Source organism: Haliotis rubra, unplaced genomic scaffold, assembly GCF_003918875.1.
Source record: "Haliotis rubra isolate DU_JTF1 unplaced genomic scaffold, ASM391887v1 Scf74, whole genome shotgun sequence".
NCBI lineage: Eukaryota > Metazoa > Mollusca > Gastropoda > Lepetellida > Haliotidae > Haliotis > Haliotis rubra.
The window spans coordinates 806,528-878,616 of NW_025767457.1; the positions used below are offsets into that span (position 1 = coordinate 806,528).

Below are 72,089 nucleotides of genomic sequence, written 5' to 3' on the forward strand. Positions count from 1 at the left end.
CTCGGTATTTGTGACCGTTACTTTTGTTTTCAGTTACTGATTTAAGTACGCCAGCGACTGAATCGCGCATTGGCGGCGTTACACATCATGCTTTCATTCACTTTACGTCGCAACATGTCGGTTAACATGCTGGATAATATTTCATGAGTCTCGTTTAGATGACTAGATAACATTTTATATCATCATACCTATGGTTTCAGGTGTCGAATCCACCTATTTCATGGGTCCATAGATGAATATATTACAAATCATCACCTATTTCAAGTCGCCATGGTCTCTATGCAGGTGCAAAAGCACTATAAGTCGCCATGGTCTCTAGTGTCGAGATCTTCCTTCAGTTGTTGGCGACCTATAGCCCGTTTTTATATTGTATTGTCTTCGTAAATAAAATAGTTTTGCATGTTCATGCTAGTTTTAAACTCCAGCTGTGATACTCTAGTTATTTTACAGTCCTTCGATGACTGATTATTTAGCAACTTAAATTTATTGTTTATGTAAAACATTTCTCGTCACTATATGGCTGAAATATTGCCAAGGTGACGTTAAATTTTAACTCACTCACTCACTATGGTTTCAACACTACTTTTGCCCTGCACGTTAAATCAGGTAGTCTATTTTCAGGTACGTATCTGCGTTATAGAAGGACTTTAACACGTATGAATGTCGTGGCTTGAGGGGAAAAATAATGCCGGATCTGTTTCAAGGGCGTCTTCGTCAATGACCTCTATTTTCACCCATCCGTATGTCACTCTCTGAGGAGGTCAGGCTGATCGCTTTCCCGGACACCCGGTTTCATCACTTATGGTTTACCAGTACACTTGAGCGTAGTTGTCCTATTTTGTTTTCACTCAGACAGATTAGATTGCCCTGAAGGAATGGACTTGTTTTATTATTTCGCATATCATGACCAAAGTGGTTGAAGCTGTTTGTACGATAGAGGCTGAATTTTATTGGAAACCTTAATTGGTTCTCTGATGTGTCTGTGTGAAAGCCACAGGCACTAAACAGCTCATGAAAAAGTATAAAGGGTATTCAGACAGAATGGGTTGGAATCTCTGTGACCTGAACATTACAAGTACAAGACTCACCTTCTTGTGAGGTTAGGGATGAATAAATTTGTCTATGTTATCCTTATTTCATATAGATACAATGCATAACCCCCTCACCCCCCAACACACATACGTACATACATATACCCATACATACACTCACACATATACACATACATACACTCACACATACATATACACACACACATTTACATACACACATACATTCACACTCACACACATACATACACTATCACAAATAGTTGTCACACACACATACATCAGACACATACATCACACAATGCTACACACACATACACTCATCACACACACATACATACACACACACACAGCACATACACACACACACATACATACACTAATGGTCACACACATACATACACTCACACACATACATATACACACACACATACATACATACACTCACACACATACATACACACATACACATACATACATACACATACATACACACACACATACATACACATACATACACACACATACACACATACATACACTCACTCATACATACATATACATACACATACATACACACATACACATACACATACATACATACACTACATACATACATACACTCACACACATACATACACTCACACACATACACATACATACACTCACACACATACATACACTACACACACATACATACACTCACACACATACATACATACATACACTATACATACACACACATACACTACACACACACATACACACATACACACACATACACTCACACATACACACACATACATACACATACATACACATACATACACTCATACACATACACACACTCACACACATACACATACATACATACATACATACATACACACATACATACACATACATACACTCATACATACACACATACATACACTCATACATACACATACATACACTCACACACACACACACATACATACACTCACACACATACACATACATACACTCATACACACACACATACATACACTCACACACATACATACACACATACACACACACATACACTACACACACACACACATACATACACACATACACATACACACACTCACACACATACACATATATACACTCACACATATACACATACACATACATACACACATACATACACACATACATACACTCACACACATACACATACATACACTCATACATACATACATACATACATACACTCACACACATACACATACATACACTCACACACATACATACATACATACACTCACATACACATACACACATACATACATACACACATACACACACATACACACATACATACATACACATACATACACACACACACATATACATACACACACACACACATACACATACATACATACATACATACATACATACATACATACATACACACATACATACACACACACACACACACACACACACACACACACACACATACACACACACACACACACACACACACACACACACACACACACACACACACACACACACACATACATACATACATACATACATACATACATACATACATACATACATACATACATACATACATACATACATACATACATACATGGAAGGAGAAGGAAAGTATTGAAAGGTTTTAATGCTCCGGAAAGGTGCACTACCAAAATTTCAGTCAAGGTAAAACTTGTTGCCATGGAAATGCAAAAAATATTTTACATTAGTAACTAGAAATCCCAAACTACCAAAACCCACCAGGCCACAACCAGACCTCTCTATGTGCCAAATTTTGTGAAGAAACATTGAACGGTTTCGAAGTTTTGCATCAGAAAAGAACACTACCACCCACTGCAGTCGACGTCAATGTTGTTGCCACGGAAACGTAAAAATATTTATTCAGAAATCCAATACTACCCAAAGTGGGGTTTTAACACATAATTTAGGACGCATAATACTCAATGATACTATTTTATTTTATATTGAGTAAGCTGTTGATAAAATGTTGCTCTCTTGCTCTTGTTAAGCTTGAATGTGTATGGGTGAGTTTAGTTTTACGCCGCTTTAGCAACATTCCAGCAATATCACGGCGGAGACACCAGAAATAGGCTTACCACATTGTACCCAAGTTTAGAAACGAACCAGGTCTGACGAGCGTGCCACCATGCTACCCACCGCTAATACTAGTATTTGACTCATAGAACATACGTAAATTTCATGTCTCGTTTTCATTTTGTGGAGTGCATTATGCCGCGCAGCAAACGGATGTGAATTGGCTTTAAATGCATTCGTTCGATTCCCATAAATTTGGACAGTCTGTGTCTCTACAATATGCCCGGAAGCATAATTTGAAATTTGAATAGAACAATTGGATTTCGACCCCAACCCCTCTTATGGTGTGGTCTGAATTGTTAAAATTCACTGTGCTCTTGGCTACGATCGAGTGTGTTGAATACTCCATCACAAGGGATAACTATTTCAAATCACGAACTATGAAGGATCTTTTTAATAATATCAGTTCTCATTAATTATTGCATTCTAAAAAGAATTAGATTTGTTAAATGATTTGTAAATAGATAAATATTTGATGAATGGAAGTTTAAATTAGTAACTCAGGTTGTTAGTGGCTGTATCCTCAGAGGGGGATTAAAGTACTGTAAAATTATTGTCCTCCTGAGAGGGTACGTAAGTCCAAAACTTTCAAAGTACATTTAAACTTACCAACTTTTTTAAAACGTATTTTTGTGATTTTAATTTTGGCTAATTTTTCTACAATCGCCAGCTGCTGAATGATGGTGTAAATCCAGCTAGGGTCCATGCAGGTAGCAAAGGTACTGTAAATCCCCATGGTCCCTAGTATGGTGATCAGCCTTCAGTTGCTGGTGATCTATAGCTCGGTTTTATATTGTATTGTTGTCTATAGTGATATCTTTTTATGATAGCGTACTAGTTTTAAATTAAGAGCTGTGATATTCTGGTAGTTTTACTGTCCTTCGATAACAGGTTTTTATTTTCTCAAATTATTGCTTTTTATATTGATATGAATTACATTGCTCTCATCACGATATGGCTGAGATATTGCCGATGTGACGTTAAATCTTAACTCACACACTCCCTCCTGGCTACGAGTTTCAATTAATATGGAAAAAGGCTTTGTTGTTGTTTTAAATGTAACAACTGGAATGAACATTTGGAATAATTCTTATAGATGACAGGCTGTCATACATTAAAATGTGCTTTAAGTTATACAATAATAAATGTAAAACATTGAACTGTAGCATTCGCCGTAATTTACCTCTCGTTAAGAAGCTGTAGCAGGTGCTTGTGAAGCACACTCGTTCCATGACGCTGCTATAAGACCGGTAAATGTCACTTGATGTCTGAATCTAAATGCTTTGTACAGTTGATGTCGTGATTATTTACACATCACCAACACCTTAAACCTCTTCTCCATTCTCTGAGCGAAGCATCTCAGACGTACAATGTGCGCCCTTCATTTATGGGCCCACGGGAGCAGACATTTTCAGAGCCATCATTTAAATAAGGAGACACTTGGGGTTACTTTACACATCATATACATCTTAGGACATAATGCAAGTCGACACTTAATAATGCCCTTGAAACGCAGTCTATTTTGTGTGATGCGCTGTTAAAGTACCTAGCGTTGACGGAACAGATTCATCACCATGTAATCCACGTTATAGTATTGAAGTTCCAGTCGTAGATGCATGCCATTTTTCTGATATTCTTGTGTTACTAACGCTGCGCTGCTGCTATGAAGAGCGTACATGATATGTCAAACCATCGGACATAGCCAACGTATTTACTATTTCATAAGTTAAAGGGACACACCAATTACAATTTGCATCAATCTGGAGATTTCCTCCAGGAACCTTTGGTATGCATAATCAATGTTCCAAAATGTAAATGAATAATACGTTAAAAGTTATAATATATACTAAGCAGCAAAAGAAACGTCAGTTTGGAATTTTCCTTCCCAGAAACGGATAACTGTAAACTCATTTAATGTTTTGATTGTAAAATTTTGACATCTCCAACTTAACCTGAGCAAAGACATTCCTTCCCAAATTCAGAATGGAACCCAGGAAATGGTCTCAAAAACGCAACGGTAAGGTTTTCTCCGTGTTTTTCATGCAGCTCATGCTGCACGTGCTGTTCACAAGGACCAACCCTATAAAATGCACCCACAAACCTGGTTGAAACATTCACATAACAACGTCAACAGTATGCCGCTACTCACGACAGCTGAGAGGAACCAGGCGCTAGGAAGACTTGAAGCTGGCCACACTGCACAAGCCGTTGCCAATCATTTCCAGGTCAACGTTCGGACCATCTACAGGCTGCAGCAACGTTTCCAGGCCACCAACACCACACATGATCGCCCCCGTAATGGCAGACAAAGGGTGACCACAAGACGACAAGACCGTCATGTTGTGGGACAGCATGTACAGAATCCCTTCATGCAGGCATCCGAAACAGCACGCCAGACAGTGGGAACACACGGAAGACGAATCAGTACTGATACAGTACACCGACGTCTTAACAGCAGGAACCTCCATTGCCGCAGACCTTACCGTGGACCTATCCTCACCCCTCGTCATGGGCGTGAACGTCTACAGTTTGCCCTACAACACCAAAACTGGCGATACAGGCAATGGAGAACTGTTCTGTGCACAGATGAGAGTCGGTACTGCGTATCAACTGCAGATGGCAGAACAAGAATATGGCGACGACGTGGCCAGCGGTAATCAGACCAATGTGTTATGGAAAGAGACTCATGGGGAGGTGCAACCATCATGGTATGGGGTGGAATAGGCATGAACCAGAGAGTCGGTCCTTTGCTGTTCCAGAACCTTGGTCCAGGGAGAGGAGGCGGCATCACAGCGGTGCGCTACATCGACCAAGCTCTCAGACCCCACGTCATATCACATTTCGCACGTCACCGGAACAACATTTTCCAGCTTGATAACGCCCAGGCCCATACTGCCAGAGCTACACGGGACTTCCTACAGCAGAACGGTGTCAACATTATGCAGTGGCCAGCCCTTAGTCCTGATTTAAACCCAATTGAACTTCTTTGGGATGAAATTCAGAGGAGACTGAATAATGTCATACCAAGGCCGAACACAGCCGATTTATTGCGCCAGGCCTTTCTCAGAGTGTGCCAGGTGCCAATGGCCCTCATCAATCGATTGGTGCACTCCATGCATAGACGCTGTGCTGCAGTTATTGCCGCTCGTGGTGGTCACACTAGATACTGAAGTCAAGAGTCTGAATGAACTGCAAACGTACACGTAATGTCTTGGAATTGTGTTGAGTTATTCATTGATGTGCCAAGATATTGTACACAAAAAATGTTTTGAATCCACTTATTATGTCCATTTCTGTAATGATTTGATTACAGTGCCTATCTAATTTTGAATTCGAACTGACGTTTATTTTGCTGCTGAGTATATTTATGAAAACCTGAACTGAGGAATAGTAAGGAAAATTGGTGCTGACATTCCTGACCCACTTCAAGAACAATATATTATATTCATCAGTCTCTTAATCAGTTCTATAACGTGCAGCTACTGACATAAAGGTTAGGTCGTCACTGTTAATACAATTATCTCTTCCATGTAAAATTATTCTGGGTTAATTTGATCTGACAATTCAGAACGGCAAGGTGAAAACACATGGGAGTGTTACATATATCCAGGATTGTGCCAATGTTCCTTTACATTGGTGCTGTAACGTCATCACACTGGGAATCCTCAGTATTGTACTTAATACATATTTTCCTCTGTTTTGTGGGTGTTCGGAGATATCAACAAAACACTTGAAATAATTTTGAGAACTCCCATTCTCAGAGACACCAGTCTCGATTATCCGTCGAAACAGATATTACTAGGCGAATGAAAAACGGGGTGAAAATAAGGCTTTGGATGTTGTATCGAGATCAAACAGCTATTGAGAACGATTCGTATGATGCTCTTTGAAATTCTAGTTGAAAGACACCTTTGAACACGAGTGCCCTAAATGATGCAATTCTTGGTCACACACATGAACAATCAATGTGTTTTTGTTAACGTCAGGTCATTGTGGAGCTGGAGCTAAGTAGAGCAACTTACGATTGTAAATGTTATCGTCTCTGAAGCCCGCATCAAGTATTGTAAATGTATAGCTCTGTACACTGTGTGAGTCTCTTCAAACATAAATAGCATGTAACGAGGTGTACATTGTAATGGTTTTTCTGTTTTCAAACCGGTGCTACTAAAGCATGATGAAACTGATTAAACTGGATAACATATCATGGTTTTAAACTGTTCATATTGAACAAACATGTTGATCAAATTACGCATATGACACAAATGTGCTCAGAACACCACTTACATCAAATAGCGAGTAGTACTTAAACTTTCTTTTACTGAAGTTTCTTTCACTGAAATAATAATGTTAACACATTCTTCTAATAGGAGTCGAAATACTTTAAATTAATATCGAATACTGATTTGTCAGTGATCCATTATTATTGTGTTTGTCGCTATTTTGCCGTTTAGCTCAATGGATTCAGTTTCGACAATCGAATCTGGTTATCCTCTGATGTTGAGTTTAATTTGCAATATGATGCTGCAAATGTTTTTGCTTCTTTAGTCTATGTTGTACAGAGCAGTACATATATCACCTCTACGTGAATTGTTTGATCGGCGTTTTATAAGTGAGTACGTCAATAATGAAGCTTTCGATTTTATGGACAACTCCTTGTTTATTGCTTAGTGCGACGGTGTAGATTTTTACACAGTTATCAAACGAAAACTTTGAGCTTGATAACGGTGTCAGAACCTACACCGAAACGTCGCACTAAGCAATGAACATGAAGTTGTTATCCGTAAAATCGTATGCTTCATTATCACCTCAATGTCGGACTGACTGAGTATGGTTTTATGCCGTTTTAGCGATATCCCAGCAATATCTTGGCGGGGGGACACCAGAAATGGGCTTCACAAATTGTACCCGTGTGGGGAATCGAACCCGGGCTTTCGGCATGACGAGCGAACCCACTAGGCTACCCCTTCACCCCATTTCAATGTCGTAGGTAAGAGAGGAAGATCTTAGACATTAACCGCTTTGATAAAGTCTTCGTGTTACTGAAATGTTGCAGAGACATCAGGGATGATAATTGGGGGCGAACGTGGATTCGAACCTATATTGAGGGCTCATAACAACCTTAAGGAATATGGATATACATGGTCAGATTTTACGGTCCGCTAAAAAAACTTCGAAGCACAATGACTGTCAGGGTGTGAATGATTGTGTAACCGGTGTATCATGACATGCTCAAAGGACCAAATGCTTAATCGGGCAAACAAACAGTTACGGTGCAAATTGTGTGAGTGCCGAATGCTACTTGTAAGGCAGGATACGCTTACCCTTTTCGCACACACATGCAGTCATCACTGGTTTTCAGCAATCGTTCCATCTATATTTTTTACCTCTAATTTACCTTTTGAAACCAATGGAACGTTTTACACATTTGGTATGTGATGTTATTGGGGATGGGGAATGTGACAGTGATGATTTTTCTTTAAAATATCGTTTACCAATCATGCATCATAAAAACCTGAGACTTTCATGGAGATATCTAGTATGAATTCCCTAAGAGCTAAAACAATCTTCGCTCTGAAGATGAATCACCATCCCTGCTGGGGAAATGATGCGGTTTCAATTGAACACCGTCAGTAAATCTTTTGTTGAGGAAATTGGTCTTTTTAGGTGCCCGAGTGTCTAAGCAAGATGTGGAATTTTTTTCTTGCTTCACTATGCCCACGGTTTCAGGAAGATTACCTTTTTGCCGGAAATATGCTTGTTTTTAAGTTCAAATTCCTCTCATACCAACACGATCCAGAAAACAAATGCTTGATGTTCAGTAATACATGTATGACTCTCTGTCAAAGCAGTGTGACGTTAATGGTGCTCTATCGAGTCTTTCTGAAAAAAAGACGCGCAAAGATAATGACACGTTCTGGCCCTCTTGAAATGACAACTGGTAAAGAAACACTTCTGATAACAAAAAAAGCAGTTTCCCATTCAGAAATAATTGTCAAGGTGACAAAAAGATACATTATCATCTCTTGAATGACCCTTTGATGATCGGTTTTGGTGGAAATATTAAATCATAAATTTGATGTTCTGGTGACATTTTATGAACATGATTTTCAGTTAAAGACAACACAATGGTTACTTAACAGGAAGCGATCAAATAAAACCGACAAAACCCTTTCCACATTCATAAGAAATATGTGCTAAAAGCAGAGTCGATTGTACAATCGAGACCATATATGTTGATCGCAAACAAAATGAGTCTGGACCGGACAATCCAGTGAGTAATTGTCACTATGCGATACGATGACAGAACATGTGTTTATGAACCACTATGAATCATCAGGGGCCGCAAATCGCGGAAGGTTCCCCACTTCCAAGTGTACCATCATGTCTTTGAACCAAGGAAGGAGTCTACGTTGTGAGTTAGAAAATCGGATTCGCCCTGACAAAAAAGCCTTGGTTTAGCAGAACCTATTCCCATACATGTATACATTTACATGTGAGACATATATTGATCTGGTATATCCTCCCACATAACACTGCTCCGCTCACAAACATCCGGAACTGGTGTTCGGAGTGGCATAATCTCCAATTTACTCACCCGCCCTTACGATCAATCCTATTTAGTTAGCTCCAGCCATAAATATTTTACCCCTCAACCGTTCGGTGGAAATGTGCCCTTAGATTTGGAATATCACTTACAATTACAGTCTTAAACAGGCGAAATACAACGCGAAAATCTCAGACAACTCGTGAATATATTGTGACAAGTACAAGAACTATTTTTAAAGGAAGTGTCACAGAACTCGTGGGCATTGAAATCGTGGGCTTTACAGTGAGATCAGCCTGCCTATGGTATGAGGAAGTGATAAGATACGCTGGCATGGCCACGCTCTTGTTTTAATATGATCTCAAGAGCTTCAAACCAGCCGCGGTTACGCAACCTGCCTCACGGCTGTCTCCTGTCGCTCGTGCGCATATACGGTTTCGTTCAATCGATGTGGAAGCATTTTTATAGTACTCAGCTTATCATTCGACGAAACAGCTGGTACAAGCGCCCAAGCACCAGACCGACATGTTAACCATTGAAGTGACACTAGCAATACAAGGAATAAAGTCGTACAAACAGCGTGCATTGCTGCGGGATAGGTTTCTCAGTGAAATGTTTGAGTTTTAGTTTCATTCACTCTTATTGTTGCTAAAACCCCGCCGAGCAATATTCCATCTATAAATGTTCCAGTTTGGACAACACAATCTAGTCACTGAAATCATGAAGATCGAATTTAGCTATGTTGTAAACAAGGGTCAGCACAGTCCGGGCACCATGAAACCTAATTAATCAAATGACCGAACATGTGAATTGCTTCTTGCGATCATCATTGTTGGTACACCTACACAATGCCGTATACCTACCAGCCATATTGTTTAGTGTCACGTCACCCTAACCCTAACGCTAACCCTAACTCTAAACCTTACCCTTGCCCTAACCCTAAACCTTATCCTAACCCTAAGTAAACGCGCGTGCTTTCAAAGATGGCGGAAGGTATCCGGTATTCTGTAGTCTTACCCCATTGTTAACTTAATACACGAGCATGCCCATTATGGGAAAAATAGCATGTGAGTGAGCAAATCATTGGCATGACAAGGTTTGATTACTTGAAGGATGGCAATAAGACATTTACAATCTTAGGCTATTTACATTTAACCAATATAAAGAGTATCAGCATTGCCAAAGGTTCACAATACCAGTTACATATGTTGCAAAGGTTTAGCATGAGAGTTGATACAAATATCATAGCGCCGTATATTTAACATTAACGATTATTTGCCGGTTACTGTTAATGAATCGTCAAATTACATTACGTCAACCAGTGCCACAGCGTTAAACTTGTGCCTCTCCTGGACGTGGTGAGTAATTGAGTATGTGTTTACACCGCTTGTAGCAAACCTCCAGCAAAATCACGGCGGGGGACACCAAAATGGGCTTCACACATTGTACCCATGGAGAATCGAACCTGGGTCGTCGGCGTGACGAGCGAACGTTTTAACCACTAGATTACCCCACCGCCCCCTCCTGTATACAGCTGACATACAGTACGCATTAGGAAAATTCTCGACTGAGACTTCAACGCCAGTTCACGTTCCCGGGTAGTGGTAATCGTTATCTCCATTCCACCCGTTAATATGGTGCAGCAAACCGACAGGTACATGTACTTCCGTTTCGCCGTGACATAATAGATTAACTGTACTACCACTTGAATTGGGGTAATCCGGGTGGAGCTATTTCTGGATACCCACTAACCTATTAATCTCAAGTGGGTATGCGTTCGAGGAGGGGAAATTATACCCCTACTTGTCTCCTGGTAGTTGAAACGTTCGCACGTCATTGCGAACTTTGTACATACTCGATTCAATCTGTGAACCCCAGTCGCGTTGTCCCCGCCATGATAAGGTTGAGACATTGTTAAAGGCGTTTAGCCACATAAATCCACAGTCCTTGGAGGATATGACACGACAATGTTCGTCTTGTCGGTCAAATACCACCGGGCGATGACAGTTCACCCGCGCTGAGTAGATGACACATGGTAAACAATGTACATTCTATCATGTTATATTTTCCACACAGTCGCAGTAAATCGATGTGGAGTTTAGTCGGGCAATTGAGCGATGACATCAGAAAATAATCAATACCTCTGTTAAGCAACTCACCCGGGTTGTGAATTAGCCAAATCAGATATGTCATGTATCAACTAGTGGCTGTAAGCGCTGGGACCTAAGCTGTTGGTTAGCACTGGCAAGAGACGTACATTCCGACCAGCCCGACCTAATACTGCATACACCAGTCACCAGACAAAGCCTTCCTCGATATTTCCATTACATATGAACTTCTTTCTCCGAAGCATCTAAGGAAACTCCATATCGCTGAGGCTTCTGTGAAAAGGAAGTAAAACGGAGCTTGGTTACAGTTTCCTCTGAGGGAAGCCGAGTCCATTCTTCCCACAGGGCGCTGTACAACTCTTCCATGCATTTGGTATTGATTGTTGGTCGTCCATTCAATAGGCGGATGATAATGGGCAGTCCCTTCGCTGTACACAGTGAGGCAGCCGTACTGTGAGTGGAGAGAGGGGAAACTTACGCTAAACTACCAAACATGCTTAAGTCTTCCCGAATGCTTGGTGTCATGGGGAAGTTTTGTTTCTACCAAACGAGCAGCCTCCATGAAAGTCGCCCTATAGCGTGGTATTGATTCTGTCATGACTTAACGCTATTGTTGAAAGAACACAACAATCCCTACAACGCTGACGACGACTGGAGGATCTATCCTAAACATGTTCCTCTCACCATCGACCATTCATTTTACCCATTGTGAGGCGGGGCAGGGACTTCCTGATATTACGAAGGACACAGATATGGAAGAATTGTGTAGGAGACTGCTGAAGAATGGCGAAAGTCCTAAGCTACAGGTTGCAGAGAAAGATGGGCAGTACTTCACCCTCAACAACACTCGTCTCCAAGTGTTTCGGTGGTTGGAGAGTGCTGGAAGGTGTAAAAGGGTTAAGGTGGACCGGGTACCATTACGGGTGATCCCGGAGGGAATTCGGAAGCTGATGACTGTTGGGGGGATGAAGGACGGCTTGGATGAAGGTGAGTGCTTGAGGAAATGGGGGCTACAACGGCAGCTTTATCGGCTTAAGCTAGGTCAATATCCTTATTGTATGGCAATCTCGATATTAATATTTACCCTTACTTTGTCAATATGTGGCATCTGGTCTATACTGGCTACAAACTCTGTATTTATTCGCTATAGCGATAGCTCAGTAACCCCATATGCACATTTGCTTTGAAACCACTGTGTTGTCATGTCTATAATCTTAAAGGCCTTCTGCTAGAGCAGAGATTAAGTGCTTCGCAGAAAACACAGCAAGAGGTTTCCTGATGTGTTGAGAGTTTTCTTGGTGTTTTCAAGTCCTTACGGTTACAGCTGTGTCTAAACGTACACATGACCCATCCCGATTCCCTTCCCAAATATGTACCAGGAACTGCATATGTATTGTGTACACTTTACGGTAATCATATATGGATTATTCTATGTGAAATGACTATCAATATTTGGGCTAAATTTCCAGCTCATTACCCCAATGGATCAGTGGCTGATGAATGTTGGAACCAGAATTGTTGTCAAACTGGCCCTTGGGTGAGAGGAAAGCCCCGAAGACTCAATAAAAACACGTTATTAACTCTAATGAGTTTGTAAGTCATTTTCTTGCCATGTTAATCGTTTACCTGGGTTAGGCCAAGTGTATTTTCCAGAATGAAAGGAGCTTGTGTACCAAATTGAAGAATTCTCAGTATTTTAGGACGATATATTTGTCTTTAGATGTATACATGAAAGTACATTTTACAAAGATAGTACGTATCAGTTTTAGGATGCCGATATTAATATTAGGAGGTATTGATCTATTACATCTCAAGAGTTGACATGCACCTAACACGATCACGACTATTAAACATGCTTACGCGTACTGTAGTAAATCATGTGAAGTAGGAGTAAGCTTTGCACCGGGTATAGCTGGTTCTATATCTGGAACACAAATGCTGTGAAAGGTTACACTTGTTGACCTCAAGTTAATTTATAACATACAGCTTAGTATTGAAAAAAAATACATTCAGTTACTCGTCCTTTCAAGACCAGTCGTGAACTGAGATGAATAATCCCATGAGAAATATTACACTTTCCAAAGCAATATAATCATCTCTTAGGGTTTTAACATACTTTGCAGTATCAAGGCAGTCTGTCATAATCGAGTCAAATCAGTGGTTGATATTATGAAGTACGACGCCATTTGTATCTGACCACCCGATCCAATTTAATCGCAAGCAATAGAGAGCTTTGTATCGATTTATACTCCCGTACAACCAGTATATTATTGAACTGCGATCGTATAGTAAATGTCCAGTTGCTATACACCGATACCCATAAGCGTAATTAATATTTTAACGTATATAACATTGAACACAATTCAAAACAAGGTTTGATAGATATAATGCCAGCCACTTTTCTCATATCATCCTTTCCAAATGATGAATTGGCGCTCTAGCATTGAATTCATGTCTATCATCTCGACTTAAAGTGCAAATGTCATTTTCGCATGGAAGGCCATTTATCATGGACCAGACACCGCTTGGGTGTCACTGCTCAATAAGGTGGTGACATTTCATTAACTTTCTCCTCCACTGGATGTTGGAATTTCCACATGTCTGTCGAGAGTTCCTGTAAATATCGCTCTGATTAAAGGATTTACTGAGTATTAATCTCCCCAGCTTAAAAGGAAAGAATTCTGTGACTGTGCTGGTTTGTGACATATATAGCCGTGAATCAGCGTGATGATCCTGTAAAAATTATAGTAACAAAACCCTTTCTATAATTCATTTTGCGATTCCATTGTTCACCTTCCCATTATGTCGAGCAATATCCCATCAGGTACAGCCTTTGAAAACTATGTTTGAAATACATTTGAACATCATTCAAGGGAGCTCATTCAAGGGAGCATGCTCATGAAAGAGCATCATACGACTCCTGCTCACAAAGTACAGCTTCCAAAATGTTTTATGTATATCACTTATAGCAATGTTCATACTTACATCTCGATAGCATCCATACATAACGCGTATGCTCGAAACTCTAACGTTATTACAGTGGTAAGTAAATCAGTGTGCACTACAGCTCTAGCTGCCCGTGAGGCGCCTCATCCCACCGGGTACCCATTCACTACCGTGTCAACAGAGTTAATTTTGAACACAGGCCTAAGGTGAGACATGTGGATGACTTTCCCCAACTTGACGCATCAGTGACAACCTAATGTTTTTCCCATCTTCACTTGTACCAAGTCTTTCCATGTTTATGTGCGTGAATACTTGACTTGCCTTCGCGCGTGTTTTAGACTTGGTACCGCAGATGGGAAAAATATGATTACATGTTAGCGAACATCGGGTACCATTATCATTTTATAGTGAATCCTGTGCATACAAAATAATTTATAGACCTTTGGAGAGACTTCGTATGATTCCACTATATCCATAAGGTCACAGTACCATCTTTGACTACTAACTATATGAACGTGAATGCGTACTGCTTGTTTAACGTAGGTAAAATAGGCATTTAATATAAAATCACGCTTAATAGTGCGTCGATGTTAAAATGATTCACTATAAAAACTTGTCGATCTGGTCTCCACGGTCTCTATAGTACTGTGACCTCACTTTGCTGCTAGCAATCTATAGCCCACTTTTATGTTGTGTTTGTCAATAGAAAAGGTTACTATTTTCCTCGAACTAGTATTGATAATATGTGTGCTATTCTAGTAGTTCTACTGTCCTTCTATGAATCTTTTCATAAAGTATTCTAAGATTTATTCTTAATTTATGAATTTCTGTCGTCACGATATGGCTGAAATATTGCCGTTATGACGTAAAAGCTTAACTCTGCAGTATCAAGTGCTAGTGTATGATAATACCGAAATTGGGAGCGGGGATGGGATTTCTACTTCATGACATTCACTTGTTTTCTCTGAAAATAGAACCAGAAAAATATTCATCATGCATTTACAACACAAACCCTGTCCGGTAAGAACCTTAAACACGTTTCACCATACATTCCGAAAATCATAGCGATTACTAACCATACACTCCACGCTACAGCGTTGTGAAAGTGTGTCTGTATCCAGTATCAAAGATACACCAATTTCATTTTAGCCAACAGAGGCTTCGGGATGTTGGAAATACTTATCGAAATTTGATTAGTATTACTGGTTTCCTGTGGACTTTGCGGCGTTGTTTGGGGCAAACAGTTAATTTTCCAACATGCTCATGAAGACTAATGACATGACCACGCAAATAATGTCATTTAGCCGATGGATCCCTGGGTCCGCCAATCTGGCATATCCCGCGTCTGTACAATGTGCCTATCCTTGTCAGAGCATAATGGACAGATATTATCTGACGTATGATATGTCAAATATCCCCTGCCGAGATAATCAGCTCCAAGCGGCATGGCTTCCTTCGCTTTGTAGGTAACGGGAATTAGATTTGTCACATGACGTAATGCAGATCTAAGAGAAATGACAAGCCATGGCCTTGGGACTTGCCGTATCCCACCGTGCTTGCCGTCACTTAGCACGGGCATATGCCACATGATTCATTTGGAAGGGAATGTTACAAGTGAAATTAACTGGCGTCTGACAATCGGTAGCGCTTCCATTAACATGAAGCGTGTCTGATATCAAAACCAGATGTAACCTCAGATGTAACGTTCATTCTTCTGTCAGAGACAAGGCTTGTATCGCCTGAATGGCGTTTTGAAGTGTTTATCTGAAGGATGAATATTTTTATAGAAACAGGAATAGATGACACATAGATCTGATGTATTTGACTGGAGGTTGTGTTGATGCATGCCCCCATCAATAGAGAGTACCCGTATATGTTTCAAGGTTCCCATTCACCAAAAGAGACACAAACATACAAGAGGACCCAGTGTAAGCTCATTATTAGATTATAGGGTCATTGGTCATGTCATCATATATTTCTACTGACATAGTATTACACTGAATTTCGAATACCTTCAAATGCCATTGTTGTAATAACAGACGCGTGTGTCAGATTCGAAATGCCCATAAATCTTTTATATTTGTACCAGGAATAATCCATAATGATATCGTTTAGTGACTGTCGGAAGTAGGTCTCGGATGCAACATCTGGCACAGAGTAATGAAGATGATATACAACCGATGCAGTCAAAAAACCCAACATACCTCGGTATGTGGTTATATTGGATTTGTGTTTGCTATTCAACTTGGAAACTGGGTTTGGCAATGAATAAATGGATGCTAATGTGTCTGTATTACATGTTATGAAAATTATGTTAATCATGTTCATACAAACACGATGCTCTGTAGACGACACTTAACGCTACAGAGGCTATGTACATATGCATGTGTTTCACGACCAGCTGTTGTCAGCATCTGGGACACAGAAAGACCAATGCTATGCGCAAATTGACAATGGCGGGTAACACTGATACATTAGTTTAATGGACGTACATCTACAAACAAAACAACCCCCACCCCACCCCCACACACACATTCATATCTCCATACGCACACAGACTGACAGACACACAACACAAAAACATTAGGTCTAGGCCAAGCTCATGACATTTATATATCTCCACGAGTGATTCATACACTTCAGCCTACGTCAAACATGATATTTGTTTTTAGTTTCTGTATGGTCTATATTCAAATCCGTTGTAATAAACAAAGCAATTTTTTGTTCAATGTGCAATAAAGGTACACAAGAACACGACGCCTTATTGCTGGTAGATTCGTATATTTTTATAAATAGATGCAAATTTCGTAATGCCATAATTTGTGTTTAACACAACGAACATAATGTTGCGTTTCTATGGAAATAACGCAACTGATGTTCGTCTATAATGTAGGCGATTTAATGAGCGCTTCAAGTGGAGCTGATTTGCACTCGGGGTTGCGTTCATGTGTAATTGGCTGGGTGTTTATGACGCACAACTAAACCCGTGACGTGTTTTCTTTATAAATAACAGAAACTAGCTGCCTTGGGACCAATATTGTATTTGTGTTTTGAAATGGGACCAAGATCATACTTGTTGGCTGGTGTGGGGCCAAGATCATATTGGTTTGTTGGTATAGGGCCAAAAACATTTATGTGTTGGCATATGGGACCGATATCATATTTGTGTGTTAGCATGGGACCAAGAACACATTTCCTAGATGGTATAGGATCAAGATTACATATGTGTGTTGGTATGGGACCAATAGTATATCTGTGTTGGTATGGGACCAAGAACATATGTGTTGGCTGGTGTAGGACCAAGATCATGTATGTGTGTTAGTATGGGACAATATTATATCTGTGTGTTGGACAAAAAACTGCATCTGTTTGTTGGTATGGGACCAAGAACATATTCCTGGGCTGGTAAATGACCAAGAACATAAATGTTGGCTGGTATAGGACCAGGATCATGTGTGCGTGTTGGTATAGGAAAAGGATTATATGTGACCAAGATCATATTTGTGTTTTGGTAATATGTGCACATTGTGTGCAGCAGCATGTAAAAGGATACGGTGTGCGTGTTTGCACGTGAACAGGGTCACTGTGTCTTCCTTTGTAAATATAAGGGAATACATCATATGTGTAATGCTATATACATATGTGCGAACTGATACAATGTTTGGTGCGCTACTGCGTTTACCTGAAATATTCGCTGTGGATATTTAAGCAGTATACAATATGATGCATTTATGGTATCTTTATGGTATCTTTGTACAGCAGGAAATGTTCACCGTGTTGCTTTAGCTGTCTGGGTGTGAGGGTGTGTGGAGCCATCGCTACTCTGTGTCAAACATTCGTGTTGTCAAATCTTGACTAAACAAGACGCTTTTAGATGAAATGAGAATGAGATTGGCCAATTTCACTGCCTTTTCTGGAGCCCTTTTCCCATGAGAATCGCCATCTAATTAGACCTGAGACATAGCCAGACTGAAAGCCGTTGTCCACGACGGCAAGAGACGAAGTGATCAGAGTGTGGTCAGAGCTGTTGTTGTCGCCACCGCAGAAACTCATATAATTGTTTTGTGTTAATACAGGCGACGCTGATCAGCCTGCCGCAACCTCGCAGTTTATGTAAGACGCTTTTGTGTTCTGTGCACAGGTTTGTTACTAATGAGTCTTGAATTTGTGTGAGGTCAAATCCGGTTTATTAACGACCACGTTCAATGTTGAGCAGCGTCCGTCTAACACAAATCGGGGTACCTTAAAGGTTGTTATAAAAGTTTATTTTACATTCGCCATTCATCCCTGAAGATTATTATGCCATTAGTGTTTGTTTGTCATTATTGTTAACATTGCTCTCAATAACTCCTTCGATTATTTCAGTGTAAGTATTTCCTGCACAAAAGAATCTTCATATTTCTCATTTGTACTCAATAAAGGTACTGTTACGTCGTGATAATTTGGTTTGGTTGTTGTTTAACGCCGCACTCAGCAATATGGCAGCGGTCTGTAAATAATCGAGTCTGGATCAGACAGTACAGTGATCAACAGCATGAGCATCGATGTACGCAACTGGGATATGATGACATGTGCGAAACAAGTCAGCGAGCCTGACCAGTTAGTCGCCTCTTACGACAAGCATGGGGTGTTGAAGATCAATTCTAACCCGTATCTTCACGGGTTACGTCGTAAGAGGAACGACATGCCACGACAGTATACGGGACAGTTGGATTGATTGACTGATTGACTGATTGAACATATCTTCATATTTCTCCTTTGTACCCAATAAAGGTACTGTTACGTCGTGATAATGTGGTTTGGTTGTTGTTTAACGCCGCACTCAGCAATATGGCAGCGGTCTGTAAATAATCGAGTCTGGATCAGACAGTACAGTGATCAACAGCATGAGCATCGATGTACGCAACTGGGATATGATGACATGTGCGAAACAAGTCAGCGAGCCTGACCAGTTAGTCGCCTCTTTCGACAAGCATGGGGTGCTGAAGATCAATTCTAACCCGTATCTTCACGGGTTACGTCGTAAGAGGAACGACATGCCACGACAGTATACGGGACAGTTGGATTGATTGACTGATTGATCCGTAAGAAATATCTACCACAGCGACAAAAGAATTGTGTCGATTGTACAATTCTGACTAAATCACGTGTATGTGGCAATATTACAACTGTACGACGCCGTCTGTAAACAATCGAGTCTGGACCAGACAATCCAGTGATTGACACCATGAGATACAATGAATATACCTTCAAATAATGATAATATTAGGTGTTACGAAAACTCAACCGTTCCCTACCCCCACTGTAGCACCCGTCATAAACACCTTTTAGTAATATTGTCTGGGATTTCTTTATTCAACTTAATTAGACGTGAAATGCCACTTCCATTCCTCTCCATGACTGAAGTTTACCATTAGTAAAGGATTCATTATGTATGACCCTGTGTTGTTCTGGTGCTACTTCTCGTAACCGATGGTTACACTGACAGCTAGGAAAACTAATTAGCAATAACAGACTGAGACATCCTCGTCGCCTTCATGTGCTATATTAAGAACCTGCCAACACCTTCACTAGTGACGGCTATTACCTGAAAGGATATTGCTAATGTGTTTGAAATGAGGCACGAAGACGTTGTCAAATTCTATCTAAAAGTATATCACCAATACGAGGAAAGTCAGTAAATAATTATTACTCTTTATTGTAAATTAATGAACAAATGTATTCTGTGAAACAGTGTAACTACATTTGTGACGTTTAGAGCAATTATTATTTACATGTTTGTATTTTGTGCTCATATACCTCCGTTGCGCCACTATTGTGCAATAATCTGATTGTGATCGTTCTACTGTTATAGTGAAGACACACATGCCAATTTACTTCTCTGTATCTGTGAAGACCCGGGTCAGTAATGTATGTTGTGGAGACTAACAGTATCGTGTTATCAGACCCCCTGACTTGGTTGATGCTTGTCATAGTATCGTTGTTGCCTAGATCGATGCTCAGGTTGAGGTTCTTGAGCGGCTTTTAGAAGTTGGTATTCAAGGAAAACACAAAAATGATGGATGACAACATCTTTTTTATTGTATGTCACAATTCACCTGACGAAGGGGCAAGGAATAGCCCAGAAACGTTGTGACATACAAAAGAGAAGAAGGAGTCATCCATAATATTTGTGTTTTAGATGCTCACGTTGTCAATGACTGGATTTTCTGGTCCAGACTCGATAATTTACGGACCGTCGTCAAATAGATAGAGTGGAATATTGCTGGGTGTGGCGTTATGCACACAAACAAAACAAACCATTTGTTATATATTAGACCTAAGTGTGAAGACAAATGTGTGTTTCAACTCAGCATTTGATAAGACATGAGTACGGGAACAATCAACAAGTCGATCAACAGCTAGATATTGTATATATTTACTATGTGTTAAACATTGTAACGTCTACAGAACTGTTGGTGTAAAGCCATGCCAATGCCGTGACTAGTTCTAGTCTCAAACGGTCGTGCGACGAAGCAGGCGCTTGAATCCTCGACAGCTTTCACTATACGGATCGTCTTGCCGGAGCCTGCATGCATATCTGTTGATAACATTGAATAATATGGTAACATTGATTATTTAGTATAGATGTGGAACAAGTTATCAGAAAAGACAAATGTTTTAGTGCTTTAAATCCATTCCCTGCGCTTTTCATGTGGTTTGAGAAACACCAACGCTTACATTCCGCATGTGTGTGTGTGTGTGTGTGTGTGTGTGTGTGTGTGTGTGTGCGTGTGTGTGCAGACACGGTTTGTATGATATCAAAGGTTGTTGCTTCATTTAGTCCATGTGAAAAGTGTTATATGTTCTTTATCGTAAAGTTTTATCCTTCAACTCCTCATGGCGTAGCGGTTTTGTGCAGAGAATTCAAAATGCCCGTTTTCGACAATTAGGATGTTAGGGTTATTTGCCTTACCATAAACTTCATATATCCACTGCAGATACTTTAAACAGGACAGTCCATCCTTGTATATATTGTATACATTGGCTGAAAAATATATCAAACATGCCCATCCCAAAATACTAAATGTTCGGCCCCAAAGTTATTCTCATAATTGATACCTCATGTGCCACAAATCAGTTGCCAGCGTGGGAATACATTATCTGGCATGAGTGAGTGAGTATAGTTCTACGCTGCAGTTAGCAATATTCCAGTAACATCACAGCGGGGAAATGTCAACTCCAGGGATTTAAATGGTTTAAATATATTGTCCTCAAAGGATACGTCACTGTATCTTAGCAGTTTCACCAGTACACAGTGGACACCTGAATTGTATTCATGTGGCGAATCGAACCAGGGTCTTCATCGTGACGAGCGAACGCTTTTAACCATTAGGCTACGGCACCGCCCTATCTTGTATGAGAAATATAGTCTCCTGTGTTGTCATAAATGATCGATCATAAATAGTGTACAACTCTTACCAGAATAGAATGTTGCTACTTATCCGGGGTTTAGGCGGTAACCAATTACAGTATTCTCATTAACTATCCGTTATGTTACATAATATATGATATTCATGTGTATTTGGATTATAACCCTGGGGACCAGGTTTAGTATAGCTCCCAACCACTGCATTGCTTGTCGTAATATAAATCTACATCGGATCGGGTTATACATTCCGTGACCTGTTTGACCGCGGGGTGTCGCACCCGATAGCGTTGGACGTACGCGTTGTTCATGACGCGAACCACAATCATATCTCAACCCAAATGAGTCATAATTTAGAGAAGTGATTTAGCTGGAAATGTACTGAGTGTAGCCTAAACGAAGCCCACCCACCAACCAACCAAGCAAACAACGATTGGATCTGCAATTGGGTCCATCTTTTACGACAGCTACCAACTACAGTCATGTTTGATATTTCATCGGTCTTCGTCTTAACCATTCATTACTTTCAGAAAATTCATTCGTTTATTTCTAATATATGACATTACTTGTCATGTGAGATTTCTCCCGTGAACAGCATCAGATACACCCTATGTTCGGACGGCAGTGAACCCTTACTGGCAATAAAGGCAGCGCCTGTCACTAGATCTCATCTGCAGTGACGTCCACAGACATAGCTATTATTTTAGTCTCGGTGAAGGAAGTACCCTTATCGTATAAACTATCAACCCATCCAGCCTAATACCTCACGTTTACAGGCGTCTGTAGGAGGCAGGGGCGTGATAGGACTAGGTTATTCCGGTGCCATCTAAACCCAGGTTTGGAAAGCATTTAGACGGATCGCGATTGCCCTAATGCATAATGGAAGGCTTTATTCTTGGAAGGGAATTTGTTATTTTGTTGTAAATGGAAAACGTCTATGACCATTGTGAATGGTATTATTCTAATGTGAACTGAGTCCATTTGTGTCCCAGTCGGTCCTTCTCTATGGCAGAGATGGCAAACTTGTTCGATGCTGCAAATGAACATAAATTGATTTCTGGTCAACGATGTGATGAAGGATCAATTTTGCAATTTCATCAGGTGTCAGGTAAATTCCTCACTCATACTACAACTGACTAATCCTCTTCATTTGAAGTAACCCTTGATGTTGTACAAGATGTTGGAGCTAAGCTGAGGCAGTATGTGTATTTAAATCTTTATAAACCAGTAAAGCCCTTTTTAACTGGGAAATTATAAAGAAACAATACGCCCTGGCATCTGTCCAGGTTATATTAACACGGGGTGTTATAACAAGGTTCTGTTTCTATGAGGTTCCTTTTGATACATTGGGAATCGATTAATTACGAAGTTCTACCCCTTCGTTAGTTTGTTGTCGATATTTGAATAACAACGTTAAATCAGCATAAAAGGTACACACAATAAACTATGGTTATGCACAAAAAGGACCACTAATTCTGGTTCGTTATAACCGTAGTTCGAGATGCGCATTTCGAATAACATGGTGGTGGTGTGGTCCTGTGCATAGAGCGCAGGCCACTAATCAGTTGAAGTTAACCAACGTTGGGAGCGGAGAGTCCTTGGATGTGTGACCGTGTTTGGCAGCTTAATTCCTGAGAGTTTCTAGGACTTCATTCAGTCCTGCCCCACAACGAAGCACATGGAGACATGTGGTCTCATCTTAGGCAAGTGGGTTTGTTCAAAAGTGCCTCTGTTCACCCAGCAGAAAAAGGGTACCCGGTGGGATAAGTCATGTGGCTATAACCTTCTAGCGCCTCACAGGCAGCTTGGGTTATCCGGGCTAATAATGAACTGTAGAACTCTATTTTTTATTTGTATGCGCTTTGAACATGCACTTGGTGTATGGAATTTAGTGAGAGAGTGAATTTAGTTTTACGCCGCACTCAGCACTATTCCAGCTATATGGCGGCGGTCTGTAAATAATCGAATCTGGACCAGACAATCCAGTGAAGTACGCATTGTTATAACATATAATCCGGGCCCAAGTAACAATTCCTTACATCCGTCTTTTCTTTACATGCGTGATCGCTATAGACGTAGTTATATATTTTGTGATGTGTTGTCAGGGTAAAAGCTATAAGTATGCAAACATAGGCAAGGTTTCTGCACACAAGATCTGATTAACGTGGTTCCACTGCATTGTGCAGTGTGATAACAGCGTGTCATCTTTAGATTCCTCATCATGTACGCCACTGATACCACATTACGACCAGATAAGATTGTTAAACAGATGATCACACATTTGCTATCAACTGTCATCTGAATGGTTGCTCATGCCCACTTGACAAAGCCTGTTCGTTGTCTTCACTCAACTACCGCCTTTGGACGGAGAATACCACTGTTCAAATAAAGGAAACGAAATCAATCAGCTTTTGGTCTTGAAAGCCCTGTTTCTTCAGGTCCGGTGGTTTCTGATGTTACCTCGTGCAGTTCATTGATTCAATTGTATGCCAACTGCATTGAGACAAATCAGATGAAATTGGCTTCAATCCGGGAACGGAAAGGACAAACAGTACGCCGGGGGAGAGACTCACAGTGTACAGAGTTCAAACACAGACGTAATCGTTAATTAACTCTTAGGATGTATGCTTTTAATGGGTATCTTGGTCCAACAGGTATACGGGAGCAATTTGTTAGAGTGGGGAAATATATTGAGGTAATGATCCGGAATACAAGCAGCCAATTACACTCATCCGCTTTTTAAAGCATTTTTATGAAGACGGTTATGTCGGTGAAAGATTCTGCTCGTAATCCGAAACATGGAGAACTGATTGATACCGTGCCGCAACGATTGATACTGGGTAATGAAGACTTGCACTAAGCAATACATCTTCCACACTCTGTATAACAAGACAAGGCATAGGAGAGACCCCTTGCTCCACACGAAGCGGTGCCTAGATTGCAATCAGTATGATCAGTCTTGATTTGGCTCCAGCTGACATCTTGCAGAGGTATTTGCTCAATCTAATTTCTTTCTTTGTGATCAACAAATCAATAGAGTGTGTGATGGCACCTTGCACATTAAATATGCTGTGTATTGCATTCAGGTCACGTTCTGTAATCGACTATCATCAAGACGGGTCTTCCGATTTTTCCACCGATGGTGCTAGACTACAAGAACCACAGACGCTCATGCTTAACTATCTCAGAACCATTGATCGGTAGGAGACAGTGAGGGGGCAAGGGGATCCTAATATCACGCGTTGGCAGCAATATAAAAAATGAACCATATGATGAAGTATGTTTTTAAGGTTATGACAAATGAATAGAACTCCTATGGTTTAAGACTTATATGTTTTTGTGTATTTGTTCAGACAGAATTGCTGGTATTCACAACACTAGAGGAAATATTTTAAGTGATAAAAAAAATAAGTGAATAAAGTTCGGTTGCCATGTGAAATAAGAGAATGCTATGTCAGGTCACTTAATATAAAATGATCCCAAGAGCTCATCAGACAATCAATCCTTTCTCAATTCGAGAAGAAATCCAATACTGAAAACATGTTCTACAGCAAGGCCACTATCTCGTACAATTATTTGCACCAGCATATAAAATGTCTGTGATCTTTCAATGTAACATCTGGATTTACTTCTATACCTCCAAGCTCAAATAAAGCGTTGAGCTGCAATAAAACCCTGTGGCTTACATAGTACATCAACATCACCATCTGTTTGATCTTCTCAGATGTCTGGATTTACGGTCGTCGTTTTCCGGTGTTATGTTCCTTTAGGCAAATCATGGTACTTAGCCATGATTTTCCGAAGTCATTCGGAGCAGACATTTACATGCACGTTTAATTTAAGAAATGATCAAACGCAAATTGTCGACTACATGTTTCCGTTAAGTTCCTGTACAGCGTTAAGTGCGAATATTAATTTACAGGATATTTATGAGGTTATTGGTAAATATCACAACCAACAACCTATACATATAAAAATATCTTGTTAATCGACTGTTATTAAATCTTAGCCTTTTCAATAACGTTCTTCATATTGTACACTTTAAGGTTTTGAAAGAGGACACTTTGCTGTCAATTGTACGCGACATGTTATAGCGTCGCGAAGCGATGAGACAATTAAGACCACACTGACAGTTAGATGAACGCTGGGAGCAGACGCATGGGCAATGCCTTAGGTGCTATCTCTGACGTGGCTTTGATGTAGGACTTTTACGTACTCTACAACTCCATAATGTCTTGGAGCCCATAGTCTAGTGCGTAGACAGCGGTATGTTGGGATGCTGAAAGCATCAAACTGTTCAGAACTCGTGTAATTAAAGTACGCGCTTTGATGTCAGCCCCGAAGAATTCCTGTTTTCTATTGATTAAGGAGAGTCTGTGTTCTGTTTGATTTTTATCATTAGATTGAGCCGTTTAAGACTAAACAGTGTTTTCCTGTTCTTCATATGCTGTTTTGAATATCTACTAGATAGAGGATGCTCAATTAGTTGGTTTAAGTTAATATACTATGGGCGGCATATCTTCGAATAAATATCTTTTGAACGAGGAGGGTTAACAGCCTTTAGAACAGAAAATACGCCTGTATATAAGAGTGAGTGAGTGTGGTTTTACGCGCGCTAAACAATATTTCAATAATATAACAGCGGGAGACACCAGAAATTCACATTTTCACACAATGGACTTGCACACATGTAGGGTCGTCGGCGTTACGAGCAAACGCTTTAACCACCACCCATGTATAGTCATACTGACTTGTTAATGCCAGAAAACATCCTGTGTCGTGTATCCACCCGGACAGCTACCCTGCTGGAAACGTAAAATGGCAATGGAAATATATGGATCACTGTCGATCAGCGCTGGTGCAAAGTGTTGGCAAGATAGGGTAACCATTTCTTGCCCTACCGTTAGGGTCCGCCACACCGCATAAATATATGTTTGTGAGTGTAGAGTTGGTAAGACACAGTTATAACGAACTTAGAAGGTGGCCTGAGTGGCTACGTGCTTTCCGCAGGTCGTTACTAACTCCATCATCTTCGACAATGTTGGACATCAGTTACCTCTCAGTGTGAAACTCAACCGGGGAAATAAACACTTGATGACGCATTCATAACACACCCTTCCTTGGAATCAATCGAAATGTCTCCCGACATCGAAAATATTTGAAGTTCAAACATGTCCTGCGACTGACTTTATCAGTGGGGGTAAACGTTTTTACTCTCCCAGTGTAAACGTTGCTGGGATAATTTCCCGAGTCATATTTCACTTTTGATAGCATGAGCTGACATTTATTTCACAGAATGTCTCCATGACGCCGTTATATTAAATCAGCGGTAATAGAGGTATAGGCCAGTGTTCCTCCCGACTCAATTAGCGTCGAGTTCCCGGCGTCATGCACGGCACTGCCTACCGAGTATCATGTGAATGCCGAGAGCCTCTCTGTGCTCGAGTGGAATTGAGCATCAGCCAATTCCAACTCAACTTTCTAAGGAATCTAAAGAATATGTTCCACTGGGAATAAGTGCGTGTGTGAGAGGGGTCGCTTTTTGCCGCAAATGGCGCTCGTAAGTGACGTTAAGACTAATATAAAGTTGCGAGGAGATAACGGAAGGCCTGCGATCGTTACCAGGCAAATCAACTTGTTGGTTATTGGGCAGAGGACATGGCTAGAGATGAGGTCCAGCATCACAAGTTTAACGTCAGCGAGGAGTTGGGGGGCCTAGATTAACAACGGGGATCAATTTGCTCTCATAAGATGAGGCTGGAGATTAGGATATTGACGCAGAGGCTGTATTGATATATTCCCCAATCCATGTCATTGTTGCAACGCCAGCAGACAAGGTCAACACCATTCCGTGTTAAGGCGGTGTCAAGGAAGTAGGGCTGACGTTCTTCAGACGCCATGATAAAGTCATGAACATCCATACACTGACGTTGAACGGTTCTATGTGCTTGTGACATTCTTCAGTTATATCTAGAGATTTCATTATTAAGAACCATCGAGTTAAACATTCACGAGTATAATGGGAAACCAAAAAGGTCATACGTAAGCTTGAGACGGCCCCCTACGTGGAGTAGCCACTTCTTGGAGTGTTGATGGTAGATCGATGCGATGAGCAGGGGTTACATAATTAACATGGGGAGACAGCCACTTGGCCCAACAAGTGCCAACACTGCCTGTGTAATCGCTCACGCTCGACATACCAGTTTCGATCACTGAAAGCGATACAATCCAAGTCTCCCATTAAGACTGCGAAAGAAGACAGCCTTGGAATCAACAGCATCAAGCCCGAATTGATGCGAGGTGGTCCTTGAGGATCATATTACAAACAAATCACACGAATGTTCTTGTGGGTTGTAGAAAGAAGCTTCATTTGAATCTGTAAATGATACTTCTAGACACAGAGGTGCATTAAACTTTATTTATCCCTTCTTCACATGTGTGTGGGCATCTTGAAATCCCACAGAAGCTGAATACTCTGTGGAGACGCATAATTTAATGATTCAGACACGACGTTACCGTATCTACACCGCAAAGTGATTCCTTTAGCTGTAGCTCAAAAATCAGTGATGGTATAATTTAAGGTCCACCTACGATAATGTTACGAGTCTTTTGCCCCGCTGGTCTGAGTTAATAGGAGTCACAGTGGAATGCAAAACCGCACGACAAAGCCAGAGCAGTAAAATGTCTGTGTTGATATTCCTTCATTGAAACGAACTGAAGTAATTCTGAGTGAGTGAGTGAGTGAGTGAAGATTTATAGTCACATCGGCAATATTTCAGCCACATCGTGACTAAATCAAGTAATTCATTGATAATAAATAAAGTTATATTATAAAACCTGTCGACAAAGGACAGTAAACACTATATAGATTATTACAGATAGAGATATAAAACTAGCATGTGAATCTAATGGGTGAGTGAGTAAGTTAATATTTAGCGTCACATCGGCAATATTTCAGTCATATCGTGACGAGAACAATTTAATTTAGATCAATATGAAAATCAATAAATTTAGAACGGTAAAACCGGTCATCGAAGGACAGTGAAATACTAGAGTATCACAGATATAAAACTAGTACGCTATCATCAAACTAAATCACTATAGACAGTAGAAAATAAAAACGGGCTATAGATCACAACCAATTGAATGTAGACCACCACACTAGGGACCATGGAAACTTACATTACTGTTGCTACCCGCATGGACCCCAGATTTACACCAATCCTTCAGTTGTTGGTGTTTTCTAGATCGAAGTTATTCTGAAGAAGGCGCGTCTTTCTGAACATAATACATTCCCGTTAAAAACACAGGTGGTTCTTCGGGGATCCATTCATGTTGTTTTCATCACGGTTTGGCCCTAAGGAATCTGTCTCTTCATATCGTAGTGACTGACTTTCCCGACGTTGACTTTGTGAACATGAATTGACATGATATATGAGAGGTATGGTATTGAGCTTCCATGTACGTTCATAATGAAATGAAGTGAATTTACTAAAAACGCAAAGCTGTGTGAAACAGTATCACGCGAAACACGTCCGATACTTCGTTTCTATGGTCATCCCGAGAAGATCCGGGTTAGAATTGGTCTTTAGCAACCCATGTTCTCTGTAACAGGCGACTAACGGTACTAACATTGCTGAGAGCGGCGTTAAACAACAAACAAGCATTATGCCAAAAGTACAACAGTCAACGGAAGCAGGCCTCAATGTTTGCAAGAATGCTTTACGAACAGATTTTTAAAGATATGGATATACTATTGCAGAATCCACGAATATTGCAAAAGAATACAATCATATGCTTATGGCTTCTTCATTGTTCATTATTGTCTAGGTGATTCACCGTTTCATTTAGCTTCTACGCCCAGTGGAATCTGTTTTGGCAGAACACCCAGACTGATTGTTATCAGATGTTGACGTGATATACTTAGTAAGACGTCCATGCCGCCGAAGACTCAGCTTCGATTCCCCACTGTATAAAGCCATTTAGTTGTCCCCTCTAATGCTTAAACACTGCGAAAAATCGCTCCATGGCATTATCACACACTAAAACGTTTAGGTTGCAGTGAGTTGATATTACTGCGAGGCATAATTCCTGCAATGTCAGTCGTATAAACGTGTCAATAATCTACAAACTCAGTTTTTCTTCTTGTGTTTCAAACACTGAATCCTTCTTTTTAACTCGCTCGTCAATAATTACGGAGTCTCGTTTCTTACTTCAAAACCTCAATGCCTCCAAGATTATAAACAAAAAAACACACGTAATTAATTGCCCGCAGCCATGGCATCAAGCCAGATGACCTGTCCAATGGTGACAAGAGCCCGCTGAGTGACACCTGCAAGACTTCAACGGCCTTGATGGCTAAATCAGCATTTGCATTGGAGGCTACAGGCGACAACGGCATCGACGGCAAATTATCTGAACCATGTTTACAGATACTTTGTGAAATGAACTCACAAACAGTCGACATATGATGGACACATAGCTATTGAATACCTATATGCTATACAGCACTAACGACGATAATATTGATAAACAAAGTTTTGACACGCCAGGGATTGTTTCTTACATATGGTTCTCCTCCATAATGAGCCTACAAAGGTCATCTGGTGTCTTTCATATATGGCATGCTCATCAGTGTGTGTGTGTGTGTGTGTGTGTGTGTGTGTGTGTGTGTGTGTGTGTGTGTGTGTGTGTGTGTGTGTGTGTGTGTGTGTGTGTGTGTGTGTGTGTGTGTGTGATGACGAATCACACCAACGGACCAAATATTTCCAATTCAGTTGGTTATAGTGGTGAATAGTTATGAATTGTTACGGTAAAAAAAGCACTTTTAAAAAGCAATTGTCCACCACAGGAAATTCCTTGTTGCAATGTTTTACCCAGTTATATTTGGGCTCAAAGTCTATTTTTACAAGATCCCCGATTTCACTTTACAACCTCTATCCGTGAAGATCCGGGTTAGAATTGATCCTCAGTAACCCTTGCTTGTCGTAAGAGGCGACTAACGGGATCGGGTGATCAGGTTGGCTGACTTGGTTGACACATGTCATCGGTTCCCAATTGCGCAGATCGATGCTCATGCTGTTGATCACTGGACTGTCTGGTCCAGGCTCGATTATTTACAGACCGCCACCATATAGCTGGAATATTGCTGAGTGCGGCGTAAAACTAATCTCACTCACCACTCACTCTTGAACCAAGCAAATGCTTCATTTTTTCCCTAAACGCTTGCACCATCTGGTTCACTTCGCATCACCCTGAATGTGTGACACTACACCGTTCGGACTAGCAAGCTTCTTTGTACACTTCCTATTTGTGCAACGTGTCTGTCTCGCTGTACATGCAGATAATCAAGCCTAGTCATCGTGCAGGGTACTGAACTCGCTATATATGTATATACCGAAGGCTAAGAAAGAATGCAGTATGTTAAATACCAATGAGCACTTATGCGTTACGAAGGTACCAGTCAGTCGTCTTAGATCCTTTTCCTGTAAAAGTTCATAGTATATTGCCGACCAGTGGCACTTCCTATCGTGTAGGGAAACAACATAGATAACTGGCTTTTTGTATCTCTCCAAGATTCGTCAGATTTCGCATTAACACCTTGGAATAGGATTTCCCATGTGGTACATTTGTTCTGTTTTTAAAGGACTGCGGAAACACAAGTTTTCTTTCCTACCAAAGATGATAGACACATATCTTTTCAGCAGAGTTTGTGTTGTTGAAACTCGTGTCAGAAACTCAGTGTTACGTGAAATGCCACTTCTCAGATGTAAGCATATGCTTCAGAGCAAACGCTAAAGAACGTACGGCCTGATATTTAGCACAAGCACATCTTACTGTTTCAGAACAGTGACTCTATGTCAATGTACGTTTACTTCAATAGAGCACAATTCTAGATTTGACGCTTGTTACCAACATGATGCCCAATGCAATTACCTATTGTAAAAGGTGAGCACTTGACTTGCCTTAGCATGTGTTTGTGACGGGTGCCACCGGAGGGTCAGGATATGCTCATTCTCTTCATCTCTTTTTGATAGTGATTCGTAAACACATACATAATAGAATATACTTTTGAAAATCGATCCAAGATAATGTGAAACTGGTACAACACCGCATATCATTATGGGGCAGTTAGAGTTCGAGTCATTAATTTATCCCACTAACAATTTCAATGACAATTTCAACTCATCAATTGACATTCTACATTTTTAAAACGATGCTTAGCTGCTTCGCTCTGGCTTCTGAAGACAATTAACCTGTTTTGTTACGTTCCCTTCATGAGCCATATCCCTTCACTGGCGCTGGTGCAGGAGAATTGCTCCCTCTGGCGCCCTGTCCGGCTATATTGAGCTTGTATTGACCATCTCCCCTGGTATTGACTAGGGAGCAAGTGATACCAGACAATGATTAGGTGGGCAGGCTGGGCTGGGGTTTCATAGATACAAACTCGGCTCACTTAATACATATTAATTCCGTTTAACCTGCTGGGTGAAGGCGACATAAATGGCAATGGCTACTTGTATAGCGTTTGCAAAAAGATGAGATGACGGTGATTTGTTGAATTGGGTACATATAAATCGAATTTTGATTATTCGAAATTTGATTGTGGAGTGGGAAATCAACGAGTTTCGAGACACGTTCAAAATTGGATTTTTTCCATTTGTTAACTACTTAGAACTGTGCGTCAAAATGATTTCCTGTTGGAAAATAATGACACACATATAACAATATAGTTGTGGATTTAAATATTATATGTATCTGTTCGTGTATGTAGTTTTGTGTGTGCGTGCGTGCGTGCATGCATGCATGCATGCATACATTCATATATGTATGGTTGCAGATTAATTATACTCAACACTATAGAAAAAACTTTATGGATAACAACTTCTTTTTATTCGTGAGTGCGACGTTTCGATACAGATTCTTGTACCGTTGTCAAGCATAATGGGACATGAAGAAGGGATGTAACAATGTAACAAAGAAAACAACATAATTAACATAATTGGCTAGGCAGAAAGCTGATGAAGCCAGAGAGTAGACAAAGGACAGGCGTGGAAGCCAATGATGTACAAATAATAATGAGGTGTTTATACAGCAGAGTTTATACAGTAGATTGGGCTTGGTGGATGAGTGAAGTATCCTTGGTCTCGGTTGATGGTGGGCTTTTGGCGTTTGATGTGGATGGCTTCGGTGAGCTTCGGTGCGTTTAGTGAAGTCTGTTTGTTTGTTAGAGAGAATGGTGATGTCAGACCACTCACGAATAAAAAGAAGTTGTTATCCATAAAGTTTGTTTTATATTGTACTTCCCAACTTCTAAAATGCCACTCAAAGAAGATATACTCAACACGCCGAAGACTCGATTCGATTCCCCATATGAGTGAGTAACTATGGTTTTACGCTGCTTTTAGCAACATTTCAGTAATATTACGGCGGGGACACCAGAGTTGGGCTTCACACATTGTACCCATGTGGGGAATCAGACCCTTCTGTGCGACGAGTGAACGCTTTAACCACTAGGCTACCCCAAAGACCAATATCCATCGTAAACACGTTCTATATTGAACTCGTGCATTGGTCATTGTGAATATTATCCGATTTGGCCTAAGTTGTCTTATGTTATGCTAAAATCAAATTTGTGATTTGTAACCCGTCATGATTTTGACCATCGTGAATGATCTTCAAAGATAACGACAAAACCCCTTTACTGTTCATAAGAAAACTAAGCCCTTGTTTATTATGTGTTTTTTATTATGTGTATGTTTTTTATAATAAATAAGTTTTAAACCAAATTACTTTATAAAAACGTAAAACCATGTGGAAGAATTCTTGATCGATGTGTGTACATACCGCTAATGCCTCCATACAGTTAAATGTGCTTTAAATAAATACTTATTTCCACAAATGTACTTATAAAATCATTCTCTGCAAGATTATGTTTAGGAGAAGCATTTACATAGGCTGATGCAGCCTGTTTGCTGATCCTTTTTCCTTTTTGTAACTTAATCATGTTAAATGTTTATCACATGTCTTTCGGGAAATAAAATACTGTTTAAATCAAATAAATACTTTAGCTAGCTGATATTTGCACTGTTTACATATCTTGTTATCTCGTGAATACGCCTGTGTATATATGTTGATGATTAACACCTCACTCATCAATAATTGCTTCCATGAACCTGTCTCATAGGGGTTCTAGTGCCGTATTACTGTGTGATAGGGGCTCCTATTAGCATGCTACTGTGTGATATGGGACACAATATTACTGTTTGTAGTGGTACCTAGAACCAAACTACTGTGTGATAGGTGATCTAGTACAACATTACTATAGGTAGTGGTACGTAGAACCATATCATTGTGTGATAGGTGATCTAGTACAATATTACTATAGGTAGTGGTACGTAGAACCATATCAATGTGTGATAGAGGTTCTTGTACAATATTACTGTAGGTAGTGGTACCTAGAACCATACTACTGTGTGATAGAGGTTCTTGTACAATATTACTGTAGGTAGTGGTACCTAGAACCATACTACTGTGTGATAGAGGTTATAGTACAATATTACTATAGGCAGTGGTACCTAGAACCATATCGTTGTGTGATAGAGGTTCTAGGTACAATATTACTGTAGGTAGTGGTACCTAGAACCATACTACTGTGTGATAGAGGTTATAGTACAATATTACTATAGGCAGTGGTACCTAGAACCATATCGTTGTGTGATAGAGGTTCTAGGTACAATATTACTGTAGGTAGTGGTACCTAGAACCATACTACTGTGTGATAGAGGTTCTAGTACACTATTACTGTAGGTAGTGGTACCTAGAACCATACTACTGTGTGACAGAGGTTCTTGTACAATATTACTGTAGGTAGTGGTACGTAGAACCATATCATTGTGTGATAGAGGTTCTTGTACAATATTATGGTTCGGTAGTGGTTCCTAGAACCATATTACTGTGTGACAGGGGTTCTAGTGCACTATTACTGTAGGTAGGGGTTCCTCGAACCATATTACTATGTGACAGGGGTTCTAGTACACTATTACTGTAGGTAGTGGTTCCTAGAACCATGTGACAGGGTTAGGGGTAGTGGTTCTACTGTGTGACACGGGTTCAGTACACTATTACTGTAGGTAGTGGTTCCTAGAACCATATTACTGTGTGACAGGGGTTCTAGTACACTATATGTAGGTAGTGGTTCCAACCATTACTGTGCGTAGTGGTTCCTAGTACACTATAACTGTGTACTAGTACTGTAGGTAGTGGTTCCTAGAACCATACTACTGTGTGATAGAGGTTATAGTACAATATTACTATAGGCAGGGTACCTAGAACCATATCGTTGTGTGATCTAGGTACAATATTACTGTAGGTAGGTTCATACTATCTGTGTAGACATTACTGTAGGTAGTGGTACCTAGAACCATACTACTGTGTGACAGAGGTTCTTGTATTCTTACTGTAGGTAGTGGTACTGTGTGATAGAGGTTCTTGGATAGTGGTTCCTAGAACCATATTACTGTGTGACAGGGGTTCTAGTGCACTATTACTGTAGGTAGGGGTTCCTCGAACCATATTACTATGTGACAGGGGTTCTAGTGCACAGTAGTAGTGGTTCCTAGAACATATTACTTTGCTACTGTGGTAGTGGTTCCATATTACTGTGTGACCATATTACTGTAGGTAGTGGTTCCTCGAACCATATTACTGTGTGACAGGGTGTAGTGATATTACTGTAGGTAGTGGTTCCTAGAACCATATTACTGTGTGATAGGGCATCTAGTACACTATTACTGTAGGTAGTGTATAGGGAATCTAGTATCTATTACTGTAGGTAGTGGTACCTGATAGAGGTTCTTTTACAATATTATGGTTCGATAGTGGTTCCTAGAACCATATGACTGTGTGACAGTGGTTCTAGTATACTATTACTGTAGATAGTGGTTCCTAGAACCATATGACTGTGTGACAGGGGTTCTAGTACACTATTACTGTAGGTAGGGGTTCCTAGAACCATATAACTGCGTGATAGGGGCTCCTATTAGCATGGTACTGTGCGTTAGGGGTTCTTGTACTCTGTAACTGTGCGATAGTGGATGCCAGCAACATGCGTCTGTGTAATAGGTATTCCTGGTTCTACTGTGTGACAAGTATTCTTGGTTCTACTGTGTGATGGATATTTCTGGTTTCATGCTAAGTACTGTATGATGGGTATTACAGGATTCACGCTACTTTGTGATAGATGTTCCTGGTACCATGCTACTGTGTAATAGGGGATCCTGGTACCATGCTACTGTGTAATAGGGGATCCTGGTACCATGCTACTGTGTAATAGGGGATCCTGGTACAATGATACTGTGTAATAGGGATCCTGGTACAATGCTACTGTGTAATAGGGGATCCTGGTACCCTGCTACTGTGTAATAGGGGATCCTGGTACCATGCTACTGTGTAATAGGGGATCCTGGTACCATGCTACTGTGTAATAGGGGATCCTGGTACCATGCTACTGTGTGATAGTCGTTACTGGTACCATGCCACTGTGTGATAGTCGTTACTGGTACCATGTTACTGTGTGATAGTTGTTTCTGGTACAAAAAGAGTGTGATAGTCGTTATAGATACCACTACGCTAGTGTGTAATAGGTATGACTGGTTCTTTGTTACTGTGTGATAGATGTTCCCGGTACCACGTTACTGTGTGTGATGGTTGTTGCTGGTACCATGCTACTGTGTAATAGGGGATCCTGGTACCATGTTACTGTGTTATAGGGGATCCTGGTACCATGTTACTGTGTGATAGTTGTTGCTGGTACCATGCTACTGTGTTTCTATGGTTACTGGTACCATGTTATTGTGTGATTACTGTGGGATAGGGGTACCTGGTACAATGCCACTGTGTGATAGTCGTTAGTGGTACCACACTATTGTGTACTATGCATTACTGGTTCTTTGTTACTGTGTGATAGTGGTTACTGTACCATGTTACTGTGTGATAGTTGTTCCTGGTACCATGCTACTGTGTAATAGGTATTCCGTGGTTCTATGTCACTGTGTGATATGAAACACTGGGCCCCTGTACCACGTTACTATACGAACAGAAATTAATATCGAAATGTGTATATGGCTTTACGGATACCGCTGTATTTAAATACCTAAAGTACCTAAATTTAAAATACATTCTGATGTAGAAACGTAGGATGTACGTAATCAAATAGATTCATTGTAGAACACCGTATACACAGCCTCCAACAAATACCAGCAAAACAAGCAAGACATGATCATCACTACTTGCATGAAGTTCAACAGTCTTGAAACAAGGGAGGCGACCGTCTGGTGCTGGAGGTGTTGCAAGATGCCCCGCATGTTCTGTCTTGTCACTCACGTGTCCGACATGAGTTTCAGAATTGCAATAACGGCCAAAACACGTAGTTATTTGATCAGCTTGGATTCATCCTCTCTCAATCGTAATTGCAAATGTGTTGCCATTCCCTTTATGTAAACTTGACTGACGTGTAATTTGGCGTTTTTTTGTTCCCTGAAACAGCATATAACCCTCACAGAATAGTCGCAATTGCAAAGAAGCCTGTAACATGCTGGTTGCGCACATTATAAACTAGTCCCTGAAAATGAATAAAACATGTCAACCAATACCAAATAATAGCGGTTGTATAAGTTCATCTTGACGATATCCATGTGACGCAGCTTGGGACTGCTTATGGATTCCTTGCCAGACATCAGCTCAAGGCTGTAGCTTTATGTAACTGACTGAGGTTAAACAATGTCAACATTGATCATCAGTTATGATCTAGCTGTAGTGATAGTATTAATCAAAACGTTATGAGCGCACAGAGGAGATTGGGTTGGATTCAGGCCACGGCAAAGAGATTATGCAGTAACGACAATATTCGCAGTGATTATTCCTCACGGTATGGTGTTCATGTCGATGGTGACATGGTGAGGAATTTGTTTGTCCGAATTGGATGACTCAACCTTCTTATTACATACAACATACAACACAGACACAGACACACACACACACACACAAACAAACAGAAAGACACACACGCACAGACTGACACACAGAAGACACTAACAACACCTTACCACCAAACACACACACACACACACACACACATACACACAAACACTCGAGCACACGGTTCATGTCACACATGTACATATAAAACACACACATGCACACACAGAAACAAACACAAACAGAAACAGACGCACATAAACCAACACACATTCCCTTCTACACACACAAACACGTTTGCATAAGACACACACATGCGCACTCCTTCGCATAAACACATATACAACACATACACATACAAACACGTAAGCATGTACGCACGTACACACGAACACAGACACAGACACAGACAAACACAATTGATATCTGGTAACAATGTCTTCCAAAGTATGATATTTACACAGTTTTATGTGTTGTAAGTGGGGCGGTTCGGTTGTTGGTGTTTGGTTGGCTGTTGGCCTGAGTACTACATGACCACAACGTTTGGTTTTATTAACACATATTGATTATTCTCTGTGTTCATCTCCATTTAACAACGCGAATACAGATGAGGATGAAACATGGGAACGACGAACATTCCATGGCGTCAACTATGTTCTCCTAGCAACTGTGATGTTGAGCACTAAACAAACATCGCTAGTTGATGCGAAACTTGTTATTGATTATCTCAATTGATAACATCCAATATGAATCAAAGATTACCAGTAATACGATGTTCATGAAGACTAACTACAGTTTGTAGTATGGGCGAGGGAATGCGAGGCGGGTACCAGTATGTCATTACTTGCCTGCTTGTAAGGATTGATCCAACACAAATTCTGTTATCGAACGGGGCAAATCTATCCTTATTAGCCGACATAAGCGTGCACTTGCATTGCTTGCTTGTCAATCACACGTTCCCATCATGGTGAAACAAACTGTATAGTTGGGAACATGGTTCCAGTTTAATTTGGTAATTAAGGTGACTACACTTTGGAGCATGATGTCAGCTCTGGCTCAGTTATATCACGAACGTAATTTATTTTCTTGTTTGGTGCTCAAATCTTTCAGCGAATCGGTTTGCTATAGCAAATCACACGTGATAAAGACGTGGTGTATTGGTAAAATCTATAACTTGAATGATGTTTGAGAGAGTGAAAAGATTGAAGTATTTGAAGTCAAATGGGATCATTATGTTACAATACCCACACTATTACTGCACTAGATTCAGGGTTTCAGTCAGATGTAGTGTGCTGAAAATAGAGTTGGAAAACTCACGTTTCTTTTGACAGATACGAAAGGACAGACTGTAATGTAATGTAATGTAATGTAATGTAATGTAATGTAATGTAATGTAATGTAATGTAATGTAATGTTATGTAACATATTTGTAATGATAACTGATGATGTAGCGGAACAGTTTGGTGAGAGTGTAAACTTGAAATGTAATATGATAGCTTCGAAAGGATGATATTCAGCATGTGATATTTTACAGTTGAAATTATACCATTCATGGTGTAATATAACACATTTGTAATGATTAAGCTTTGATGTAAAATTGATACATATGTGAGGATGAACCACACCAGTAGCGAATCGGTTCGCACCATGTAATAATAAGTGGTCAAAAGTTTCATAATATAATGTCTTAAAGTAATGATAAAACTCGCGATACAATGTCAGAGAGCTGTGAGAGTAAAACGTAATATAGAACTGTAGTGGTACAAACTGTTAAAACTAGAGACAAAGTATCACATTGTGGTAATGGTAAAACTCATGATATAAATTGTACATTCTAATACAACATGAAGCCAAATGTTCATAGAATATCCATGTGTCGTATGCTTGCAGTGAACTATTTTCCTTGTCAACAGACGAAACCAATATATGTAATTATTGTCAGCCTAATACGTACGACGATATCACTGTTCGGATTGTGATCAATGTATCATTGAACGCGTCCAGAATTCATCATTATTTACGTTATGACCCAGTTAGCAAAAAGAGTAAGCGAAGCCTGGCGCCGTGTAATGAAATATTGACCACCCCACCACCGACTACTATGTACCAGGCAACGACTTCAATGTAGCAGGCAACGACTACCATGCACCGGTGAAGGGAGACGTACATCGACATTGCTATCTACTTTGGAATAAGATACACTGATGTCAACTGTTTTAACACTTGCTTTTTCGTTTAAATTGTTTAAGTGGCTAATGCTGTTTTCATATAGCAACACTTACTTATATTTTTGTGGAAATTGTGTGAGTGGCGTGTGCTGCCAGTTAGGCTGGATAGGCTTACCTTTCCCCGAACACCTGGTGTCATGGCTAATCATCAGTGAGCCATTCATATTATTGTCTTTTATTCGTACTGGATTCAGTTACGCCGATAATCCGCTGTTAACGTTTCGAATTCACCTATTGACCATTAACACATCTGTATGCCATACATAAAATGATGTACCAGCAGAAGATGGAGAATGTTGAAACATCATTTTGTCATGGTGTCCTTTTACTTCCAAGGAGTGTGGCCGTCCTCTGTCAGGTTGGGTGATGCATCTCCGTGATGTGTACATGTTTTGTATTGTTGCTTAATCTATACCTGCTTTTAACAGAGATTCTTGATATAGGAAACGGTTTTGTTTCGTTGTATACAAAGACACCAGAAGGTACGGCTTTGCCAACTCCTGCATTATATTGACTTTATGATGTACTTTCTGGAAAGAGTTTTGTATGAAATTTCGGGTTAATCTTTCATGGATAATTTGCCGAGATACTACAGCAGACCCCTACGATTAAACCTGTTTAATCTTGGTTATTGTAAACGGACCAATAACACTCAATCTGTCAAAATGGTTGCTTTACTAGATCGTTTACTTGAATTTTGAAACGACACACCACATGAGGTTGAAAATATTGCAATTATTGTGTTTCATCGAAGATCACGCGAGATCACGGTTCTGACATCAGGAATTTCTATCATCAACAGAAGTTCCGGTATTGTAGTGTAAAATCAGCATGTTTAATCATAGTAACCGACAGCCTGAGAACCGGCAGAAATTCTGCCACCTTGGCAAAGAAGAGCATCCTTTAATTTCCGTAACATTTTGCAACAATTTATGAGGTAAACTTTATCACCTTCCGGTAGTTATTATCGTCAAGGGGAACGGGAATTATGACATTAGAAATCTTCCGTTGGAGATTGATTTACCATATCTTGAACCAGCTTACATAAAGAGCGGAATGAGCAAGACACCGAGATATTAGGATAAGGTTTTAGTATTTGAGATGACGTAAAAGTGACGTTGTTGTAGAGGAATGCACAGAAAGTTCCGATAATATTTCTGCTTGTTCACGAGGCAAGGTTATTGAAACACACACCGATATAATCAAAGGTCGATGTCAGGCGCGTTTATTACTTCTTGCCACAGGGCAATGATAAACGAAGTAATCTTAACAGCTTTTACCACATGTAAATCAGTTGAATCAATGTTGCCACGTCAACTGATCATTAATGCTCTTCAGTTGAACATCATACATAAATACGCTATTTCGGGCAGTGGTTCACGTAAGTGCGTTCGATCGTCCTTCTGGTTCAGATTGTAAAGCCCATTCTGGGTGTTTGGATTGGTTTTGTGGGTGCATGAAAGGTCTTCATTTTGAATAGCTTTGGGTTCTGAGATTTAGAGCAGGACAGATAAGAACAGAGTAGAGCAGGATAGAACACAATAGATCTAAATAGGTTAGAAAAAACATGGTGGGTCGGAGCAGAGAATGGCATTGCAGACCGACCAGGGCACACCGAAACATGAGCAGAGTAGAGTTGGGAAGTGTTGTGAACTTTAGATGAAAAGGCTATGGTACTGCAAAGCAGAGCAGTGCAGGGTCGTGCTGTCTGGAATAGATAAGAGAAGAACAGGGCATGCATAAGTAAAACGTATCTTAACAGAGCAGAATATGGCGTTTTTATGCCGACCGGAATAATCCAGAACTGAACCGTCAATTGTTTTCCCACACCACAGACAATCCGGAATATGAATAAAAAACTCCGCGGAGCCTCACTGAGCACCTGTCTCGATTGTCAGAAATATCAATATGACAACCTTTATTTGTCACGCCTACGTTATGAAGCCTACTCATCCACAGCTGATAGTATGTTATTGGGATTCTCATTGTGAAAGTAGTTCGTTCGTCAGCTAATTAATATAGGTAAACACAGCCTAGTGCACGTTACACCAATGTCGAGCCGAGAACGATACTCCGAGGTCAGATCAATTCAGTCTGCGAGAGCAAACATTTGATTCCCGTGTCTGTGATGGCAAAGACTGCTGTAGACAGTTGTGACAAAGCTGCTAATTACGATGAGTGATACGAGTGCCATTGACTGCAGACAGGGTGCTCCTCGCGTAAAGATGGGGGAACTTGACTCATCTCCCCTCAACTTCCGAGTGAAGAGTTGATTTCCTCCACTGATTATCTCGCGGAGACGACCCATCAGCACGTACGTGTACTGGGAGCTGAATTTTTGTGTGCAGTATTTGTTATATGTAGGATATGCCAACGCTATGTCTCAGATACAACCGAGAGTGTTGGGTTTACTTTCTAAGACCATGTTCAATAATTCAGTACCCAGATTTGGAGGCTAAAGCGTAATGTATTTGGGTTTTTGAAGTTTTGAGTGTTTTTAAGCCGGGGCTATACCGCCCGGAGCTGAATGTCAGTTTGTAATAAGGGCGGGTTTAGGTGCAACAGGAATGCTGCCAACGAGAAGGACAGAAATCGTGGTGTTGTGGATCTGGAATCGGATGGTAACATTATTTCTCTCGAAAACAGACGTTTGATTTACGTGAAATGACATTGACATTGGGCCCACGTCTCTTTGTTGGATATCCTGGGTTTAACACAGGCGAGGAAAGCTTTTCCAAGATCTTCCTGTCAGTATTTTCGTGATGTTTGAAGCTCACTGCTGTCTTTCTTTGAACTTTAGGATTACAAGACACAGAAATGTAGAAAACAGCGATATTTTACCGGCGAACTAAATATATAGCATGAATCGCTGCTTGTTTTCATTTAAATGAAATTCAAAGGGTAAAAAAATCAATTAATTGTAATGGGTTTTTAGGATCAATACAAAAAACTGGTACTGGATGTTGTATTGGTAAAAACAGTATCAAATATTTGACTGTGTAGTTCAGAATTTCATGATCGTATGATGTGACACGGCTCAAGTACCTGCATCGTAATCAGTGTTGCGCTAACCTGTTCGAGTAGAACTAATTTATGTAGACAATTTCCCATCAAAGTGGCAACATTTTATTACAAAGTGACTGCAGTTTAGGTTCGTTAAAAAGTTTTTTTGATCCGCTGTATCAAACTCAAGTGGGGCTTTCTTCAGCGTGAGGAGTATGCGTGATTGATGGCTAAAAGTGATTGCAAAAGCAACGATTCATGTGAAGGACACAAAAACTTACCAAGACAGTCAATCTAAGTGTTAGTATATCACAGTAAATTGAAGTCATTAATCTAAGTTAAAGTGTGTGTTTTCCGCGATGGAACACAAACAGGCAAATAAACAAACAAACAAAACACACATACACACAAACACACACATTCACTCAAGTATATATTTGTGGATTTATCAAATGAAACCATCAAAGTCTTTCGTTATATTTATATATAAATCATTCTATAAGTTTCTTCTTCTTCTTAGTCCATGATAAAGATGGAATCTAAGTGACTTGTCAAGAGAAAAGGGCAACGTCTAGACATTTAGCTTCAGGGACTTGGATGTAAACATGGTATTTATATATGAGTTGATCCAAGGGTTGCATATCTTTATTGTTGTTGTCCTAAAGATCTATCTTAATGCCAACTGATCCAAGGGTTGAATATCGTCGTGACTGGTGTCATTAATCAACATTTTAATTTGAGCTGACTCAGGCTTTGAATATCTGAATGACCAACAGTATGAAGCAAATGTTTCTTAAAACCTTTTATAATATACTGCCAATTTTCAACAACGACCATGATAGGTGAAAATAAGAACATAAATGCTTGCAACGCAATGTTTAAGGACACTGATTTCAGTTAACAGTACTTGGCTTCAGAATAATAGATATATCCATGTCAAAAGATAAGTAGAGTGTATCAAAATCGTATTAGTTGTGTGTTCATATGACAGGCAGACATTGTATTTGCATGAAGCCAATTAGACCCAAAGTACAAAACAGCTTTACAGGTACGATGTTAAAGAGAGTTATTTCGTAAGGGAAGAGAAACAAGTGCTTATCTTACCGGGAAGATATAAAGTAGGATCCATTTGTTAACTGGCATATTATTGGTAATGAATACTAATTATCATTTACAGTTTTGGGATGGAAATATTTCAGCTCACTATCGGTGAGCACACAGTGGAAAATAACATGTATTCCGTCTTCAGTCTATTTATATCAATTGCACGAGACAGTTTGATCGTCATAACGTACTAAACCTATACGAAGAAGCCTATATGCCAAGAGTGTTATGGTCACTTCTAGACACATTTGGGCGTGTTGTATGTATGCAACCAAAGTATTGCGTAGTAAATAGGTCTTGACAGTACGTGTTCCCCGCGTGGTATTATGGAATATTGCTAAAAACGGCGTAAGATTATACTCACTCACACATGTAAAACATCCCTGAGTTAATCCTAAACACTTTGTCTGGATGTCTGGGGTTGACGAGGTGAATATTACAACCTACAAATATAGTGCTGACACAAATTCACTCTGAGATCACCCTTCCTGTTTGGAGACTAATGTCAGCGGTTGTCTCATTTCCAGCTCAATGTAATACTTGATGATTTCAGTTAATCTGCAGGTCTGGGTGGTGATAGGTCGAGTTTCCGGGGGCCATGTTTCTGATACGGCGGCAGTATGAAGACGGCCGAACACCTGCAGGCTCAGCCAGAGCGCCACTCTTACACCCCCACTTTCCCGCCAAGATTAATTCTGCTCCATTGACCACTAATACTTCACCGACAGACAGTTTTCACGAAGGGTGTGATTGAGGCCAGAGTTCAGGCTGAGGGAAATTACTTGACGCAAACTGAGCTCTAGGGAGAAGCTATATTGTAGCATCTGACACGACACAAATTAGGCAATTCCGTATGTATTTGATAGTGGATGGATGATGAGAAGAGTCCCTAGCCCACAGCACCGAAGACAGCTAAAGCAACGCGCAACGGATATCAGCCAATCTGCTTATAGCTCCATGTCTGATAAATAGCTTAAATATTGCCACCAATACGTTTTCTACAGTGCTGCCTCGTTCTTTTTAATCTATTGCTTTAAGCTGGTGTGTGTTTGAATGCGTTTGGGCGGAGTAAAACGTGTTGTATAGTTACACTATACATCTTGTCCGATTCTTAAGAACGCCATGACCTTATCGGTATGTTTTAGAGTAGTTGTCATGTCTTTGCAAAGAAAAAGTCAATATTGTCTCTAAAGCAGACAGTTCAAACATTAAGGGAGAATGGTAGTCACACACGCACTGAGATAAAACCACATTCGTTGAGTTTGCCATAAAGCTGACAGATTCAATAAGCCCAAGAGCGTAAGTTACATTTTGTTCTTAAAAGTGTCTGGGTAAATATGGACTCTCAAGACCACAGCTTTATCCTTAGTGTTGACACAGTCGTTTTCCTCTTCCCACACGTATGTTTGGATCTGTGAATTTGGACATTTGAACGTCGAGGCACAATAGCGAGAAACTCCGGAAAATATATTTCCATCCATATTCACTTATAAAAAACGTCTACCATCTTTGACACCTTGAGATAAAAGAGCAGAATGTTATGCCACCATATTTCACGTTCGCACATCTTGAAACCGCCACAGTCTCCCCGGTGCCGTAATCACGGGCAATTTGGCGTTAGTGACGCCTGTTTTCACACGTTAGCCGCCCAGAAACTCGTCAAACGACGTTCGCAAAACCCCCTTCATTGTGCTGTCCTAGTTTAGCCGCTAATGCGTTTGGAGGTGGCTAATACCGCATCTGAGCCCTCGGTTCTGACCAGGTCGGCGTTCCCTGTCATCTGACCTGTAATCCACCTGTCCAAATCTGATTGCGGTCATCGAAGGCATAGATCAATACACAATGTCCATAGAGAAGGTCAGAACGTGTGTATTAACTCGGCAACCAAAACAATGACAAAAACAGACATCAAAGTATGCTGCGTCACGTATGCTTCATTGATTTGGTATTTGCAAAAACGCTTAGGGCAAGCTGTGTGAGTGAGTGAGTGAGTGAGTGACTACCCCACCGCCCCGGCAAGCTGTGTGACAGGGAGATAATAGTTTTAATGCTTCAGTAGATACACGTTGATTGTGGTTCATACATTAAGGAATTGATATATTTGAAAAAAATAATTCATGAACATAATCTACTAGACAGCTTTCAGTTTTTCATTTTTTCAAATAGTGGGGGATTCTCTGTTCCGAATATTTCATAGCTTGATATGTTGAAAAGGCTTGTTACGAGAGGGCATAAAGGGTTAACGCATATGACGTGGAAAAATGAAAATGTAGCTCCTTCCCGTAGCATCATAACATATTTGTTCTTTTGAAAGAAGTAGCATGTGCTTGAAAGTGCGTGAGTATGGGTTTACGCCGTTTTAAACAATATTCCAGCAATTTCACGGCAGGGGACACTAGGAATTGGCTTCATACATTGCACCCATGTGGGGAATCAAACCCGTGTCGTCGGTGTGACGAGCAAACGCTTTAACTACAATGCTACCCATCGCCCAATATATGCGTGATAACCCTGTGTGGTTGCCTTAAGAACAAGAAAACACAACACAGTCATATAATATGTATCATCCTGGTTACGTCTACTGTACCGATAGTATATACCTCTTCGGATGACACTCTAATGACGTGTGTGTCTTCGGAGGTCATACTTGTTCATGCATTCTTTACAGTAAATCCATATCACATTTATATGTAGCTCTCTCAAACAGCGTAATCGAATTCAAGTGTAACATCTCATTAGCATCAATGCGTTCTATAGCGACGACAGAAAGTTATACGTTATAATTGCTCGTTGGTACGATCAGCGAAGTTAGGTATTGATCACATAAATGATGAAAAAGCTAAGGTTAAAGTAAGGTAGGTCTTTAGACCTACTATTAAAATGGCCATGTGTACCTGAATTCAAAGCGGGATGCTCAGGAGCTTCAGCCACGACTGGGTATATTTATGCCGCAATCCCTGCCGGGAGAAACCTCTAGCTATTTGAATGTTCCTAATGAAATAGATCAGGATCAATACGATGATGGGCGACCACAAAATGGTAGTCTGGATGTATCCCCCGTTTTCAATATGAATCTGATTTTTTAGAAGAATAAAACTACTCTTATTTTCCACAACCTTGATACGTTCCGAAAGCATGCATACATGTACTTATGGATGTGTGTTTCATATTGGTTGTTGGGGATTATCTGATACATTATTTACTCGATATTATTACAAACTGTAGACTGGGCCAGTTGAGTGAGGTATATGCTTGATGTTAAATATTACATGAGTTTGGTTGGTTTCCGGCAAGTGCCGCCACAGGGACATATATCACGCGATATAAGCAATGTTATAAGCTGGCGTACACTTCATCAGTGTGCACATGCCATTGTGTCAATCTCTGGGGAGTCTGACAGAACGAACGGGAGGGTGTCAGGGGGACTATACAACGAACGCCGGGTCAGTCGCCATTAGCTTGCTGTAAGTGAAATACTAATCCTCAATTTGAGGTGGATCCGAACACAGATCCTCTCAAGAGACATGAGCGGCGTGAGGTCGTCAGGAAATTGTCAGGCGTTTCTCTCGCCTTCCATCTGACCCGAGGAGTCAATTGCGTCTCTGCTCTCACTTTTATCTGAAGAAATTAATAGATAAATTCGACCTTTTGATGCGCCTCTGTGCCTTAAGGGAGCTTTGGTGGGATTACCACAGTCCCCAGCGAAGCTTGAGAGATCCCTGGTGAACGACTAATGCCAACTGTCTCATAGACGTTTATTAACATGCCACCAGACTTGCCAAGATTTACTGCTGCCATTTAAATCGAGGCTTTGAATTTTGAGCAACCCGCACAACTCTTGAGACCCTGAAATCCCCTCGTACTTAGCGAATGATTGATATAGTGGGCTTGACGTTACAAGGCGATGCATATGAAGGCTGACACATGATTAACATGTTTGCAACAACCCTTTCTTTATAAACCCATTCAACAGGATTAACAGTTTAATACAGGAAATCTTCTTCATTAACAAGTGCCCTACAGAAAACTGTATTACTTCCAAAGCGTTTTATTAGGTACCGCCATTGTCAATTAATGACACGGTATATTGTCTTTTATCTGATTATCAGTTTCCCTAAATTGGCAGAGATTTATGGTTCCATCTGTTGCTTGGCATCGGTGTATTATTGCAAGGCAATAACAATGCCAGTTGTCAGGCAGATATACTGTCAGTTTTACGTACTAAAACACCAATAAATTACAACAGGATATTGCTGATATTCCTTGTTATCTTCCCGTACGTCCAGCTTCGGGAATTTATGCGACATGAAAACGGTACCGATATAAACATTTCACACCTCTGGAAACATACTGGGGATTCAGTACAGTTTAGTTTATAGTTGACTGTCATGAAATCCCGCCATTAGTTTAACGCACCGAGAGAAAAGGTTTATTATGTGACTATCTCTATCGTAGCATTTGTAGGTTCGTCTCTTGGAAGTATTTCTCTCTTAATGTGGAGATAGTGGGCATAACTTCAAGGGGACACTTGATGTAATGCAGCTGTTATTGAACGCATATTACAACATAACTCTAATTGGATTGGGGTGGTGAGGTAGTCAAGTGGTTAAAGAATATGCCCCATAATGTTAGAAGCCGTGTAAAACCATACTCACTCACTCACCATACCTTTGACTGAATGCACCAGTTAGGCCGAATACAGCTGCCATGTAACCATGGGTTGCATGCACAATTAGTACTACATACAATGATATTACTGTAATGTTGCTAAAAGCCGTGTAAAACCATCCTCACTCACTCACTCACTCATCCACCCAAACCCATCCATCCAACCATTCACTCACCATACCGTTGACTGAATGCACCAATTAGGCTAAATACAGCTGTCATGTAAACATGGGCTAGACTACTAACAGAACGCACGCTTAACACTGCATACAGCAACGATCAGAGCGAAGACACAATGCACACAGACAACAAAACCAAGCTTTAACCACAACATAGGAAGAATACACATACAAACCGGAATCAATGGCCAATCAATATAAGTAAATTCTCAGACATGCAATTCTGAGAGAACACAAGAAGAGTTCCCCATAAAACCTCTCAGTGCCATCACTGATTGGCTGCTAATGAGCTTCTTGTAGATATTGTTCCGGTTCCTTGCTAACAGGATCGAGTGCACCAAGGACTGAGATACTTCCCTGTGCTTTCAGACGATATCAGGTAATTTGCAGTTGCCATTAGTAACAAACAGCTGCAGTACCATTCAGTATTGATGCATAGACGAGGAGAAATATGACCTCGTATGCACTAACGTACTTTTAACGGATGGCGTGATGGGTAAATGCGGTCATCTTAAGCACAGCGTGAATGAGTGAGTGTTATTGCTTAAGGCCATACTGTATAAAGACAGGTAATATCGTAGGCGTTATTTAAAGACTGTCAAGCAACAATTTCCCCTTCATTCAAATATTGAAATATCGTGATACGAAAGAAGCATGATGTTTGTAAGTGAATGAGTATGATTTTACTCCTCTTTTAGCAATATTCCAACAATATCAGGTCTGGGGACACCAGAAATGGACTTCACATATTGTACCCATGTTCGGAATCGAACCCGGGTCTTCGGCGTGACGAGCCAACGCTTTAACCACCGTCCCCATGATTTCTTAAATACCGTAAGGATAAACATAAACATAATGTCGGACGTTCTGACTATGGGCATCCTGTGACATCATGACATCATATATGAAAGTATCAATAGTGGGTGAGTTTGTAGTTTTACGCCGGCTTTTAGCAATATTCAAACAATATCGGGGGGGAGGGGGGACCAATGGGCTTTACACATTGTACCCATGTGGAGATCAGAACCCGGACTTTAGGCGTCACCCGGCTCACTCACTCACTCACTTACTCACTCACTCACCTAACATTATGTAACATAAATATTCAATGCATAATCTTTGTATTGCTGTGAAATATTTAGTCCTGAAAATGATGCATCTGTGCAATGCAGGTAGTATTTATATATGTTATTAGCTAACTGATGATGATGACCCTTCGATATGAATATTAACGATGTCCCATTCTTTTATTAATAATTTCCATAATTACAATAATCAGCTTTCAAACTAACCCTTAATCATTACACACATGAAAATTGTTGAAAAATAAAGTGAGTTTTGTTTAGCTAATGATGTAGAAAGCATCTTGTATTTATAAATATTTGAAGAGTTTCCCTGACATTTTAAATACTCCCCGTACTTGAGGGTTTAGAGTAGTTCTAATCAGATGTGGTATGGATGAAGCAGGATAAAATAGCACGCGCAGTCCGCCGTGTAATGAATAGCCTCAAGCGGTTCGGGGGGATATCTGTCAGTAGATGGGGAATAACATCACATGTCACATGCTTCGCTGCTCCACAACTCATCACATGACAATTAAGTGCAACTCGATGGCTGCAGGGAGTTTTGGATGTTTTTCGTCACTGCAAGCACCCAGATAAAATAACAGTCCTGGAACTGTTTTTATTGTTCATTGATATAAACTATAGGAAAAGATGAACTAATGACCTATATACTAGCGAAAAAAGTAGCTGTGCGTCACATGAAGTGCCATAAATGTTACGTCATTGAAAATAGCGTCTGATCAATGTTTTATTTTGACATGCATTATGCGAAAATATGTCAGAACTATTGACCTATATGGTAGAAATAAATGGTTGTGCTTCATATAAAGTGGCATAAATGATACGTCATTGAAAACGGCGTCCGATCAGTATTTTATCATGACGAATTCATTTATAAAACCCACACCTGGTAACAGGAGACGCAGCAGCAAGGTCAGTGTCGACTGTGACCAATATTTACACGGGGCTTGGAGCGCACTGTCTTTCCGTTGATGACACTCGAAGATTGGAGATGTTGTTCCAAATTTCCACCAACTATCTGTTCACCTGGGATAGCGTTACTGGCTGATTCAGGTTCAGCGTTTGCTGGTTAGAACATTAGCTTGAACAATCTCGACACAAGAGCGTATGTTGTTTCCCATCATTAATGATGAGTTGCGTTCTCCCATAATGCCACCCTGTAGAATTACATTTCCGACCCTTAAGTGACGACGTTGAGTAACGCAAGCGTTGCGGACGCCTGTGGACCCTTGCACGACCACCTATGGACAGCATACTGTACCAAGCTTCTCTTCAGAATCTCAGATACAGTCTACGCCTAGTTAAGCGTGCCCGACGAATCAAAACTGATACAACATTGGGTGTGTCGATGAATGTCGGGGTGGATGTTATGTTTCCCCAACCGGATGCATTCGATTCTGCCACTAATTTAGAGTTAGTCCAGGAATTTCGTAACCTGGTAATGTGGTTAAAGTTTGGTGTCGATTTGTAGATGCACCAACGGGATAGGGTTGAGATTGTTATCTGATCTCAAACGTTGATGGTCATGGCAATGCAGATAAGATGTTTCGGAAGGGATGTGTTGATGAACATTAAAATGTCTGACAACTTTATTTTCATGCATACCAATGACACATAGGCGTTGATTTTAAACAAGTTGTGGCATTGCCTAAGCGTATTTCAGGCTAGTCAATACTGTGCCTGAGTTGCGTTCTCCAACCAAACACGCCGACATCCGAACTGTGCGCCATGCTAACTTGACGCGCAAACTGTGAATCACAACCACAAAGTTGGCTGAGCAGATTTCCTCATGAAGAGGAATAGAAGCATAGGAAACTGTGACTTCAGTTTCACAACTTTGAAGTATTGATGCTGATATATACACACAGTCATGTATATCTTCAAAAAGATAAATCTGACACCAGTTCTTCGAATCTCAACCTTCGTAACAATGTCTGTGATTTCAATTTCCCAATTAATGATGCTGATATCTATGTATGCCTACCGAAAAAGATCAACTGACAGCATTTTATTTCAACATAAAAATCTGTCATATAATATATTCTCTTCAACAATTGTTTTATGGTAGAGGGAAATCTGCCCCGATGGTGTCGCCACAAAAATAAATATTTCAAATCTGCTTTTGTCAAAGGTTACATTGACCTTTAAGATATTGAAAGCGTTTCTGTTGGAAGGAGACTTTTGTTAGAGGCAAGAATACAAATACCGGCTGACCTCTTGAAGTACAAGAATTAAAGTCATTCTCTCTATATGGCATAACACGAAATAAAATGAGTAGTAATTATGTCTATTACAAAGATTACACATGATTGCGTTCAAGGGTTTCCACATCAAAAGTATATAATTGACTCGTACTCCATGTTAACGATAGCGGCGTAATCACTGATCGTGCCAAAGGCGAGTAAACACCATTCAACGCTTCAATCAATGCACATCACAAGCAGAGGGAATTAATGGATATGGGAGTAAACTTGACGCTGTAACATCTTCTTAACATCTACCAGCGCCGAAATCGAATCTTTTCAATCTTTTAGAAGAACATCAAACACTCTGTGTAAGCAGTGCGTTCTCAATACGTTCTCTTGCCAACGCTGCTATTTTTGCCCGCTTATTAAACTCTGACTGAAAGGCCAACGGATCCTGCATCAGTACCGTCTGCGAAGAACCTGTCTTCACCTTTTCAGTGCTCCAGCTCCACATCCTGTTTTGAAGGCGACTTCCTTCTATGAAAAATATCCATATTCCCTAGCAGAATGACTTAATACTCTTGTGTCTTCGTCATACATTACAACATACTTGTAAATTCCATCCTTTCCGGAGAAGATGTACCAGACTCAGATTCTGTATATATCTAATAAGAATGGATGTTTGTCTATGAGGTTCACATCTCAGAAGTTGTGCATGCCTTTAATGTTACTGCCGAACCAAAAGCTTCCTTATTGCTAATTAAATACTATAAAGGGACTGGTAGAAGAACATTTCCATTTTCAGAGCAACAAATATGCGCATGCGAATCCCAGGATGCTTGTTATCCAGGTTTCTCTGATTTGATATTCCAATCAGTAGTTTTGTCTTTCTTCTTACTTGCCCATTTTCTATGAGCGACAGATTTGTGATTCAATTGTCATACAGAAAAAAGTTTGACGTTTAAGATCAATCCAAGTGGTGGGTGTAAAAACATATATGATATGTGTATGGTGTTGGTGATAAATGTCAGCCTCGCTTTTTGACGTTATCAATTCTCGTGGGAGCTTTATATGCTTCAGGTTTGGCAGGAAATCAATAGAGTGTCTATCTTACCTCTGATGTTTTATACATATCCCATACAGAACGGGTTATATTTTTCGGAATATTCACTTTATAGGAAACGCTGTTTGTGCTTGTATTGATTTGTCAAATGCAGTTCTTTTAAAGGGGTTGACAGTTCAGGTACTCCTAGCTTGAATTACAAACACACGTGTTGGCTTCACGGTGTCGAAATATGCATGTTTGTGTCGGTTAATATGTAGCCTTGTTTATGAGTCAATAATAACTTTATCTTCAAAGAGACAATGTTAGTTTCAAACGAATTTCAGTATCTTGGAGTATGGTTCCTCATGAAATGCGTGGGTGAATTGCATCCCCAAAGAAAGTGTCAGTTCATAGGAGTGTAGTGTGCAGCCATTAATCCTGTACTGTTCCATTTGCCGTATTTGGACAAACGTACAGAATTAATGAACACAGTGGTCCATTGACGTTTTTTTGTTGATGAGATTTCTAAACTGTGCTATATCAAATCTCTTGATTATATTCCCAGGTGAAGGTCGGACGAAGACAATCACGTATAAACCAGTTGAACAACGTAAAACATGTTGGAGTAACGACGACGACGACGATATGGAGGATGGCAACGGCAGCGACGACTCGGATGAAGAGGATTCAGACAGCGACGTAGGCAAGTGATTGCATTATGTCATAGAAATGTTCAGTTTGACATTTGTTTCAGGTATCCAAATTAATGGTTTTTAATCTAGTGCTAAGCTCATGTCACATCAAGCAAGTGCTAAGGAACGATATCACTGCATTCTCTTGATCTTGGACGTTTCGTTTTTCTAACTGTGTTGATAATGTGCTTTCTTGAGTATCATCTGTCGAGGCATTATTAGATATATTAAGACTAAATGCGGCGTTTATACTCAAAAGATGATTGTAAAATGAAGCCCTGTTTTTATATTGTTAATCAACCTTTCAGGAGGTGAAAATAATGGCCCCGGGCGATCTTCCGATGAACAATCTGGAGAAGAAGACAGTCTCCTATAGGTTTCCATAGTGATAAAACTTTGACGATATTCCTGAACTTCAAACTATCCAATCAGAGAGGGTCTAACCGCTTGAGCGGGATGGATGTGATGGCTTTCGGTGAAGGATGACCCAGAAATCCTTAGGTTAAGATTACCCAAAGAAGCGCTTGGAGATCCTGGAAATTAATCACACAATCTTATTCAAATGAGAAAACAGTTTTAATGGGACTAATCCCATTTGTATGGATGTTTTTGTTGCCAAAGCCCCATACGTGTACAGTTTAGCGCCACTGATGTCCATTCTGTGCGTTTTAATCATGTTATATTGCTTCGTGGAACTGCTAGAAAGGGTTGGAGACGTGGGATCCTAGGCAGAGCCTGGCCAATCAATCAAGCAGGCAGACTCGGCTTCAGAGACAAATGTGGACTTGGATTCATCAGACTGGACTTGTTGCCGGCAAGGGAACAACCCAGTGGCGTTAACACTGGCTGAATATGTGGAATGACCCGAGGTTGTGAACTAACAAATTTCAGTGCATGTCATCACATGGAATCGGATATGATCGAAGACGCTGTTGACATTCACATTTGTCAAAATATAATAATTCCAGTTAGTCAAATATGAACGTGTATATACCAGATTATCAGTATTTCCTGTAAATTGACATTTGTACATAATGACACAGTTGTGTTATCATTTCTTTACACTCGCAGAAATAAATACGTATTAGTGTTGACAGCATCATTTAACCTTTCTATGGCACTGCACATTAATCTATTTCAGAGCCATGCAGGTATGAGCCAAATTCCCTAAAGAGTTAACCAGACACTGTGAAAGGTTAAAAGCTGTATCGTGACAGAGTATTAGTGACATTGCATCCAAAGCCGAGCCTGTCTGACTGTTCTTTGGAAACGTTCTAGATCACACAAAAAACACAATAGAGAAAATGAATTCCTTAATTATATAAGGATATCGGTTGTTGAAACACGTGATATTCGGATATCAGCCTATAGAATTATCGGGAGGTTTGTTTTATGGCTTGTTTAACGCCGCTCTTAGCAATATTCCAGCTATATGGTGGCGTACTGTAAATAATCAAGTCTGGACGAGACAATCCAGATATCAACTTCATGAGCATCGATCTTCTCAACTGTCATGTGTTATGTGTCAACCAAGTCAGCGGGCCTGAACATCCGATTCCGTTAGTAGCATGGGCTCCTGAAGACCCGGATCTTTATGGGTCTATCGGGAAGTCGGCCCACGAGGGGGTTTTGCAACTCACGTGTTGCCTGTCTTGTCAATGTTGTAGCCCGTCTATTATAACATCCCCCTTCTATTATAACATCCCCCTTCATTGATGACACGCGGTATGTATTGTTTCAGTAAAGTAACAAGTAACATACGTCTACAGTCGAGAAACAAGCACACGAGTCTACTGTCGAGCTTTAAAATAATATGCATTTAGCATTCATGCATGGCAACTATCAAGTGAGTAAATGCATTTAAGTGAACAATATAAAGGCAAAGGGTTGGATGAATGACAGAGCATGTACTTGCATCCATAAATCCACTGTTGAGCAGTACCATCATCATTGTCATGCTATGACCAGTGAGCCGGTACTGACTACGATGCTGTCTGTATATGCTTGTCCCATCACAGCTTGCAATACCACATGGTCTTCTGGTGTTGACACATGTATAACACACGCTATCGACTTTGTGGAAGTACTGACATAAATGGCATGAATATGTTCAATGTTGCCATCGGTCTAGTGAGGATTTGCATTGACGACATCGACATAGCGTCGACTCTATGTCTTCTGTCAAGTCAATTATATCAATCTAGAGTTAGTTGTGCTGTTATCAATATATCTCATGGCTGGCGGTATTCAAAAAGGAACATACAGTCTTATGCTTGGTGGTATGTATTTACCAACACACAGTCTTATGCTTGGAGGTATGTATTAAACCAACACACAGTCTTATGCTTGGTGGTATGTATTAACCATCACACAGTCTCATGCTTGGTGTTAGTTTTAACCAACACACAGTCTTATGCTTGGAGGTATGTATTAACCAACATACAGTCTTATGCTTGGAGGTATGTATTAACCATCACACAGTCTCATGCTTGGTGTTAGTTTTAACCAACACACAGTCTTATGCTTGGAGGTATGTATTAACCAACATACAGTCTTATGCTTGGAGGTATGTATTAACCAACACACAGTCTTATGCTTGGTGGTATGTATTAACCAACACACAGTCTTATGCTTGGTGGTATGTATTAACCAACACACAGTCTTATGCTTGGTGGTATGTATTAACCAACACACAGTCTTATGCTTGGTGGTATGTATTAACCAACACACAGTCTTATGCTTGGTGGTATGTATTAACCAACACACAGTCTTATGCTTGGTGGTATGTATTAACCAACACACAGTCTTATGCTTGGTGGTATGTATTAACCAACACACAGTCTTATGCTTGGTGGTATGTATTAACCAACACACAGTCTTATGCTTGGTGGTATGTATTAACCAACACACAGTCTTATGCTTGGTGGTATGTATTAACCAACACACAGTCTTATGCTTGGTGGTATGTATTAACCAACACACAGTCTTATGCTTGGTGGTATGTATTAACCAACACACAGTCTTATGCTTGGTGGTATGTATTAACCAACACACAGTCTTATGCTTGGTGGTATGTATTAACCAACACAGTCTTATGCTTGGTGGTATGTATTAACCAACACACAGTCTTATGCTTGGTGGTATGTATTAACCAACACATGCTTGGTGGTAGTCTTATGCTTGGTGGTATGCATAAATGAGCACACAGTCTCATGCTTGGTGGTATGTATTAACCAACATACAGTCTTATGCTTGGAGGTATGAATAAACCAACACACAGTCTTATGCTTGGAGGTATGTATTAACCAACATACAGTCTTATGCTTGGTGTTAGTTTTAACCAACACACAGTCTTATGATTGGAGGTATGTATTAACCAACACACAGTGTTATGCTTGGAGGTATGTATTAACCATCACACAGTCTCATGCTGGGTGTTAGTTTTAACCAACACACAGTCTTATGCTTGGAGGTATGTATTAACCAACACACAGTCTTATGCTTGGAGGTATGTATTAACCAACACACAGTCTTATGCTTGGAGGTATGTATTAACTAACATAAAGTCTCATGATTGTAAGCATGCATTTACCACCACAAAGTCTCATGATTGGAGGTATGTATTAACCAACACACAGTGTTATGCTTGGAGGTATGTATTAACCATCACACAGTCTCATGCTGGGTGTTAGTTTTAACCAACACACAGTCTTATGCTTGGAGGTATGTATTAACCAACACACAGTCTTATGCTTGGTGGTATGTATTAACCAACACACAGTCTTATGCTTGGTGGTATGTATTAACCAACACAGTCTTATGCTTGGTGGTATGTATTAACCAACACACAGTCTTATGCTTGGTGGTATGTATTAACCAACACACAGTCTTATGCTTGGTGGTATGTATTATGCTTGGGAGGTATGTATTAACCAACACACAGTCTTATGCTTGGTGGTATGTATTAACCAACACAGTCTTAAGCTTGGTGGTATGTATTAACCAACACAGTCTTATGCTTGGTGGTATGTATTAACTAACACACAGTCTTATGCTTGGTGGTATGTATTAACCAACACAAAGTCTTATGCTTGGTGGTATGCATAAATGAGCACACAGTCTCATGCTTGGTGGTATGTATTAACCAACATACAGTCTTATGCTTGGAGGTATGAATAAACCAACACACAGTCTTATGCTTGGAGGTATGTATTAACTAACACAAAGTCTCATGATTGTAAGCATGCATTTACCACCACAAAGTCTCATGATTGGAGGTATGTATTAACCAACACACAGTGTTATGCTTGGTGGTATGTATTAACCAACACACAGTGTTATGCTTGGTGAAATGTTTTTTTGTAATCAGTGTTATGATTGGCGATGTGTATTAACCACCACAAAGTCTCCTGATTGGAGGTATTTATTAACCAACATACAGTCTTATGCTTGGTGGTATGTCTTAACCAACACACTCTCATGCTTGGTGGTATGTATTAACCAACACACTCTCAGGCTTTGTGGTATGTATTAACCAGCACACAGTGTTATGCTTGATGGTATGCATTAACCAGCACACAATGTTATGCTTGATGGTATGCATTAACCAACACACAGTGTTATGCATGATGGCATGTATTAAACAGCGTACAGTCCTATGCTTGGTGGTATGACTTTACCTGGATTGGACAACAACATTGGAGTTAACAGTCACTAGTCACCACACACGTTACGATATGAAGTTTGTTTGTTGTTTAACGCCACACTTAACAGTATTAAAGCTTTTAAGACGACGGTCTAAAAAAAAAGAGTCTTCGCTTTTGGGATACCAGGGCATGTGTTAACCCTTTCGAACGTGACCATCCCATCCCCTTAGTCGCCTCTTATGACAAGCATGGGTTGCTGACGACAAATTCTAATTCTGAGAGAGTGAGAGAGTGAGTTTAGTTTTACGCCACAGTCAGCAATATTCCAGCTATATGGCGGCAGTCTGTAAATAATCTAGTCTGGACCAGTCAGTCCAGTGATCAACAGCACGAACATCGATCTACGGAATTGAGAGAGGATGATATCGGTCAACCCAGTCAGCGAGTCTGACCACCTGATCCCGTTATTCGCCTCTTACAAGCATGGGTAACTGAAGATCAATTCTAACACGGACCTTTACGGGTAATTCTAATCCAGATTTTCACGGGCCCGCTACTATATTAAGTTGGACATTAGGTGACCTCTACATATTATTGCATTACACATTCAATCACATCCATGCGGTATAACAATTATATACACATGGACAAAAGTATCGCAACACCTGTCATATTTAACCCCCATATGGTTATTGATATTCATGACATTATTTTGTTTGTTGGTATGATTACTTTGAGCCTATGGGCGCAACATACATTAATTCTAGATTGGCACCTGCTTCGATCAAAGGCCAGCACCGCGTGCAATACGTGCACTCGTAATTAAGCAAATATCAAGCTCGATAAGTTAGAACATCAATTCATTTCGTTGTAGATAAACAAGTATAGGGTCTACTCAACTGACAACTGCTCAAAGATTCAAGTTTGTGGTAGGCGGAATGTTGGCATATTATTGGAGGCTGTCGCAAGAGATGTTGGTTGTCATCCATCGACTACACGTCTACTGACCAGAAAACATCAGCAAACTAATGACTTGAAGGACCGTCAGAGTTTGGGTCGAACACGAGTGAGGTGAGGTGAAATTGGGTTTAACGTCGTGCTTGAGAATATGTCGCTCATATGACGATGTGCATGTGTGTGTATGTGTATGTGCGGCTGCTTGTACTAGCCCAGACTTAAGCTGGTTTTATAGTGCTAGCCCACTGAGATACCATGCCGCAGTGAAGCATGAATACCCCACTCAGACACATTATACTGACTCTGAGCCGACCAGTCCTTGTTGTACCCATTAATGCCGAGCGCCAGGCAGGAACCAACAAGTACCATATTTTAACGTCTTTTGGTATGACACGGTCGGGGATCGAACCCGCGACCTTCCGCTCTCCGGGCGGACGCTCTAACCACAACACCACGGAGGCGGTCCAAACACGAGTGACGATTCCTTGGGAGGATACATCTCTTCTCAAGAATCACAAGACTTCATCTGTTTATGCCAAATGACGTGTTAAATTTTCCGAACACACGGGCATGGTCTTCATGGACGACAATTTTGGTCATATCGTGCACTTGTCGTTAGTGATTTCAGAGAAACGGTGGCAACTCTACCCGCCAGGAATCCAGATCTCAATCCCGTCGAGCATGCTTGGGAAGTTATGAGCCCGAGTACAAAATCTCGATGCACTGGAACAAGCTCTCTATCATGAATGGCGCGCAATGCCTCAACGTCAAATTCAACCCCTGATACAGTCAGTGAGGAGGAGGGTCAGGGGTGTTTGACATGGTGCTCGGTTATCGACATTAACGTGATTTCTTGAGAATTGTTTGCCCGAATCTTGAAAATGACCGCACTTGTTAACGTCGTACGACCATAGATATCAGCAATACAGAATGGATTCTTTGCTACTACAGTTTTCCGTTCTTTTCGCGTTTAGATGTGCCAATTGATTATTCCTTGAGGGTCAGGTTATTCTGATAGTAGGTCAAATTGAGGTTTCGATAAGTTCCTCTGCCATAGTAATGGTAACATATTGATGCTGTGACAAATGAATGAATATCGACCCCTTTTCATTGCATGATGATGATATCCGATCATTCGTACATGGTATGACATTAGACTGCTCACTATTGTCTCTCTATAACTAATGCTTGAGGTGTCGGTATTGTGGTGGTGCTAGTTACGTTTCGGGTTCGGATTAGGTTTAGGGTTCGGTTCTGGTTAGTGTTAGTGTTAGTGTTAGTGTTAGTGATGTTAGTGATGGTGTTGGTGTTGGTGTTGGTCTTGGTGTTGTGTGGTGTCGGTGTCGGTGTTAGTGTTAGTGTTGGTGTGTTGGTGTTGGTGGTGTTGGTGTTGGTGTTGGTGTTGGTGTTGTTGCCGGTGTCGTCGGTGTCGGTGTCGGTGTTGTCGTGTGTCTTAGTGATGGTGTTGGTGTCGGTGGTGTTGGTGTTGATGTTGGTGTCGTCGGTGTCGTCGTGTCGGTGTCGGTGTCGGTGTCGGTGTCAGTGTTAGTGTTAGTGTTAGTCCTAGTCTTAGTGATGGTGTTGGTGTTGGTGTGTCGGTGTCGGTGTCGGTGTCGGTGTCGGTGTCGGTGTCGGTGTCGGTGTCGGTGTCGGTGTCAGTGTTAGTGTTAGTGTTAGTGTTAGTCCTAGTCCTAGTCCTAGTCTTAGTGATGGTGTTGGTGTTGGTGACGGTGTCGGTGTCGGTGTCGGTGTCGGTGTCGGTAGTCCTAGTCCTAGTCCTAGTCCTAGTCTTAGTCTTAGTGATAAGGTTGGGCTTGTACGTCTGTAATTGTGTTATTACACAAATAATTACCACGTTTAGAACAGATTATAAATTAACGAACATCCCTCACTTCATGTGTAAATGGTCTTCCCTTTTGGAAAAGAGATATATTGGCGGGGTATTTTTCGACCAAACGTAATATGAGGGCTCGGTTAGAACAGGTCGCAAGTTTGGCCAAGGAGAAAATATATAATATTATTCCTGTTTCATTCATGTAATTTAGCCGAAGGTTGCAAATATGTTCAGGTAATAATTTTGGTCCTTTGGCTTTGGTTACATTTACATCTGCAATTAGTTAGCTAAAGACAGTTAAAATGTTCTTTGTACATTTGTTGTAGTGATATAATATCGTTTGAATGAGCATCATTTGATTGTCATTGACTCCAAAAGCATCACAATACACCAATCCTTACTTCGCTGGTTATATTATATAGAAATACATCCCTTACAACTATTTGTGTTGGAACACATTGTTATGGACTTCAGCTGAATCGTAACAGAAACGCTATTATAATATAATTATGATAGTGTTTCACAAAAACATCCGTTGCCTTGTACCAACTGTGATCCATCAAAACAGGCGTATGATACTGTCGAAATCGAAATTATGATTATGGAAAGGGTTTTAACGCGTTATTTACCAAGAGAAGATGCTATACGGCTGTGCATACGCAAAGAGTTATTTTTCTTTTCATGTTTGATAACCTTAATCAAAATGATGATATATATTACCTCCTGCAATATTGTCATTATGTTCATATTGAACATCAAACGCAACACGCAATTTGTGCATTATCAATCTCCCCATGTATCTCCATCAGACAATGCATCAGCTTTAAATGGTATAAGTAACCTTCTTATCTGCTGGGTTGCACTACTTCAAATATACGGAGACGGACGTCTCCTTGACAAGCTGAAAGTCGTTCCAAAATAATGAACCTTTGGGCGCATGACCTCTTTCCCCCTAAGGACCCAGGCAAAATCAATAGCTTAAAACGATTTTTGTGAAATCTCTAAATATTCCATAATAAACTGTCAGCATCACATCTACAGCTGAAACGTTCGGCGCCATGGGTCCCGTTTACAACATGGAGGAGACAACCTCTAATGGCCGTCTCATGATTACGCACAGACGATCTCGCCAATGATGAACAGCTCTGTCAAAAATTACTTCACTTCCCAGTGGTATATCAACCTTGTATTAAGTAGCGTCGGAATGGCTTTATCCCCCAAATAAGATATTTCTCCCAAATGACGAATCTCCGAACTTTTGAAAAACTTATTACATCAGTTTCAAGCTTGGCCAAGCATGTTCAGCCGAATGGGCATCTCAATGTTTGGTGCGTCTTCAGCGAGGAATACACCGGTAATTCAATTTGGCTGACGGCGTCCGAAAATGAGCATCATCTACTCGTTGGTTAACGTAAATATGATTAATGCTCGTCTCTTGTGTGGACGTCTGGCCAGCCTGATGCCACGCAGGCTTCTGCACTCTAGGGGATGCACGTAAGAGGGGAGAATATTTTTAGGGAAACGATTTTGTAAGTGGACGTTTATGAAAAAAGATATTACATATTGTATTCTTGAAGGAAACACGATGGATAGTGTCTGGCAGATGACGGTGTTTGAGTTCTAAGTATGGCATGCCAATGTACAAATTTGCATGGAACAAGATTCCGTGGGGCTTGGGTAATTGAAGATAATTTAAACAGCGTTTCGATGTTTGAAAGACCAAGGTATAAATAAGCAATACGTCTAGTGAAAATAGCGATGGTAAGTCAGTATGACATGACTTTAAGTCTATTTCTTGACATCGCCAATGGGGGTTAATCAACTGCATTATACAAAAACATCAAGTACATCTCATGCATGTTGGTTTAGTGTCTGACCCATGAAGATCCGGGTTAGAATTGATCTTCAGTAACCAATGCTTGTCGTAAGAGGCGACTAACGGGATCGGGTGGTCAGGCTCGCTGACTTAGTTGACACGTCATCGGTTCCTTATTGCGCAGATCGGTGCTCATGCTGTTGATCACAGGGTTGTCTGGCCACTCGATTATTTGCAGACCGCCGCCATATAGCTGGAATATTGCTGAGTGCGGCGTAAAACTAAACTCACTCACTCACTGTTATAGTGTCTTAGCTTATCCATTGTCACATACAGTTATAGTGTCTTAGCTTATCCATTGTCACATACAGTTTTGTAACTCAAAATTGACTTATCAGAATCAGAAGCAACACTTCCAAGCAGCAAAGGGTATCATTTTTGTAAAGTCCACTTCTCGTAAATTTAAATGCATTTGGTAATAAAAGTTAAATGCATTTGGTAATAAAAGTGAAATGTGATACACATTCTGGTAAGTTATTCACATTTTGGAGAGTTCATCACATCTGACTACGGCTGTATGCTTATGTCATCCGGATAACTGGGGGATAATCTGCAATTCATGAATCGTTAGTCATTCTCTCAGTATGAGATAACACCTTACAAGCTGTGAACTTTCGGCCTTGCGTTAGGTAAGTTGTACATGTAGGTTGGCAAGGGGTCGCACAGTGTGTATATTACACTGTAAAACACATACGGGAGCCCCAACAACAATTGAATTTACCCCCATGTTTTTTCTTTTACAACAGTCTACAAATGAATGAAGATTGTCGCAATATTGTTAAGTGACTTTGTGACAACAATTTGTTTATGTTTAGGCTATGTCCCTTAAATATTCTAAAGCCAGTGCTGATATGACTGGAATGCGTTGCAAAGAGGAATTGATCAAAACGTCATAGATAAAAAATATAAAGTACAACGAGAGAGTGGGGTTTTAACGCATCACGGACGGTATTCCTGTCATATCAGCGTGTCGGCTTAATGTTAGAGGAATGCCCTAGGTGATAAACTTTCTCAGACGGACAGGCATGATGCTTACCAAGCTGGAAACACTATCGGTGATAACCGGTATTCGAATGTTGCAAGCGTACCCAAGGGACGCAACTCTGCAGAACGAATTGCGTTGCCCTCGCCGAATAGATCACTCGTGCCCCCAAACATGGCAACATGGTGCATGTTCACCCGATCAATTTCAACTGAAACTAATGGGTGAGTTTTGTTTTACGCCGCATTCAGCAATATTCCAGTTATATGTAAAAAATCGAGTCTGGATCAGACAATCTGATCAACATCGTGAGCATCGATGGTGGGATACGATGACATGTGTCAAGCATGTCAGCGAGCCTGACCACCCGATCCCGTAAGTCGCCTTTTACGACACGCATGGATTACTGAAGATTAATTCTAACCCGGATCTTTACGGGTCCCAACTGAAATTAACTTTCACCAAACTGTGCGTTGCCCCTTTCTTGTGTGTATTCGCAGTTAGAAACTATAGTTCTTAAAGATCCATACTGTCTCCGTGATGTAGTGGAAACAATGGCTGTCAGCAGGGCAGAAAATCTGCCGCTCGATCGAACAACGTCGTTCAGGAAGTACGTTTAAAAATGGAACTTGTTTTTACCCTGCCTGGCTTAAAGGATAATACGACTCGTCGGAGTGCATAGTCAGTATCGCGGGTATCCATGTTAAACTGCAGCATTGTATTTATACGCATGCTAACACTACAAAATAGATATTAGTTGTATTAGTTAGGACAAGTACAAGTCTTTTGCTATATAAGTGCCATAATTTTGAACGAGGCACTGAACTCCATTTCACCTCACCTGACAAAGGTATAAATGAAGGCGTCTGTGTGATCACAATATAGATAATAGCATACACACACACACACACATACTAATGAGCACATTAATTAGGAAACTCCTGCTACGACATTTTTTCCTTGAATAGATCGTATTTCAGACATCATTAGGAACGAGAATCGCTACACAACCTTGTCAATCACACAGGGAAACGGTCAAGAGTGACAAACTGTATTCAGTTTATCAGTCGCCGTCAGCTTTGTTTATTCAACAGTTAATCAGATTTAAGATGGAAAATAACTCTTGTCATCTTTCTGAAACTAAACTCAGTATCCTACATTCACGTCGTGAGTGTTTGTGCGCGTATTTGCGCACTATGATATATTATGAGGCCTGAAATAAGCTGTTCTGTCAGCAGAGACGCCGTCGATGCCGTTGTCGCTGTTGACTTCGATGACAATGCTGCTTCAGCCATCGAGGCCGTTGAAGTCCTCCAGGTGTCACGCAGCAGGCAATTGACACTACCGGACTGGTCAAGTGACTTGATGCCAAGGCTGCGTGTAATTAATTACACATTTGTTTATAATCTTGGAGGCCTTGAGCAAGTGAAGTAAGAAAAGAGAATCCATAATTGTATGGAAGAGCGTTAAAAAGGATTCGGTTTCGGAAACACAAGAGCAGAAACGGGGTTTGTGGTATACAATGCACTGACACGTATTTATAAGACTGAATTTCCAGTAATATACCTCCAAGGAATAGAATTATGCTTTGATGCGATCCTTTGCAATATCCAGAGATATCCCGTTAGGATCTACCTTTTTAGGGTATGGATCATAGGGGTTCAGCGCAATAATATCGGCCTCTACTGTCCAAACATAAACAGCACATATGGAATACAGAGTGAGTGAGTTTAGTTTTACGCCGCATTCAGCAATATTCCAGATATATGGCGGCGGTCTGTAAATAATCGAGTCTGGACAGACAATCCAGTGATCAACAGCATGAGCATCGATATCCGTGTTTGGGAACCGATGACATGTGTCAACCAAGTCAGCGAGCCTGACCACCCGATCCCGTTAGTCGCCTCTTACGACAAGCATAATCGCGCCTTTGTGGCAAGCATGGGTTGCTGAAGACCTATTCTACCCCGGATCTTCATGGGTATGGAATACAGAAAATGAATGTAGACACCGTGTTCTAAAAAGGGAATATGGTTGACCTTCATTTCCAGTATCTTCCATCATTCACACAATTTGCATAGACATGTAAGTATTTGTTTGCTGCCTACCATACGCGTTGGAATCTTGTAATTCCCTGACGAGGATGAGTCAGACAGTCTGGCATGTATTCATCACCAGAATCCGTTGCAGGCCAAATGCCTTCCGATATTATATGACGCTTCAAACATTGCTCCGCAATGTCTGTGTATACATCTTGTGGTCAATACAGCTTGTTATTATTCCTCTCATCAAATCCTCAACCATGTTACAGCTTTCTTAACCTTAGTTTACGTTCCGTCTCAAAGCTAATGCAGATCAGAACCGATGTTAACACAGTCCAATGAAGACATCATGACTAGGAGGTTGTCTCAGACACTGATATCCTGGCCAAGGGAAGGCGTCTAATTTGATAACCTTCATTATCTATCAATATATGTGCCGGGGAATCTATTGTGTTGTGCATAGGAGCACGGCCAGTCTCTTGTGTGCCTGTAATTTCATATTGGGATATGGGCATATCAGGGCTTTGCTTCTGGTAACATGATCCAGGCCAACGGTTTAGCTTCGAGCTTGAGCACAGCCCAGATGGTAATCCTATTAAACTGTAGAAAGTAAATTTAGTAGGACTAAATACATAAAGAGCTCTCGTTGCTTGCCGTGTTATTGATACTTGTGAGGTATCTTGCGTAGAAGCACCATAACTATGTGAATGGACCCCGCTGTTAATTCTGTTTCAGGTGATATTTCAAGATCTAAGTGGCTGTTCTTGAATCTAATCTAGTCTATTTCGGGAGAAGGCTGCTTTCACGAAAATACTACATGTTTATGTTACATGGCCTTGGTATTTGTGTCCTACTAGAAAGATAATTTACACATTTGTATCGAGAAAAAGTCAATATAATCGGGTATACGTATCTTTGTGCTGCCAAAGCAAAATAGTCTAAGACTGACTGACTGAGTTTAGTTCTACGCCGCTTTTCGCAATATTCCAGCAATATCACGACGGGTGACACCAGAAATGGGCTTCACACATTGTGCCCATGTGGGGAATCGAACACAAGTCTTCGGCGTAAATAGTCTAAGAATAATACGTGTTACACAAACAGAAGAATGTTCAACAGTAAACACAATACGCAGTATGAGCATGACTCAAGGACGACCAATCAATGTTATTGTGACATAAGTACCATTCACGACAACAGTATCGTCTCTGTTGCGTCAACAATGGTTGCTAAATGTCACATCTCACAATACTTTATGGCGCGTGAAATCACGCGCTTCGCATGAATATTATTTTCGTACTAATAACTATAAATTCTTACCATTTGGAAAAAGGATGATCTGGCTCATCAGTTCAAATGACTTTTACTTAGGGCCGTGAATAATGCTACAACATTATGTAAAAACAAAATGGGGGATCGCGGTGGGCGAGCTGGCTAAGGCGCCAGGCTAGTGATCCAGCGAGGTTGAGGTGTCTTGATCGAGCCCACCTGTGACCGGGTGTAAAAACCTTGGAGTCAACTTTGTGTGCAGACTCTTTCCGTGTTGTCACAACCCCTAGTGTACAGTTCACAACACTGTGCATATAAAAGAACCTACGAATCCGTACAGTGCTGGATATCCGTTAAAGAGGGTCTGCAAATATAAACCATACGGTTGCATCACTGACTATAAAATATGTTTTTTTGTATTGTGTATAAATACAACAACAATGATGATGTGTCCTGCTTTCATTTGCAACACATGGAAAAGAATAAAACATTTTTCAGAGATACCTATTACGTTAGCAGAAACCAAAATAGTAGAGTGAGTGAGTTTAGTTTTAGACCGCACTCAGCAATATTCCAGCTATATGGCGGCGGTCTGTATAATCGAGTCTTGGCCAGACAATTCAGTGATCAACAGCACGAGCATCGATCTACGCAATTTGGATACGACAACATGTGCCAACCAAGTCAGCGAGCCTGACCACCCGATCCCGTTAGTTGCCTCTTACGACAAGCATGGGTTACTGAAGATCAATTCTAACCCGGATTGGTTCCCAGCAAGGATTAGACCGGTCAATTGAGGCAACCAAAGGAATCGGTTGGTCCGGCTCGGTGATTAAGAGCATGACGATTGTCATCGTGCCCCAGACGCCGAAGATTGTTGCTCATACTTTCCATCAAGAGATTGTCTGGTCCAGGCTCGAACATTAAATTTTCATTCCCTTCGACGGAACACAGCAAGCAGAAACACAAACTTGGCGACACTAGTGTGTGTTAGCCACTTCTTCAGGAACACCATACGTTCGTAAAGCTTCAGCATGTTTTTTTATGTTACGTTTTCGAGGACCTCTGGTTTCCTTAGAATATAGTGCTCATTTGTGTTCTTTTTCTATGACATAATTATATCGATCAATATTAGATCAATATAATTGCATGGCTGTGAGCATTACTTAACTAATCCGTCCAATCGAATTTCGCAACTCGTTTGCATTTTAGGCTCAGTAGAACCTATTTTGTTGGATAATCGAGACTGTTTATGGATTAGCGTTGACGTTTTATATCTGCAGATTACGAATGCGATACTACAATGAAGTGCATTTATTGCATTGAAATAAACACTTAAAGGCTGGAGAGATAAACAACGCATTCGTCTTCACTGAAGAGGTTTTCTTAGTTTGGCATCTATTCAGAGCTGATGTTTTTAAGGAAATTTAGATTTAAATGTTGAGGTGATTCAATTTCCTTGCATCCTAAGTGATGACAACATTTTCAATGAAGAACAATAGAGACGCAGTTGCAACAGGCTTGTCATCCCTTCAAAACAGTTTTTTCATATAAAATTCGATATCTTGGACGACATTTCAAATTTGAAATACACCACTGAAGTTTAGACTTTATACAATCCTGTAGCTGAAAATGTAAACAAGGTGTACTTCCTTGTTTATGTACAAGGGCGCACCAATGACAATCGGTCAGGAATAGAAGATAATTGGAATCAAATCTCTTTCCGATTGCTTTTGCATTTTTAAAGGCATTACGGTAACGAATGACACTTTAATAGTGGACATTACCTGAAACACACACACTTCCCACAATTGCTTGTTTTCTGTTAATGGAAAATCGATTGAATTCGGCTTTGGTCAGGGGGTATAAAACATTTACGATGGCCGTCAGTAAAAACGGTCTATTCGGTAATGAGAAACACAAAACCCCGTCGTTCTAAAAGGTCAAACATTGTCACACCATAGTGTGTGGTCATTTTATTTTCCCTGAGGGGGAAACAAAGATAAACTGAAACCCATGTCTTTTCAATTTATACCCAAGCGATACCGACATATCTCCTCAGCGCCCATGAACACTGTAGTTGTTTGTGAAACGAGTTGAATCCTAAGTCGAAAAGCAATAATCAATGAAACGCCATAGGCCAGTGGTTCATTTCAGTCAGCAAATTCCGACCGTAATTCATCCTTCAGGAAGGAAATCGTGAATAGTGACTGAACATGTGAGATTTTACGAATGCTTCTATATTTACCAATCTGCCTCGTATCGTTATTCACGATTCCACCTAAAATGGTACAAATTGCTTCACTCTGAACCAAAACATAATTTAATTTTATACATGTGGCATATGAGAGACTAAACACAGAGCAGATAGAGTGGAAACGAAGAGAGTCTAGATACCAACCAGATAGAGGTAACAAGAAGGGAGTTTAGACACAGACCAGATAGAGGGAACAAGAAGTGAGTGTAGACACAGACCAGATAGAGGGAACAAGAAGGGAGTGTAGACACAGACCAGATAGAGGGAACAAGAAGGAAGTATAGACACAGACCAGATAGAGGGAACAAGAAGGAAGTATATACACAGACCAGATAGAGGGAACAAGAAGGAAGTATAGACACAGACCAGATAGAGGGAACAAGAAGGAAGTATATACACAGACCAGATAGAGGGAACAAGAAGGAAGTATAGACACAGACCAGATAGAGGGAACAAGAAGGGAGTATATACACAGACCAGATAGAGGGAACAAGAAGGAAGTATAGACACAGACCAGATAGAGGGAACAAGAAGGGAGTGTAGACACAGACCAGATAGAGGGAACAAGAAGGAAGTATAGACACAGACCAGAAACAGGGAACAAGAAGGGAGTGTAGACATAGACCAGAAACAGGGAACAAGAAAGGGGTATAGACTCAAACCAGATAGAGGAAATAAGAAGGAAGTATAGCCTCAAACCAGATAGAGGAAACAAGAAGGAAGTATAGCCTCAAACTAGATAGAGAAAACAATAAGGAAGTATAGACTCAAACCAGATAGAGGAAACAAGAAGGAATTATAGACTCAAACCAGATAGTGGAAACAAGAAAGAAGTATAGACATAATTATATCGATCAATATTAGATCAATATAATTGCATGGCTGTGAGCATTACTTAACTAATCCGTCCAATCGAATTTCGCAACTCGTTTGCATTTTAGGCTCAGTAGAACCTATTTAGTTGGATAATCGAGACTGTTTATGGATTAGCGTTGACGTTTTATATCTGCAGATTACGAATGCGATACTACAATGAAGTGCATTTGTTGCATTGAAATAAACACTTAAAGGCTGGAGAGATAAACAACGCATTCGTCTTCACTGAAGAGTTTTTCTTAGTTTGTCATCTATTCAGAGCTGATGTTTTTAAGGAAATTTAGATTTAAAAGTTGAGGTGATTCAATTTCCTTGCATCCTAAGTGATGACAACATTTTCAATAAAGAACAATAGAGACGCAGTTGCAACAGGAGGAAATAAGAAGGAAGTATAGCCTCAAACCAGATAGAGGAAACAAGAAGGAAGTCTAGCCTCAAACCAGATAGAGGAAACAAGAAGGAAGTATAGCCTCAAACCAGATAGAGGAAACAAGAAGGAAGTATAGCCTCAAACCAGATAGAGGAAACAAGAAAGAAGTATAGACTCAAACCAGATAGAGGAAACAAGAAGAAAGTATAGACCCACTCAAACCAGATAGAGGATACAAGAAAGGAGTCAAGAAACAGACCAGATTTAAGGAACTAGAAGAGGGTTTATAGACACAGATCAGATTAAGGTGACAAGGAAAGAGTCTAGACACAGCCCAGATTGAAGGAACTAGGAGAGAGTCTTGACACAGATCAGACACAGGAAACTAGAAGAAACTCTATACACAGATCAGACGGAGGAAACTAGAAAGGGGTTTACACACAGTCCAGGTAGAAGGAACAAGTAGAGGCCATCAGAAATCTTTATTTTTATTTTCTGACTTATAGCAATTATATCATAGTAATTCACGCTGATTTCCATTGTTTGGGACACTTGATCCTCAGATGTATGCCGTGTGTCCTACTGTGGTGAGATGACGCGTGTTTGTGAGGGCAGTTGCCTTAA

At 40.5% G+C, this 72,089-nt stretch overlaps 1 protein-coding gene across 1 annotated transcript; it reads left to right on the plus strand.

Annotated features, from left to right (window-relative positions):
- Window positions 1-11,865: 11,865 nt before the first annotated feature.
- Window positions 11,866-55,448, plus strand: LOC124259879. Its single transcript, XM_046694101.1, has 3 exons — window positions 11,866-12,821; window positions 54,230-54,367; window positions 54,665-55,448. Exons 1-3 carry the CDS (start codon window positions 12,506-12,508, stop codon window positions 54,730-54,732), a joined length of 522 nt encoding a protein of 173 aa, XP_046550057.1. The 5' UTR covers window positions 11,866-12,505; the 3' UTR covers window positions 54,733-55,448.
- Window positions 55,449-72,089: the final 16,641 nt, after the last annotated feature.

Coding starts and splice junctions, on each gene's coding strand:
- LOC124259879 (XM_046694101.1), top strand. CDS start 12,506: ATGTTCCTCTCACCATCGACCATTCATTTTACCCATTGTGAGGCGGGG. Junction 12,822..54,229: donor GAAGGACGGCTTGGATGAAG/GTGAGTGCTTGA, acceptor TTATATTCCCAG/GTGAAGGTCGGACGAAGACA. Junction 54,368..54,664: donor GGATTCAGACAGCGACGTAG/GCAAGTGATTGC, acceptor TCAACCTTTCAG/GAGGTGAAAATAATGGCCCC.